The sequence below is a fragment of the Castor canadensis genome, chromosome 6, assembly GCF_047511655.1.
Source record: "Castor canadensis chromosome 6, mCasCan1.hap1v2, whole genome shotgun sequence".
NCBI lineage: Eukaryota > Metazoa > Chordata > Mammalia > Rodentia > Castoridae > Castor > Castor canadensis.
Genome location: NC_133391.1, coordinates 54100750 through 54172838, shown reverse-complemented (window position 1 = coordinate 54172838; position 72089 = coordinate 54100750).

Sequence of the window (72089 nt, the reverse complement as noted above, 5' to 3'; positions counted from 1 at the left end):
TGGATCAGCAACATCAACTTTCTGCTGAATCTCCCCATTCAAGTGAAAGTGAGAAGCACTGCAGCTCTTGTAAGAGAAGCATTAATGTTACAAGCAAGAGGCTCTTGCAGCTTGTTAAGCATGGTGAACTGAGTTAGCTTTTGAAAGGAACGCTGAGCAACTGTCAGCGTTTTCATGGTTGAGGATCGTCAACTTTGTGCAAAATCACCACATAGAAGTAAGTGGGAGAAAAACTGCAGGTTTGTAAGAGAATCTGTAATGTTAGAAAAAAGAGGGTCTAGCAACATGGTTAGTATTGTGAATTCATTTTGCTCTTTAAAGGAATTCTGCCTACTTCTCACTGTTTTCCTGCATGAGCAACATCACCTTTGTGCTGAATCACCCCATTCAAGTGAAAGGGAGAAGCACTGCAGCTCTTGTAAGAGAAGCATTAATGTTACAAGCAAGAGGGTCTTGCACCTTGTTAAGCATGGTGAACTGTGTTAGTTTTTGAAAGGAACGCTGCCTAACCTTCAGCGTTTTCATGGGTGATCAACATAAACTTTGTGCAAACTCACGGCATTCAAGTGACTGGGACAAAAACTGCAGTTTCTTAAGAGAATCCTTTGATGTTAGAAACAAGAGGGTCTAGCAACTTGGTCAATATTGTGAATTCAGTTTGCTGTTTAAAGGAGTACTGAATACTTCTCAGTGTTTTCCTAGATGAGCAACATCACCTTTGTGTTCAATCACCCTATTCAAGTGAATTTCAGAAGCACTGCAGCTCTTGTGAGACAAGCATTAATATTAAAAGCAAGAGGGTCTTGCACCTTGTTAAGCATGGGGAACTGGGTTAAGTTTTCAGAGGAACGCTGCCTAACCTTCAGCCTTTTCATGGGTGAGGAACATAAACTTTTGCAAAATCACCCCATACAAGTGAATGGGAGAAAAACTGCAGTTTTTTTAAAAAAATCCTTTTATGTTAGAAACAAGAGGGTCAAGCAACTTGGTTAATATTGTGAATTTAGTTTTCTCTTGACAGGAATATGCGTAACACTCACCATTTTCCTGGATGAGCAACATCACCTTTGTGTTCAATCACCCCATTCAAGTGAATGGGAGAATCACTGCAGCTCTGTAAGAGAAGCATTACTGTTACAAGCAAGAGGGCCTTTCACTTTGTTATGCATGGTGAACCCAGTTAGCATTTGAAAAGAACGCTTCCTGACTGTCAGCGTTTTCAAAGGTGAAGAACATCAACATTGTGCAGAACAGCCTCTTTCAAGTGAAGGCAGAAAAACTGTAGCTTTTCTAAGAAAACAACTAATATTAGAAGCAAGATGATTTAGCCGCATGTTTAGGTTTGAGAATTGAGTGTGCTGTTTAAGGCAATACGCTCTAACTCTCAGTGTTTCCATGGTTGTGGAATTGCACAATTGTATGCACAATGAGAGCATACAAGTGAATGGGAGAAAAACTGCAGTTTTTTAAGAGAATTCTTTTATGTTAGAAACAAGAGATTCTAGCAACTTGCTTAATATTGTGAATTCAGTTTGCTGTTTAAAGGAGTACTGAATACTTCTCAGTGTTTTCCTGGATCAGCAACATCAACTTTCTGCTGAATCTCCCCATTCAAGTGAAAGGGAGAAGCACTGCAGCTCTTGTAAGAGAAGCATTAATGTTACAAGCAAGAGGCTCTTGCAGCTTGTTAAGCATGGTGAACTGAGTTAGATTTTGAAAGGAACGCTGAGCAACTGTCAGCGTTTTCATGGTTGAGGATCGTCAACTTTGTGCAAAATCACCGCATAGAGGTAAATGGGAGAAACACTGCAGATTTGTAAGAGAATCTGTAATGTTAGAAAAAAGAGGGTCTAGCAACATGGTTAGTGTTGTGAATTCATTTTGCTCTTTAAAGGAATTCTGCCTACTTCTCACTGTTTTCCTGCATGAGCAACATCACCTTTGTGCTGAATCACCCCATTCAAGTGAATGGGAGAAGCACTGGAGCTCTTGTAAGAGAAGGTTAACTTTACAAGCAAGAGGGTCTTGCACCTTGTTAAGCATGGTGAACTGTGTTAGTTTTTGAAAGGAACGCTGCCTAACCTTCAGCGTTTTCATGGGTGACCAACATAAACTTTGTGCAAACTCACGGCATACAAGTGACTTGGACAAAAACTGCAGTTTTTTAAGAGAATCCTTTGATGTTAGAAACAAGAGGGTCTAGCAACTTGGTTAATATTGGGAATTCAGTTTGCTGTTTAAAGGAGTACTGAATACTTCTCAGTGTTTTCCTGGGTGAGCACATCACCTTTGTGTTCAATCCCCCTATTCAAGTGAATTTCAGAAGCACTGCAGCTCTTGTGAGACAAGCATTAATATTAAAAGCAATAGGGTCTTGCACCTTGTTAAGCATGGGGAAGTGGGTTAATTTTTCAGAGGAACGCTGTCTAACCTTCAGGGTTTTCATGGGTGAGGAACATAAACTTTGTGCAAAATCACCTCCTAAAAGTAAATGGGAGAAAAACTGCAGCTTTTGTCAGAGAATCCTTCATGTTAGAAACAAGAGGGTCTAGCAACTTGGGTAATATATTGAATTCAGTTTGTTCTTTAAAGGAGAACTGAATACCTCTCAGTGCTTTCCTGGAGGAGCAATATCACCTTTCTGCAGAATCACCCCTCTCAATGAAAGAAGTGAAAGGGAGAAGAAATGCAGCTCTTGTAAGAGAAGCATTAATGTTCCAAGCAAGAGGGCCTTGCACCTTGTTAAGCATGTTGAACTAAGTTAGCTTTTGAAAGGAACGCTGCCTAACTGTCAGCATTTTCATGGGTGAGGAATATCAACTTTGTGCAAGATCACCGCATACAAGTAAATGGCAGAAAAACTGCAGGTTTGTAAGAGAATCCTTCATGTTAGAAACAAGAGGGTCCAGCAACATGGTTAGTATGGTGAATTCAGTCTGCTCTTTAAAGGAGTACTGCCTACCTCTCAGTGTTTTCCTGGATCAGCAACATCAACTTTCTGCTGAATCTACCCATTCAAGTGAATGGGAGAAGCACTGGAGCTCTTGTAAGAGAAGGTTAACTTTACAAGCAAGAGGGTCTTGCACCTTGTAAAGCATGGTGAACTGTGTTAGTTTTGGAAAGGAATGCTGCCTAATCTTCAGCGTTTTCATGGATGATCAACATAAACTTTGTGCAAACTAACCGCATACAAGTGACTTGGACAAAAACTGCAGTTTTTTAAGAGAATCCTTTGATGTTAGAATCAAGAGGGTGCAGCAACATGGTTAGTATGGTGAATTCAGTTTGCTCTTTAAAGGAGTACTGCCTACCTCTCAGTGTTTTCCTGGATCAGCAACATCACCTTTCTGCTGAATCTCCCCATTCAAGTGAATGGGAGAAGCACTGGAGCTCTTGTAAGAGAAGGTTAACTTTACAAGCAAGAGGGTCTTGCACCTTGTTAAGCATGGGGAACTGGGTAAGTTTTTGAAAGGAACGCTGCCTAACCTTCAGCGTTTTTATGGATGAGCAACATAAACTTTGTGCAAACTAACCGCATACAAGTGACTTGGACAAAAACTGCAGTTTTTTAAGAGAATCCTTTGATGTTAGAATCAAGAGGGTCTAGCAACTTGGTTAATATTGTGAATTCAGTTTGCTGTTTAAAGTAGTACTGAATACTTCTCAGTGTTTTCCTGGATGAGCAACATCACCTTTGTGTTCAATCACCCTATTCAAGTGAATTTCAGAAGCACTGCAGCTCTTCTGAGACAAACATTAATATTAAAAGCAAGAGTGTCTTGCACCTTGTTAAGCATGGGGAACTGGGTTAATTTTTCAGAGGATCGCTGCCTAACCTTCAGCCTTTTCATGGGTGAGGAACATAAACTTTGTGCAAAATCACCACATACAAGTGAATGGGAGAAAAACTGCAGTTTTTTAAGAAAATCCTTTTATGTTGGAAACAAGAGGGTCTAGCAACTTGGTTCATATTGTGAATTTAGTTTGCTCTTGACAGGAATATGCGTAACTCTCACCATTTTCCTGGATGAGCAACATCACCTTTGTGTTCGATCTCCCCATTCAAGTGAACGGGAGAATCACTGCAGCTCTGTAAGAGAACCATTAGTGTTACAAGCAAGAGGGCCTTTCACCTTGTTAGGCATGGTGAACCGAGTTAGCATTTGAAAAGAACGCTTCCTGACTGTCAGCGTTTTCAAAGGTGAAGAACATCAACATTGTGCAGAACAGCCTCTTTCAAGTGAAGGGAGAAAAACTGTAGCTTTTCTAAGAAAACAATTAATGTTAGAAGCAAGATGATTTAGCCGCATGTTTAGGTTTGAGAATTGAGTGTGCTGTTTAAGGCAATACGCTCTCCCTCTCAGTGTTTCCATGGTTGAGGACATCATCTTTGTGCACAATGAGAGCATACAAGTGAATGGGAGAAAAACTGCAGTTTTTTAAGAGAATTCTTTTATGTTAGAAACAAGTGATTCTAGCAACTTGCTTAATATTGTGAATTCAGTTTGCTGTTTAAAGGAATACTGAATACTTCTCAGTGTTTTCCTGGATCAGCAACATCAACTTTCTGCTGAAGAGATTCAAGTGAAAGGGAGAAGCACTGCAGCTCTTGTAAGAGAAGCATTAATGTTACAAGCAAGAGGGTCTTGCACCTTGTTAAGCATGGTGAACTGAGTTAGATTTTGAAAGGAACGCTGAGCAACTGTCAGCGTTTTCATGGTTGAGGATCGTCAACTTTGTGCAAAATCACCACATAGAAGTAAGTGGGAGAAAAACTGCAGGTTTGTAAGAGAATCTGTAATGTTAGAAAAAAGAGGGTCTAGCAACATGGTTAGTATTGTGAATTCATTTTGCTCTTTAAAGGAATTCTGCCTACTTCTCACTGTTTTCCTGCATGAGCAACATCACCTTTGTGCTGAATCACCCCATTCAAGTGAAAGGGAGAAGCACTGGAGCTCTTGTAAGAGAAGGATTAACTTTACAAGCAAGAGGGTCTTGCACCTTGTTAAGCATGGTGAACTGTGTTAGTTTTTGAAAGGAACGCTGCCTAACCTTCAGCGTTTTCATGGGTGATCAACATAAACTTTGTGCAAACTCACGGCATTCAAGTGACTGGGACAAAAACTGCAGTTTCTTAAGAGAATCCTTTGATGTTAGAAACAAGAGGGTCTAGCAACTTGGTCAATATTGTGAATTCAGTTTGCTGTTTAAAGGAGTACTGAATACTTCTCAGTGTTTTCCTAGATGAGCAACATCACCTTTGTGTTCAATCACCCTATTCAAATGAATTTCAGAAGCACTGCAGCTCTTGTGAGACAAGCATTAATATTAAAAGCAAGAGGGTCTTGCACCTTGTTAAGCATGGGGAACTGGGTTAAGTTTTCAGAGGAACGCTGCCTAACCTTCAGCCTTTTCATGGGTGAGGAACATAAACTTTTGCAAAATCACCCCATACAAGTGAATGGGAGAAAAACTGCAGTTTTTTTAAAAAAATCCTTTTATGTTAGAAACAAGAGGGTCAAGCAACTTGGTTAATATTGTGAATTTAGTTTGCTCTTGACAGGAATATGCTTAACTCTCACCATTTTCCTGGATGAGCAACATCACCTTTGTGTTCAATCACCCCATTCAAGTGAATGGGAGAATCACTGCAGCTCTGTAAGAGAAGCATTACTGTTACAAGCAAGAGGGCCTTTCACCTTGTTATGCATGGTGAACCCAGTTAGCATTTGAAAAGAACGCTTCCTGACTGTCAGCGTTTTCAAAGGTGAAGAACATCAATATTGTGCAGAACAGCCTCTTTCAAGTGAAGGCAGAAAAACTGTAGCTTTTCTAAGAAAACAACTAATATTAGAAGCAAGATGATTTAGCCGCATGTTTAGGTTTGAGAATTCAGTGTGCTGTTTAAGGCAATACGCTCTAACTCTCAGTGTTTCCATGGTTGTGGAATTGCACAATTGTATGCACAATGAGAGCATACAAGTGAATGGGAGAAAAACTGCAGTTTTTTAAGAGAATTCTTTTATGTTAGAAACAAGAGATTCTAGCAACTTGCTTAATATTGTGAATTCAGTTTGCTGTTTAAAGGAGTACTGAATACTTCTCAGTGTTTTCCTGGATCAGCAACATCAACTTTCTGCTGAATCTCCCCATTCAAGTGAAAGGGAGAAGCACTGCAGCTCTTGTAAGAGAAGCATTAATGTTACAAGCAAGAGGCTCTTGCAGCTTGTTAAGCATGGTGAACTGAGTTAGCTTTTGAAAGGAACGCTGAGCAACTGTCAGCGTTTTCATGGTTGAGGATCGTCAACTTTGTGCAAAATCAACGCATAGAGGTAAATGGGAGAAACACTGCAGATTTGTAAGAGAATCTGTAATGTTAGAAAAAAGAGGGTCTAGCAACATGGTTAGTGTTGTGAATTCATTTTGCTCTTTAAAGGAATTCTGCCTACTTCTCACTGTTTTCCTGCATGAGCAACATCACCTTTGTGCTGAATCACCCCATTCAAGTGAATGGGAGAAGCACTGGAGCTCTTGTAAGAGAAGGTTAACTTTACAAGCAAGAGGGTCTTGCACCTTGTTAAGCATGGTGAACTGTGTTAGTTTTTGAAAGGAACGCTGCCTAACCTTCAGCATTTTCATGGGTGACCAACATAAACTTTGAGCAAACTAACGGCATACACGTGACTTGGACAAAAACTGCAGTTTTTTAAGAGAATCCTTTGATGTTAGAAACAAGAGGGTCTAGCAACTTGGTTAATATTAGGAATTCAGTTTGCTGTTTAAAGGAGTACTGAATACTTCTCAGTGTTTTCCTGGATGGGCACATCACCTTTGTGTTCAATCCCCCTATTCAAGTGAATTTCAGAAGCACTGCAGCTCTTGTGAGACAAGCATTAATATTAAAAGCAATAGGGTCTTGCACCTTGTTAAGCATGGGGAACTGGGTTAATTTTTCAGAGGAACGCTGTCTAACCTTCAGGGTTTTCATGGGTGAGGAACATAAACTTTGTGCAAAATCACCTCCTAAAAGTAAATGGGAGAAAAACTGCAGCTTTTGTCAGAGAATCCTTCATGTTAGAAACAAGAGGGTCTAGCAACTTGGGTAATACATTGAATTCAGTTTGCTCTTTAAAGGAGAACTGAATACCTCTCAGTGCTTTCCTGGAGGAGCAATATCACCTTTCTGCAGAATCACCCCTCTCAATGAAAGAAGTGAAAGGGAGAAGAAATGCAGCTCTTGTAAGAGAAGCATTAATGTTCCAAGCAAGAGGGCCTTGCACCTTGTTAAGCATGTTGAACTAAGTTAGCTTTTGAAAGGAACGCTGCCTAACTGTCAGCATTTTCATGGGTGAGGAATATCAACTTTGTGCAAGATCACCGCATACAAGTAAATGGCAGAAAAACTGCAGGTTTGTAAGAGAATCCTTCATGTTAGAAACAAGAGGGTCCAGCAACATGGTTAGTATGGTGAATTCAGTCTGCTCTTTAAAGGAGTACTGCCTACCTCTCAGTGTTTTCCTGGATCAGCACATCAACTTTCTGCTGAATCTCCCCATTCAAGTGAATGGGAGAAGCACTGGAGCTCTTGTAAGAGAAGGTTAACTTTACAAGCAAGAGGGTCTTGCACCTTGTAAAGCATGGTGAACTGTGTTAGTTTTGGAAAGGAATGCTGCCTAATCTTCAGCGTTTTCATGGATGATCAACATAAACTTTGTGCAAACTAACCGCATACAAGTGACTTGGACAAAAACTGCAGTTTTTTAAGAGAATCCTTTGATGTTAGAATCAAGAGGGTGCAGCAACATGGTTAGTATGGTGAATTCAGTTTGCTCTTTAAAGGAGTACTGCCTACCTCTCAGTGTTTTCCTGGATCAGCAACATCACCTTTCTGCTGAATCTCCCCATTCAAGTGAATGGGAGAAGCACTGGAGCTCTTGTAAGAGAAGGTTAACTTTACAAGCAAGAGGGTCTTGCACCTTGTTAAGCATGGGGAACTGGGTAAGTTTTTGAAAGGAACGCTGCCTAACCTTCAGCGTTTTTATGGATGAGCAACATAAACTTTGTGCAAACTAACCGCATACAAGTGACTTGGACAAAAACTGCAGTTTTTTAAGAGAATCCTTTGATGTTAGAATCAAGAGGGTCTAGCAACTTGGTTAATATTGTGAATTCAGTTTGCTGTTTAAAGTAGTACTGAATACTTCTCAGTGTTTTCCTGGATGAGCAACATCACCTTTGTGTTCAATCACCCTATTCAAGTGAATTTCAGAAGCACTGCAGCTCTTGTGAGACAAGCATTAATATTAAAAGCAAGAGGGTCTTGCACCTTGTTAAGCATGGGGAACTGGGTTAAGTTTTCAGAGGAACGCTGCCTAACCTTCAGCCTTTTCATGGGTGAGGAACATAAACTTTTGCAAAATCACCCCATACAAGTGAATGGGAGAAAAACTGCAGTTTTTTTAAAAAAATCCTTTTATGTTAGAAACAAGAGAGTCAAGCAACTTGGTTAATATTGTGAATTTAGTTTGCTCTTGACAGGAATATGCGTAACTCTCACCATTTTCCTGGATGAGCAACATCACCTTTGTGTTCAATCACCCCATTCAAGTGAATGGGAGAATCACTGCAGCTCTGTAAGAGAAGCATTACTGTTACAAGCAAGAGGGCCTTTCACTTTGTTATGCATGGTGAACCCAGTTAGCATTTGAAAAGAACGCTTCCTGACTGTCAGCGTTTTCAAAGGTGAAGAACATCAACATTGTGCAGAACAGCCTCTTTCAAGTGAAGGCAGAAAAACTGTAGCTTTTCTAAGAAAACAACTAATATTAGAAGCAAGATGATTTAGCCGCATGTTTAGGTTTGAGAATTGAGTGTGCTGTTTAAGGCAATACGCTCTAACTCTCAGTGTTTCCATGGTTGTGGAATTGCACAATTGTATGCACAATGAGAGCATACAAGTGAATGGGAGAAAAACTGCAGTTTTTTAAGAGAATTCTTTTATGTTAGAAACAAGAGATTCTAGCAACTTGCTTAATATTGTGAATTCAGTTTGCTGTTTAAAGGAGTACTGAATACTTCTCAGTGTTTTCCTGGATCAGCAACATCAACTTTCTGCTGAATCTCCCCATTCAAGTGAAAGGGAGAAGCACTGCAGCTCTTGTAAGAGAAGCATTAATGTTACAAGCAAGAGGCTCTTGCAGCTTGTTAAGCATGGTGAACTGAGTTAGCTTTTGAAAGGAACGCTGAGCAACTGTCAGCGTTTTCATGGTTGAGGATCGTCAACTTTGTGCAAAATCACCGCATAGAGGTAAATGGGAGAAACACTGCAGATTTGTAAGAGAATCTGTAATGTTAGAAAAAAGAGGGTCTAGCAACATGGTTAGTGTTGTGAATTCATTTTGCTCTTTAAAGGAATTCTGCCTACTTCTCACTGTTTTCCTGCATGAGCAACATCACCTTTGTGCTGAATCACCCCATTCAAGTGAATGGGAGAAGCACTGGAGCTCTTGTAAGAGAAGGTTAACTTTACAAGCAAGAGGGTCTTGCACCTTGTTAAGCATGGTGAACTGTGTTAGTTTTTGAAAGGAACGCTGCCTAACCTTCAGCGTTTTCATGGGTGACCAACATAAACTTTGTGCAAACTCACGGCATACAAGTGACTTGGACAAAAACTGCAGTTTTTTAAGAGAATCCTTTGATGTTAGAAACAAGAGGGTCTAGCAACTTGGTTAATATTGGGAATTCAGTTTGCTGTTTAAAGGAGTACTGAATACTTCTCAGTGTTTTCCTGGATGAGCACATCACCTTTGTGTTCAATCCCCCTATTCAAGTGAATTTCAGAAGCACTGCAGCTCTTGTGAGACAAGCATTAATATTAAAAGCAAGAGGGTCTTGCACCTTGTTAAGCATGGGGAACTGGGTTAATTTTTCAGAGGAACGCTGTCTAACCTTCAGGGTTTTCATGGGTGAGGAACATAAACTTTGTGCAAAATCACCTCCTAAAAGTAAATGGGAGAAAAACTGCAGCTTTTGTCAGAGAATCCTTCATGTTAGAAACAAGAGGGTCTAGCAACTTGGGTAATATATTGAATTCAGTTTGCTCTTTAAAGGAGAACTGAATACCTCTCAGTGCTTTCCTGGAGGAGCAATATCACCTTTCTGCAGAATCACCCCTCTCAATGAAAGAAGTGAAAGGGAGAAGAAATGCAGCTCTTGTAAGAGAAGCATTAATGTTCCAAGCAAGAGGGCCTTGCACCTTGTTAAGCATGTTGAACTAAGTAAGCTGTTGAAAGGAACGCTGCCTAACTGTCAGCATTTTCATGGGTGAGGAATATCAACTTTGTGCAAGGTCACCGCATACAAGGAAATGGCAGAAAAACTGCAGATTTTTAAGAGAATCCTTCATGTTAGAAACAAGAGGGTCCAGCAACATGGTTAGTATGGTGAATTCAGTTTGCTATTCAAAGGAGTACTGTCTACCTCTCAGTGTTTTCCTGGATCAGCAACATCAACTTTCTGCTGAATCTCCCCATTCAAGTGAATGGGAGAAGCACTGGAGCTCTTGTAAGAGAAGGTTAACTTTACAAGCAAGCGGCTCTTGCACCTTGTTAAGCATGGTGAACTGTGTTAGTTTTTGAAAGGAACGCTCCCTAACCTTCAGCGTTTTTATGGATGAGCAACATAAACTTTGTGCAAACTAACCGCATACAAGTGACTTGGACAAAAACTGCAGTTTTTTAAGAGAATCCTTTGATGTTAGAATCAAGAGGGTGCAGCAACATGGTTAGTATGGTGAATTCAGTTTGCTATTTAAAGGAGTACTGCCTACCTCTCAGTGTTTTCCTGGATCAGCAACATCACCTTTCTGCTGAATCTCCCCTTCAAGTGAATGGGAGAAGCACTGGAGCTCTTGTAAGAGAAGGTTAACTTTACAAGCAAGAGGGTCTTGCACCTTGTTAAGCATGGTGAACTGTGTTAGTTTTTGAAAGGAACGCTGCCTAACCTTCAGCGTTTTCATGGGTGACCAACATAAACTTTGTGCAAACTCACAGCATACAAGTGACTTGGACAAAAACTGCAGTTTTTTAAGAGAATCCTTTGATGTTAGAAACAAGAGGGTCTAGCAACTTGGTTAATATTGGGAATTCAGTTTGCTGTTTAAAGGAGTACTGAATACTTCTCAGTGTTTTCCTGGATGAGCACATCACCTTTGTGTTCAATCACCCTATTCAAGTGAATTTCAGAAGCACTGCAGCTCTTGTGAGACAAGCATTAATATTAAAAGCAAGAGGGTCTTGCACCTTGTTAAGCATGGGGAACTGGGTTAATTTTTCAGAGGAACGCTGTCTAACCTTCAGGGTTTTCATGGGTGAGGAACATAAACTTTGTGCAAAATCACCTCCTAAAAGTAAATGGGAGAAAAACTGCAGCTTTTGTCAGAGAATCCTTCATGTTAGAAACAAGAGGGTCTAGCAACTTGGGTAATACATTGAATTCAGTTTGCTCTTTAAAGGAGAACTGAATACCTCTCAGTGCTTTCCTGGAGGAGCAATATCACCTTTCTGCAGAATCACCCCTCTCAATGAAAGAAGTGAAAGGGAGAAGAAATGCAGCTCTTGTAAGAGAAGCATTAATGTTCCAAGCAAGAGGGCCTTGCACCTTGTTAAGCATGTTGAACTAAGTTAGCTTTTGAAAGGAACGCTGCCTAACTGTCAGCATTTTCATGGGTGAGGAATATCAACTTTGTGCAAGATCACCGCATACAAGTAAATGGCAGAAAAACTGCAGGTTTGTAAGAGAATCCTTCATGTTAGAAACAAGAGGGTCCAGCAACATGGTTAGTATGGTGAATTCAGTCTGCTCTTTAAAGGAGTACTGCCTACCTCTCAGTGTTTTCCTGGATCAGCACATCAACTTTCTGCTGAATCTCCCCATTCAAGTGAATGGGAGAAGCACTGGAGCTCTTGTAAGAGAAGGTTAACTTTACAAGCAAGAGGGTCTTGCACCTTGTAAAGCATGGTGAACTGTGTTAGTTTTGGAAAGGAATGCTGCCTAATCTTCAGCGTTTTCATGGATGATCAACATAAACTTTGTGCAAACTAACCGCATACAAGTGACTTGGACAAAAACTGCAGTTTTTTAAGAGAATCCTTTGATGTTAGAATCAAGAGGGTGCAGCAACATGGTTAGTATGGTGAATTCAGTTTGCTCTTTAAAGGAGTACTGCCTACCTCTCAGTGTTTTCCTGGATCAGCAACATCACCTTTCTGCTGAATCTCCCCATTCAAGTGAATGGGAGAAGCACTGGAGCTCTTGTAAGAGAAGGTTAACTTTACAAGCAAGAGGGTCTTGCACCTTGTTAAGCATGGGGAACTGGGTAAGTTTTTGAAAGGAACGCTGCCTAACCTTCAGCGTTTTTATGGATGAGCAACATAAACTTTGTGCAAACTAACCGCATACAAGTGACTTGGACAAAAACTGCAGTTTTTTAAGAGAATCCTTTGATGTTAGAATCAAGAGGGTCTAGCAACTTGGTTAATATTGTGAATTCAGTTTGCTGTTTAAAGTAGTACTGAATACTTCTCAGTGTTTTCCTGGATGAGCAACATCACCTTTGTGTTCAATCACCCTATTCAAGTGAATTTCAGAAGCACTGCAGCTCTTGTGAGACAAGCATTAATATTAAAAGCAAGAGGGTCTTGCACCTTGTTAAGCATGGGGAACTGGGTTAAGTTTTCAGAGGAACGCTGCCTAACCTTCAGCCTTTTCATGGGTGAGGAACATAAACTTTTGCAAAATCACCCCATACAAGTGAATGGGAGAAAAACTGCAGTTTTTTTAAAAAAATCCTTTTATGTTAGAAACAAGAGGGTCAAGCAACTTGGTTAATATTGTGAATTTAGTTTGCTCTTGACAGGAATATGCGTAACTCTCACCATTTTCCTGGATGAGCAACATCACCTTTGTGTTCAATCACCCCATTCAAGTGAATGGGAGAATCACTGCAGCTCTGTAAGAGAAGCATTACTGTTACAAGCAAGAGGGCCTTTCACCTTGTTATGCATGGTGAACCCAGTTAGCATTTGAAAAGAACGCTTCCTGACTGTCAGCGTTTTCAAAGGTGAAGAACATCAATATTGTGCAGAACAGCCTCTTTCAAGTGAAGGCAGAAAAACTGTAGCTTTTCTAAGAAAACAACTAATATTAGAAGCAAGATGATTTAGCCGCATGTTTAGGTTTGAGAATTCAGTGTGCTGTTTAAGGCAATACGCTCTAACTCTCAGTGTTTCCATGGTTGTGGAATTGCACAATTGTATGCACAATGAGAGCATACAAGTGAATGGGAGAAAAACTGCAGTTTTTTAAGAGAATTCTTTTATGTTAGAAACAAGAGATTCTAGCAACTTGCTTAATATTGTGAATTCAGTTTGCTGTTTAAAGGAGTACTGAATACTTCTCAGTGTTTTCCTGGATCAGCAACATCAACTTTCTGCTGAATCTCCCCATTCAAGTGAAAGGGAGAAGCACTGCAGCTCTTGTAAGAGAAGCATTAATGTTACAAGCAAGAGGCTCTTGCAGCTTGTTAAGCATGGTGAACTGAGTTAGCTTTTGAAAGGAACGCTGAGCAACTGTCAGCGTTTTCATGGTTGAGGATCGTCAACTTTGTGCAAAATCAACGCATAGAGGTAAATGGGAGAAACACTGCAGATTTGTAAGAGAATCTGTAATGTTAGAAAAAAGAGGGTCTAGCAACATGGTTAGTGTTGTGAATTCATTTTGCTCTTTAAAGGAATTCTGCCTACTTCTCACTGTTTTCCTGCATGAGCAACATCACCTTTGTGCTGAATCACCCCATTCAAGTGAATGGGAGAAGCACTGGAGCTCTTGTAAGAGAAGGTTAACTTTACAAGCAAGAGGGTCTTGCACCTTGTTAAGCATGGTGAACTGTGTTAGTTTTTGAAAGGAACGCTGCCTAACCTTCAGCATTTTCATGGGTGACCAACATAAACTTTGAGCAAACTAACGGCATACACGTGACTTGGACAAAAACTGCAGTTTTTTAAGAGAATCCTTTGATGTTAGAAACAAGAGGGTCTAGCAACTTGGTTAATATTAGGAATTCAGTTTGCTGTTTAAAGGAGTACTGAATACTTCTCAGTGTTTTCCTGGATGGGCACATCACCTTTGTGTTCAATCCCCCTATTCAAGTGAATTTCAGAAGCACTGCAGCTCTTGTGAGACAAGCATTAATATTAAAAGCAATAGGGTCTTGCACCTTGTTAAGCATGGGGAACTGGGTTAATTTTTCAGAGGAACGCTGTCTAACCTTCAGGGTTTTCATGGGTGAGGAACATAAACTTTGTGCAAAATCACCTCCTAAAAGTAAATGGGAGAAAAACTGCAGCTTTTGTCAGAGAATCCTTCATGTTAGAAACAAGAGGGTCTAGCAACTTGGGTAATACATTGAATTCAGTTTGCTCTTTAAAGGAGAACTGAATACCTCTCAGTGCTTTCCTGGAGGAGCAATATCACCTTTCTGCAGAATCACCCCTCTCAATGAAAGAAGTGAAAGGGAGAAGAAATGCAGCTCTTGTAAGAGAAGCATTAATGTTCCAAGCAAGAGGGCCTTGCACCTTGTTAAGCATGTTGAACTAAGTTAGCTTTTGAAAGGAACGCTGCCTAACTGTCAGCATTTTCATGGGTGAGGAATATCAACTTTGTGCAAGATCACCGCATACAAGTAAATGGCAGAAAAACTGCAGGTTTGTAAGAGAATCCTTCATGTTAGAAACAAGAGGGTCCAGCAACATGGTTAGTATGGTGAATTCAGTCTGCTCTTTAAAGGAGTACTGCCTACCTCTCAGTGTTTTCCTGGATCAGCACATCAACTTTCTGCTGAATCTCCCCATTCAAGTGAATGGGAGAAGCACTGGAGCTCTTGTAAGAGAAGGTTAACTTTACAAGCAAGAGGGTCTTGCACCTTGTAAAGCATGGTGAACTGTGTTAGTTTTGGAAAGGAATGCTGCCTAATCTTCAGCGTTTTCATGGATGATCAACATAAACTTTGTGCAAACTAACCGCATACAAGTGACTTGGACAAAAACTGCAGTTTTTTAAGAGAATCCTTTGATGTTAGAATCAAGAGGGTGCAGCAACATGGTTAGTATGGTGAATTCAGTTTGCTCTTTAAAGGAGTACTGCCTACCTCTCAGTGTTTTCCTGGATCAGCAACATCACCTTTCTGCTGAATCTCCCCATTCAAGTGAATGGGAGAAGCACTGGAGCTCTTGTAAGAGAAGGTTAACTTTACAAGCAAGAGGGTCTTGCACCTTGTTAAGCATGGGGAACTGGGTAAGTTTTTGAAAGGAACGCTGCCTAACCTTCAGCGTTTTTATGGATGAGCAACATAAACTTTGTGCAAACTAACCGCATACAAGTGACTTGGACAAAAACTGCAGTTTTTTAAGAGAATCCTTTGATGTTAGAATCAAGAGGGTCTAGCAACTTGGTTAATATTGTGAATTCAGTTTGCTGTTTAAAGTAGTACTGAATACTTCTCAGTGTTTTCCTGGATGAGCAACATCACCTTTGTGTTCAATCACCCTATTCAAGTGAATTTCAGAAGCACTGCAGCTCTTGTGAGACAAGCATTAATATTAAAAGCAAGAGGGTCTTGCACCTTGTTAAGCATGGGGAACTGGGTTAAGTTTTCAGAGGAACGCTGCCTAACCTTCAGCCTTTTCATGGGTGAGGAACATAAACTTTTGCAAAATCACCCCATACAAGTGAATGGGAGAAAAACTGCAGTTTTTTTAAAAAAATCCTTTTATGTTAGAAACAAGAGAGTCAAGCAACTTGGTTAATATTGTGAATTTAGTTTGCTCTTGACAGGAATATGCGTAACTCTCACCATTTTCCTGGATGAGCAACATCACCTTTGTGTTCAATCACCCCATTCAAGTGAATGGGAGAATCACTGCAGCTCTGTAAGAGAAGCATTACTGTTACAAGCAAGAGGGCCTTTCACTTTGTTATGCATGGTGAACCCAGTTAGCATTTGAAAAGAACGCTTCCTGACTGTCAGCGTTTTCAAAGGTGAAGAACATCAACATTGTGCAGAACAGCCTCTTTCAAGTGAAGGCAGAAAAACTGTAGCTTTTCTAAGAAAACAACTAATATTAGAAGCAAGATGATTTAGCCGCATGTTTAGGTTTGAGAATTGAGTGTGCTGTTTAAGGCAATACGCTCTAACTCTCAGTGTTTCCATGGTTGTGGAATTGCACAATTGTATGCACAATGAGAGCATACAAGTGAATGGGAGAAAAACTGCAGTTTTTTAAGAGAATTCTTTTATGTTAGAAACAAGAGATTCTAGCAACTTGCTTAATATTGTGAATTCAGTTTGCTGTTTAAAGGAGTACTGAATACTTCTCAGTGTTTTCCTGGATCAGCAACATCAACTTTCTGCTGAATCTCCCCATTCAAGTGAAAGGGAGAAGCACTGCAGCTCTTGTAAGAGAAGCATTAATGTTACAAGCAAGAGGCTCTTGCAGCTTGTTAAGCATGGTGAACTGAGTTAGCTTTTGAAAGGAACGCTGAGCAACTGTCAGCGTTTTCATGGTTGAGGATCGTCAACTTTGTGCAAAATCACCGCATAGAGGTAAATGGGAGAAACACTGCAGATTTGTAAGAGAATCTGTAATGTTAGAAAAAAGAGGGTCTAGCAACATGGTTAGTGTTGTGAATTCATTTTGCTCTTTAAAGGAATTCTGCCTACTTCTCACTGTTTTCCTGCATGAGCAACATCACCTTTGTGCTGAATCACCCCATTCAAGTGAATGGGAGAAGCACTGGAGCTCTTGTAAGAGAAGGTTAACTTTACAAGCAAGAGGGTCTTGCACCTTGTTAAGCATGGTGAACTGTGTTAGTTTTTGAAAGGAACGCTGCCTAACCTTCAGCGTTTTCATGGGTGACCAACATAAACTTTGTGCAAACTCACGGCATACAAGTGACTTGGACAAAAACTGCAGTTTTTTAAGAGAATCCTTTGATGTTAGAAACAAGAGGGTCTAGCAACTTGGTTAATATTGGGAATTCAGTTTGCTGTTTAAAGGAGTACTGAATACTTCTCAGTGTTTTCCTGGATGAGCACATCACCTTTGTGTTCAATCCCCCTATTCAAGTGAATTTCAGAAGCACTGCAGCTCTTGTGAGACAAGCATTAATATTAAAAGCAAGAGGGTCTTGCACCTTGTTAAGCATGGGGAACTGGGTTAATTTTTCAGAGGAACGCTGTCTAACCTTCAGGGTTTTCATGGGTGAGGAACATAAACTTTGTGCAAAATCACCTCCTAAAAGTAAATGGGAGAAAAACTGCAGCTTTTGTCAGAGAATCCTTCATGTTAGAAACAAGAGGGTCTAGCAACTTGGGTAATATATTGAATTCAGTTTGCTCTTTAAAGGAGAACTGAATACCTCTCAGTGCTTTCCTGGAGGAGCAATATCACCTTTCTGCAGAATCACCCCTCTCAATGAAAGAAGTGAAAGGGAGAAGAAATGCAGCTCTTGTAAGAGAAGCATTAATGTTCCAAGCAAGAGGGCCTTGCACCTTGTTAAGCATGTTGAACTAAGTAAGCTGTTGAAAGGAACGCTGCCTAACTGTCAGCATTTTCATGGGTGAGGAATATCAACTTTGTGCAAGGTCACCGCATACAAGGAAATGGCAGAAAAACTGCAGATTTTTAAGAGAATCCTTCATGTTAGAAACAAGAGGGTCCAGCAACATGGTTAGTATGGTGAATTCAGTTTGCTATTCAAAGGAGTACTGTCTACCTCTCAGTGTTTTCCTGGATCAGCAACATCAACTTTCTGCTGAATCTCCCCATTCAAGTGAATGGGAGAAGCACTGGAGCTCTTGTAAGAGAAGGTTAACTTTACAAGCAAGCGGGTCTTGCACCTTGTTAAGCATGGTGAACTGTGTTAGTTTTTGAAAGGAACGCTCCCTAACCTTCAGCGTTTTTATGGATGAGCAACATAAACTTTGTGCAAACTAACCGCATACAAGTGACTTGGACAAAAACTGCAGTTTTTTAAGAGAATCCTTTGATGTTAGAATCAAGAGGGTGCAGCAACATGGTTAGTATGGTGAATTCAGTTTGCTATTTAAAGGAGTACTGCCTACCTCTCAGTGTTTTCCTGGATCAGCAACATCACCTTTCTGCTGAATCTCCCCTTCAAGTGAATGGGAGAAGCACTGGAGCTCTTGTAAGAGAAGGTTAACTTTACAAGCAAGAGGGTCTTGCACCTTGTTAAGCATGGTGAACTGTGTTAGTTTTTGAAAGGAACGCTGCCTAACCTTCAGCGTTTTCATGGGTGACCAACATAAACTTTGTGCAAACTCACAGCATACAAGTGACTTGGACAAAAACTGCAGTTTTTTAAGAGAATCCTTTGATGTTAGAAACAAGAGGGTCTAGCAACTTGGTTAATATTGGGAATTCAGTTTGCTGTTTAAAGGAGTACTGAATACTTCTCAGTGTTTTCCTGGATGAGCACATCACCTTTGTGTTCAATCCCCCTATTCAAGTGAATTTCAGAAGCACTGCAGCTCTTGTGAGACAAGCATTAATATTAAAAGCAAGAGGGTCTTGCACCTTGTTAAGCATGGGGAACTGGGTTAATTTTTCAGAGGAACGCTGTCTAACCTTCAGGGTTTTCATGGGTGAGGAACATAAACTTTGTGCAAAATCACCTCCTAAAAGTAAATGGGAGAAAAACTGCAGCTTTTGTCAGAGAATCCTTCATGTTAGAAACAAGAGGGTCTAGCAACTTGGGTAATACATTGAATTCAGTTTGCTCTTTAAAGGAGAACTGAATACCTCTCAGTGCTTTCCTGGAGGAGCAATATCACCTTTCTGCAGAATCACCCCTCTCAATGAAAGAAGTGAAAGGGAGAAGAAATGCAGCTCTTGTAAGAGAAGCATTAATGTTCCAAGCAAGAGGGCCTTGCACCTTGTTAAGCATGTTGAACTAAGTTAGCTTTTGAAAGGAACGCTGCCTAACTGTCAGCATTTTCATGGGTGAGGAATATCAACTTTGTGCAAGATCACCGCATACAAGTAAATGGCAGAAAAACTGCAGGTTTGTAAGAGAATCCTTCATGTTAGAAACAAGAGGGTCCAGCAACATGGTTAGTATGGTGAATTCAGTCTGCTCTTTAAAGGAGTACTGCCTACCTCTCAGTGTTTTCCTGGATCAGCACATCAACTTTCTGCTGAATCTCCCCATTCAAGTGAATGGGAGAAGCACTGGAGCTCTTGTAAGAGAAGGTTAACTTTACAAGCAAGAGGGTCTTGCACCTTGTAAAGCATGGTGAACTGTGTTAGTTTTGGAAAGGAATGCTGCCTAATCTTCAGCGTTTTCATGGATGATCAACATAAACTTTGTGCAAACTAACCGCATACAAGTGACTTGGACAAAAACTGCAGTTTTTTAAGAGAATCCTTTGATGTTAGAATCAAGAGGGTGCAGCAACATGGTTAGTATGGTGAATTCAGTTTGCTCTTTAAAGGAGTACTGCCTACCTCTCAGTGTTTTCCTGGATCAGCAACATCACCTTTCTGCTGAATCTCCCCATTCAAGTGAATGGGAGAAGCACTGGAGCTCTTGTAAGAGAAGGTTAACTTTACAAGCAAGAGGGTCTTGCACCTTGTTAAGCATGGGGAACTGGGTAAGTTTTTGAAAGGAACGCTGCCTAACCTTCAGCGTTTTTATGGATGAGCAACATAAACTTTGTGCAAACTAACCGCATACAAGTGACTTGGACAAAAACTGCAGTTTTTTAAGAGAATCCTTTGATGTTAGAATCAAGAGGGTCTAGCAACTTGGTTAATATTGTGAATTCAGTTTGCTGTTTAAAGTAGTACTGAATACTTCTCAGTGTTTTCCTGGATGAGCAACATCACCTTTGTGTTCAATCACCCTATTCAAGTGAATTTCAGAAGCACTGCAGCTCTTGTGAGACAAGCATTAATATTAAAAGCAAGAGGGTCTTGCACCTTGTTAAGCATGGGGAACTGGGTTAAGTTTTCAGAGGAACGCTGCCTAACCTTCAGCCTTTTCATGGGTGAGGAACATAAACTTTTGCAAAATCACCCCATACAAGTGAATGGGAGAAAAACTGCAGTTTTTTTAAAAAAATCCTTTTATGTTAGAAACAAGAGGGTCAAGCAACTTGGTTAATATTGTGAATTTAGTTTGCTCTTGACAGGAATATGCGTAACTCTCACCATTTTCCTGGATGAGCAACATCACCTTTGTGTTCAATCACCCCATTCAAGTGAATGGGAGAATCACTGCAGCTCTGTAAGAGAAGCATTACTGTTACAAGCAAGAGGGCCTTTCACTTTGTTATGCATGGTGAACCCAGTTAGCATTTGAAAAGAACGCTTCCTGACTGTCAGCGTTTTCAAAGGTGAAGAACATCAACATTGTGCAGAACAGCCTCTTTCAAGTGAAGGCAGAAAAACTGTAGCTTTTCTAAGAAAACAACTAATATTAGAAGCAAGATGATTTAGCCGCATGTTTAGGTTTGAGAATTGAGTGTGCTGTTTAAGGCAATACGCTCTAACTCTCAGTGTTTCCATGGTTGTGGAATTGCACAATTGTATGCACAATGAGAGCATACAAGTGAATGGGAGAAAAACTGCAGTTTTTTAAGAGAATTCTTTTATGTTAGAAACAAGAGATTCTAGCAACTTGCTTAATATTGTGAATTCAGTTTGCTGTTTAAAGGAGTACTGAATACTTCTCAGTGTTTTCCTGGATCAGCAACATCAACTTTCTGCTGAATCTCCCCATTCAAGTGAAAGGGAGAAGCACTGCAGCTCTTGTAAGAGAAGCATTAATGTTACAAGCAAGAGGCTCTTGCAGCTTGTTAAGCATGGTGAACTGAGTTAGATTTTGAAAGGAACGCTGAGCAACTGTCAGCGTTTTCATGGTTGAGGATCGTCAACTTTGTGCAAAATCACCGCATAGAGGTAAATGGGAGAAACACTGCAGATTTGTAAGAGAATCTGTAATGTTAGAAAAAAGAGGGTCTAGCAACATGGTTAGTGTTGTGAATTCATTTTGCTCTTTAAAGGAATTCTGCCTACTTCTCACTGTTTTCCTGCATGAGCAACATCACCTTTGTGCTGAATCACCCCATTCAAGTGAATGGGAGAAGCACTGGAGCTCTTGTAAGAGAAGGTTAACTTTACAAGCAAGAGGGTCTTGCACCTTGTTAAGCATGGTGAACTGTGTTAGTTTTTGAAAGGAACGCTGCCTAACCTTCAGCGTTTTCATGGGTGACCAACATAAACTTTGTGCAAACTCACGGCATACAAGTGACTTGGACAAAAACTGCAGTTTTTTAAGAGAATCCTTTGATGTTAGAAACAAGAGGGTCTAGCAACTTGGTTAATATTGGGAATTCAGTTTGCTGTTTAAAGGAGTACTGAATACTTCTCAGTGTTTTCCTGGATGAGCACATCACCTTTGTGTTCAATCCCCCTATTCAAGTGAATTTCAGAAGCACTGCAGCTCTTGTGAGACAAGCATTAATATTAAAAGCAAGAGGGTCTTGCACCTTGTTAAGCATGGGGAACTGGGTTAATTTTTCAGAGGAACGCTGTCTAACCTTCAGGGTTTTCATGGGTGAGGAACATAAACTTTGTGCAAAATCACCTCCTAAAAGTAAATGGGAGAAAAACTGCAGCTTTTGTCAGAGAATCCTTCATGTTAGAAACAAGAGGGTCTAGCAACTTGGGTAATATATTGAATTCAGTTTGCTCTTTAAAGGAGAACTGAATACCTCTCAGTGCTTTCCTGGAGGAGCAATATCACCTTTCTGCAGAATCACCCCTCTCAATGAAAGAAGTGAAAGGGAGAAGAAATGCAGCTCTTGTAAGAGAAGCATTAATGTTCCAAGCAAGAGGGCCTTGCACCTTGTTAAGCATGTTGAACTAAGTAAGCTGTTGAAAGGAACGCTGCCTAACTGTCAGCATTTTCATGGGTGAGGAATATCAACTTTGTGCAAGGTCACCGCATACAAGGAAATGGCAGAAAAACTGCAGATTTTTAAGAGAATCCTTCATGTTAGAAACAAGAGGGTCCAGCAACATGGTTAGTATGGTGAATTCAGTTTGCTATTCAAAGGAGTACTGTCTACCTCTCAGTGTTTTCCTGGATCAGCAACATCAACTTTCTGCTGAATCTCCCCATTCAAGTGAATGGGAGAAGCACTGGAGCTCTTGTAAGAGAAGGTTAACTTTACAAGCAAGCGGGTCTTGCACCTTGTTAAGCATGGTGAACTGTGTTAGTTTTTGAAAGGAACGCTCCCTAACCTTCAGCGTTTTTATGGATGAGCAACATAAACTTTGTGCAAACTAACCGCATACAAGTTACTTGGACAAAAACTGCAGTTTTTTAAGAGAATCCTTTGATGTTAGAATCAAGAGGGTGCAGCAACATGGTTAGTATGGTGAATTCAGTTTGCTATTTAAAGGAGTACTGCCTACCTCTCAGTGTTTTCCTGGATCAGCAACATCACCTTTCTGCTGAATCTCCCCTTCAAGTGAATGGGAGAAGCACTGGAGCTCTTGTAAGAGAAGGTTAACTTTACAAGCAAGAGGGTCTTGCACCTTGTTAAGCATGGGGAACTGGGTTAGTTTTTGAAAGGAACGCTGCCTAACCTTCAGCCTTTTCATGGGTGAGGAACATAAACTTTGTGCAAAATCACCACATACAAGTGAATGGGAGAAAAACTGCAGTTTTTTAAGAAAATCCTTTTATGTTGGAAACAAGAGGGTCTAGCAACTTGGTTAATATTGTGAATTTAGTTTGCTCTTGACAGGAATATGCGTAACTCTCACCATTTTCCTGGATGAGCAACATCACCTTTGTGTTCAATGACCACATTCAAGTGAATGGGAGAATCACTGCACCTCTGTAAGAGAAGCATTAGTGTTACAAGCAAGAGGGCCTTTCACCTTGTTAAGCATGGTGAACTGAGTTAGCATTTGAAAAGAACACTTCCTGACTGTCAGCGTTTTCAAAGGTGAAGAACATCAACATTGTGCAGAACAGCCTCTTTCAAGTGAAGGGAGAAAAACTGTAGCATTTCTAAGAAAACAATTAATGTTAGAAGCAAGATGATTTAGCCGCATGTTTAGGTTTGAGAATTGAGTGTGCTGTTTAAGGCAATACGCTCTAACTCTCAGTGTTTCCATGGTTGTGGAATTGCACAATTGTATGCACAATGAGAGCATACAAGTGAATGGGAGAAAAACTGCAGTTTTTTAAGAGAATTCTTTTATGTTCGAAACAAGAGATTCTAGCAACTTGCTTAATATTGTGAATTCAGTTTGCTGTTTAAAGGAGTACTGAATATTTCTCAGTGTTTTCCTGGATCAGCAACATCAACTTTCTACTGAATCTCCCCATTCAAGTGAAAGGGAGAAGCACTGCAGCTCTTGTAAGAGAAGCATTAATGTTACAAGCAAGAGGCTCTTGCAGCTTGTTAAGCATGGTGAACTGAGTTAGCTTTTGAAAGGAACGCTGAGCAACTGTCAGCGTTTTCATGGGTGATCAACATAAACTTTGTTCAAACTCACGGCATACAAGTGACTTGGACAAAAACTGCAGTTTTGTAAGAGAATCCTTTGATGTTAGAATCAAGAGGGTCTAGCAACTTGGTTAATATTGTGAATTCAGTTTGCTGTTTAAAGTAGTACTGAATACTTCTCAGTGTTTTCCTGGATGAGCAACATCACCTTTGTGTTCAATCACCCTATTCAAGTGAATTTCAGAAGCACTGCAGCTCTTCTGAGACAAGCATTAATATTAAAAGCAAGAGTGCCTTGCACCTTGTTAAGCATGGGGAACTGGGTTAATTTTTCAGAGGATCGCTGCCTAACCTTCAGCCTTTTCATGGGTGAGGAACATAAACTTTGTGCAAAATCACCACATACAAGTGAATGGGAGAAAAACTGCAGTTTTTTAAGAAAATCCTTTTATGTTGGAAACAAGAGGGTCTAGCAACTTGGTTAATATTGTGAATTTAGTTTGCTCTTGACAGGAATATGCGTAACTCTCACCGTTTTCCTGGATGAGCAACATCACCTTTGTGTTCGATCTCCCCAATCAAGTGAACGGGAGAATCACTGCAGCTCTGTAAGAGAACCATTAGTGTTACAAGCAAGAAGGCCTTTCACCTTGTTAGGCATGGTGAACCGAGTTAGCATTTGAAAAGAACGCTTCCTGACTGTCAGGGTTTTCAAAGGTGAAGAACATCAACATTGTGCAGAACAGCCTCGTTCAAGTGAGGGGAGAAAAACTGTAGCTTTTCTAAGAAAACAATTAATGTTAGAAGCAAGATGATTTAGCCGCATGTGTAGGTTTGAGAATTGAGTGTGCTGTTTAAGGCAATATGCTCTCCCTCTCAGTTTCCATGGTTGAGGACATCATCTTTGTGCACAATGAGAGCATACAAGTGAATGGGAGAAAAACTGCAGTTTTTTAAGAGAATTCTTTTATGTTAGAAACAAGTGATTCTAGCAACTTGCTTAATATTGTGAATTCAGTTTGCTGTTTAAAGGAGTACTGAATACTTCTCAGTGTTTTCCTGGATCAGCCACATCAACTTTCTGCTGAATCTCCCCATTCAAGTGAAAGGGAGAAGCACTGCAGCTCTTGTAAGAGAAGCATTAATGTTACAAGCAAGAGGCTCTTGCAGCTTGTTAAGCTTGGTGAACTGAGTTAGCTTTTGAAAGGAACGCTGAGCAACTGTCAGCGTTTTCATGGTTGAGGATCGTCAACTTTGTGCAAAATCACCACATAGAAGTAAGTGGGAGAAAAACTGCAGGTTTGTAAGAGAATCTGTAATGTTAGAAAAAAGAAGGTCTAGCAACATGGTTAGTATTGTGAATTCATTTTGCTCTTTAAAGGAATTCTGCCTACTTCTCACTGTTTTCCTGCATGAGCAACATCACCTTTGTGCTGAATCACCCCATTCAATGAAAGGGAGAAGCACTGGAGCTCTTGCAAGAGAAGGATTAACTTTACAAGCAAGAGGGTCTTGCATCTTGTTAAGCATGGTGAACTGTGTTAGTTTTTGAAAGGAACGCTGCCTAACCTTCAGCGTTTTCATGGGTGATCAACATAATCTTTGTGCAAACTCACGGCATACAAGTGACTTGGACAAAAACTGCAGGTTTTAAGAGAATCCTTTGATGTTAGAAACAAGAGGGTCTAGCAACTTGGTTAATATTGTGAATTCAGTTTGCAGTTTAAAGGAGTACTGAATACTTCTCAGTGTTTTCCTGGATGAGCAACATCACCTTTGTGTTCAATCACCCTATTCAAGTGAATTTCAGAAGCACTGCAGCTCTTCTGATACAAGCATTAATATTAAAAGCAAGAGGGTCTTGCACCTTGTTAAGCATGGGGAACTGGGTTAATTTTTCAGAGGAACGCTGCCTAACCTTCAGCGTTTTCATGGGTGAGAAACATAAACTTTGTGCAAAATCACCACATACAAGTGAATGGGAGAAAAACTGCAGTTTTTAAAGAAAATCCTTTTATGTTGGAAACAAGAGGGTCTAGCAACTTGTTTAATATTGTGAATTTAGTTTGCTCTTGATAGGAATATGCGTAACTCTCACCGTTTTCCTGGATGAGCAACATCACCTTTGTGTTCAATCACCCCATTCAAGTGAACGGGAGAATCACTGCAGCTCTGTAAGAGAAGCATTAGTGTTACAAGCAAGAGGGCCTTTCACCTTATTAAGCATGGTGAACCTAGTTAGCATTTAAAAAGAACGCTTCCTGACTGTCAGGGTTTTCAAAGGTGAAGAACATCAACATTGTGCAGAACAGCCTCTTTCAAGTGAAGGGAGAAAAACTGTAGCATTTCTAAGAAAACAATTAATGTTAGAAGCAAGATGATTTAGCCCCATGTTTAGGTTTGAGAATTGAGTGTGCTGTTTAAGGCAATACGCTCTCCCTCTCAGTTTCCATGGTTGAGGACATCATCTTTGTGCACAATGAGAGCATACAAGTGAATGGGAGAAAAACTGCAGTTTTTTAAGACAATTCTTTTATGTTCGAAACAAGAGATTCTAGCAACTTGCTTAATATTGTGAATTCAGTTTGCTGTTTAAAGGAGTACTGAATATTTCTCAGTGTTTTCCTGGATCAGCAACATCAACTTTCTGCTGAATCTCCCCATTCAAGTGAAAGGGAGAAGCACTGCAGCTCTTGTAAGAGAAGGATTAATATTACAAGCAAGAGGCTCTAGCAGCTTGTTAAGCATGGTGAACTGAGTCAGCTTTTGAAAGGAACGCTGCCTAACTGTCAGCATTTTCATGGGTGAGGAATATCAACTTTGTGCAAGATCACCGCATACAAGTAAATGGCAGAAAAACTGCAGGTTTGTAAGAGAATCCTTCATGTTAGAAAGAAGAGGGTCCAGCAACATGGTTAGTATGGTGAATTCAGTCTGCTCTTTAAAGGAGTACTGCCTACCTCTCAGTGTTTTCCTGGATCAGCACATCAACTTTCTGCTGAATCTCCCCATTCAAGTGAATGGGAGAAGCACTGGAGCTCTTGTAAGAGAAGGTTAACTTTACAAGCAAGAGGGTCTTGCACCTTGTTAAGCATGGTGAACTGTGTTAGTTTTGGAAAGGAATGCTGCCTAATCTTCAGTGTTTTCATGGATGATCAACATAAACTTTGTGGAAACTCACCGCATACAAGTGATTAGGACAAAAACTGCAGTTTTTTAAGAGAATCCTTTGATGTTAGAAACAAGAGGGTCTAGCAACTTGGTTAATATTGTGAATTCAGTTTTCTGTTTAAAGGAGTACTGAATACTTCTCAGTGTTTTCCTGGATGAGCAACATCACCTTTATGTTCAATCACCCTATTCAAGTGAATTTCAGAAGCACTGCAGCTCTTGTGAGACACGCATTAATATTAAAAGCAAGAGGGTCTTGCACTTTGTTAAGCATGGGGAACTGGGTTAATTTTTCAGAGGAACGCTGCCTAACCTTCAGCCTTTTCAAGGGTGAGGAAAATAAACTTTGTGCAAGATCACAACATACAAGTAAATGGCAGAAAAACTGCAGGTTTGTAAGAGAATCCTTCATGTTAGAAACAAGAGGGTCCAGCAACATGGTTAGTATGGTGAATTCAGTTTGCTCTTTAAAGGAGTACTGCCTACCTCTCAGTGTTTTCCTGGATCAGCAACATCACCTTTCTGCTGAATTTCCCCATTGAAGTGAATGGGAGACGCACTGGAGCTCTTGTAAGAGAAGGTTAACTTTACAAGCAAGAGGGTCTTGCACCTTGTTAAGCATGGTGAACTCTGTTAGTTTTTGAAAGGATCGCTGCCTAACCTTCAGCGTTTTCATGGATGAGCAACATAAACTTTCTGCAAACTCACCGCATACAAGTGACTTGGACAAAAACTGCAGTTATTTAAGAGAATCCTTTGATGTTAGAAACAAGAGGGTCTAGCAACTTGGTCAATATTGTGAATTCCGTTTGCTGTTTAAAGGAGTACTGAATACTTCTCAGTGTTTTCCTGGATGAGCAACATCACCTTTGTGTTCAATCACCCTATTCAAGTGAATTTCAGAAGCACTGCAGCTCTTGTGAGACAAGCATTAATCTTAAAAGCAAGAGGGTCTTGCACCTTGTTAAGCATGGGGAACTGGGATAATTTTTCAGAGGAGCGCTGCCTAACCTTCAGGGTTTTCATGGGTGAGGAACATAAATTTTGTGCAAAATCACCTCTTAAAAGTAAATTGGAGAAAAACTGCAGCTTTTGTAAGAGAATCCTTCATGTTAGAAACAAGAGGGTCCAGCAACATGGTTAGTATGGTGAATTCAGTTTGCTATTTAAAGGAGAACTGAATACCTCTCTGTGCTTTCCTGGAGGAGCAATATCACCTTTGTACAGAATCACCCCTCTCAATGAAAGAAGTGAAAGGGAGAAGTAATGCAGCTCTTGTAAGAGAAGCATTAATGTTCCAAGCAAGAGGGCCTTGCATCTTGTTAAGCATGTTGAACTAAGTTAGCTGTTGAAAGGAACGCTGCCTAACTGTCAGCATTTTCATGGGTGAGGAATATCAACTTTGTGCAAGGTCACCGCATACAAGGAAATGGCAGAAAAACTGCAGATTTTTAAGAGAATCCTTCATGTTAGAAACAAGAGGGTCCAGCAACATGGTTAGTATGGTGAATTCAGTTTGCTATTCAAAGGAGTACTGTCTACCTCTCAGTGTTTTCCTGGATCAGCAACATCAACTTTCTGCTGAATCTCCCCATTCAAGTGAATGGGAGAAGCACTGGAGCTCTTGTAAGAGAAGGTTAATTTTACAAGCAAGAGGGGCTTGCACCTTGTTAAGCATGGTGAACTGTGTTAGTTTTTGAAAGGAACGCTGCCTAACCTTCAGCGTTTTCATGGGTGATCAACATAAACTTTGTGCAAACTCACGGCATTCAAGTGACTGGGACAAAAACTGCAGTTTCTTAAGAGAATCCTTTGATGTTAGAAACAAGAGGGTCTAGCAACTTGGTCAATATTGTGAATTCAGTTTGCTGTTTAAAGGAGTACTGAATACTTCTCAGTGTTTTCCTAGATGAGCAACATCACCTTTGTGTTCAATCACCCTATTCAAGTGAATTTCAGAAGCACTGCAGCTCTTGTGAGACAAGCATTAATATTAAAAGCAAGAGGGTCTTGCCCCTTGTTAAGCATGGGGAACTGGGTTAATTTTTCAGAGGAACGCTGCCTAACCTTCAGGGTTTTCATGGGTGAGGAACATAAACTTTGTGCAAAATCACCACATACAAGTGAATGGGAGAAAAACTGCAGTTTTTAAAGAAAATCCTTTCATGTTGGAAACAAGAGGGTCTAGCAACTTGTTTAATATTGTGAATTTAGTTTGCTCTTGACAGGAATATGCGTAACTCTCACCGTTTTCCTGGATGAGCAACATCACCTTTGTGTTCAATCACCCCATTCAAGTGAACGGGAGAATCACTGCAGCTCTGTAAGAGAAGCATTAGTGTTACAAGCAAGAGGGCCTTTCACCTTGTTAAGTATGGTGAACCGAGTTAGCATTTAAAAAGAACGCTTCCTGACTGTCAGCGTTTTCAAAGGTGAAGAACATCAACATTGTGCAGAACAGTCTGTTTCAAGTGAAGGGAGAAAAACTGTAGCATTTCTAAGAAAACATTTAATGTTAGAAGCAAGATGATTTAGCCGCATGTTTAGGTTTGAGAATTGAGTGTGCTGTTTAAGGCAATATGCTCTCCCTCTCAGTGTTTCCATGGTTGAGGACATCATCTTTGTGCACAATGAGAGCATACAAGTGAATGGGAGAAAAACTGCAGTTTTTTAAGAGAATTCTTTTATGTTAGAAACAAGAGATTCTAGCAACTTGCTTAATATTGTGAATTCAGTTTGCTGTTTAAAGGAGGACTGAATACTTCTCAGTGTTTTCCTGGATCAGCAACATCAACTTTGTGTTCAATCAACCTATTCAAGTGAATTTCAGAAGCACTGCAGCTCTTGTGAGACAAGCATTAATATTAAAAGCAAGAGGGTCTTGCACCTTGTTAAGCATGGGGAACTGGGTTAATTTTTCAGAAGAACGCTGCCTAACCTTCAGCGTTTTCATGGGTGAGGAAAATAAACTGTACAAGATCACCCCATACAAGTAAATGCAGAAAAACTGCAGATGTGTAAGAGAATCCTTCATGTTAGAAACAAGAGCGTCCAGCAACATGGTTAGTATGGTGAATTCAGTTTGCTCTTTAAAGGAGTACTGCCTACCTCTCAGTGTTTTCCTGGATCAGCAACATCACCTTTCTGCTGAATCTCCCCATTCAAGTGAATGGGAGAAGCACTGGAGCTCTTGTAAAAGAAGGTTAACTTTACAAGCAAGAGGGTCTTTCATCTTGTTAAGCATGAGGAAATGGGTTAATTTTTCAGAGGAACGCTGCCTAACCTTCAGGGTTTTCATGGGTGAGGAATATAAACTTTGTGCAAAATCACCTCCTAAAAGTAAATGGTAGAAAAACTGCAGCTTTTGTAAGAGAATCCTTCATGTTAGAAACAAGAGGGTCTAGCAACTTGGTTAATATATTGAATTCAGTTTGTTGTCTAAAGGAGAACTGAATACCTCTCAGTGCTTTCCTGGAGGAGCAATATCACCTTTGTGCAGAATCACCCCTCTCAATGAAAGAAGTGAAAGGGAGAAGAAATGCAGCTCTTGTAAGAGAAGCATTAATGTTCCAAGCAAGAAGGCCTTGCACCCTGTTAAGCATGTTGAACTAAGTTAGCTTTTGAAAGGAACGCTGCCTAACTGTCAGCATTTTCATGGGTGAGGAATATCAACTTTGTGCAAGATCACCGCATGCAAGGAAGTGGCAGAAAAACTGCAGATTTGTAAGCGAATCCTTCATGTTAGAAACAAGAGGGTCCAGCAACATGGTTAGTAGGGTGAATTCAGTTTGCTCTTTAAAGGAGTACTGCCTACCTCTCAGTGTTTTCCTGGATGAGCAACATCACCTTTGTGTTCAATCACCCCATTCAAGTGAACGGGAGAATCACTGCAGCTCTGTAAGAGAAGCATTAGGGTTACAAGCAAGAGGGCCTTTCACCTTGTTATGCATGGTGAACTGAGTTAGCATTTGAAAAGAACACTTCCTGACTGTCAGCGTTTTCAAAGGTGAAGAACATCAACATTGTGCAGAACAGCCTCTTTCAAGTGAAGGGAGAAAAACTGTAGCTTTTCTAAGAAAACAATTAATGTTATTAGCAAGATGATTTAGCCACATGTTTAGGTTTGAGAATTGAGTGTGCTGTTTAAGGCAATACGCTCTCCCTCTCAGTGTTTCCATGGTTAAGGACATCATCTTTGTGCACAATGAGAGCATACAAGTGAATGGGAGAAAAACTGCAGTTTTATAAGAGAATTCTTTCATGTTAGAAACAAGAGATTCTAGCAACTTGCTTAATATTGTGAATTCAGTTTGCTGTTTAAAGGAGTACTGAGTACTTCTCAGTGTTTTCCTGGATGAGCAACATCACCTTTGTTTTCAATCACCATATTCAAGTGAATATCAGAAGCACTGCAGCTCTTGTGAGACACGCATTAATATTAAAAGCAAGAGGGTCTTGCACTTTGTTAAGCATGGGGAACTGGGTTAATTTTTCAGAGGAACGCTGCCTAACCTTCAGCCTTTTCAAGGGTGAGGAAAATAAACTTTGTGCAAGATCACAACATACAAGTAAATGGCAGAAAAACTGCAGGTTTGTAAGAGAATCCTTCATGTTAGAAACAAGAGGGTCCAGCAACATGGTTAGTATGGTGAATTCAGTTTGCTCTTTAAAGGAGTACTGCCTACCTCTCAGTGTTTTCCTGGATCAGCAACATCACCTTTCTGCTGAATTTCCCCATTGAAGTGAATGGGAGACGCACTGGAGCTCTTGTAAGAGAAGGTTAACTTTACAAGCAAGAGGGTCTTGCACCTTGTTAAGCATGGTGAACTCTGTTAGTTTTTGAAAGGAACGCTGCCTAACCTTCAGCGTTTTCATGGATGAGCAACATAAACTTTCTGCAAACTCACCGCATACAAGTGACTTGGACAAAAACTGCAGTTATTTAAGAGAATCCTTTGATGTTAGAAACAAGAGGGTCTAGCAACTTGGTCAATATTGTGAATTCCGTTTGCTGTTTAAAGGAGTACTGAATACTTCTCAGTGTTTTCCTGGATGAGCAACATCACCTTTGTGTTCAATCACCCTATTCAAGTGAATTTCAGAAGCACTGCAGCTCTTGTGAGACAAGCATTAATCTTAAAAGCAAGAGGGTCTTGCACCTTGTTAAGCATGGGGAACTGGGATAATTTTTCAGAGGAGCGCTGCCTAACCTTCAGGGTTTTCATGGGTGAGGAACATAAATTTTGTGCAAAATCACCTCTTAAAAGTAAATTGGAGAAAAACTGCAGCTTTTGTAAGAGAATCCTTCATGTTAGAAACAAGAGGGTCCAGCAACATGGTTAGTATGGTGAATTCAGTTTGCTATTTAAAGGAGAACTGAATACCTCTCTGTGCTTTCCTGGAGGAGCAATATCACCTTTGTACAGAATCACCCCTCTCAATGAAAGAAGTGAAAGGGAGAAGTAATGCAGCTCTTGTAAGAGAAGCATTAATGTTCCAAGCAAGAGGGCCTTGCATCTTGTTAAGCATGTTGAACTAAGTTAGCTGTTGAAAGGAACGCTGCCTAACTGTCAGCATTTTCATGGGTGAGGAATATCAACTTTGTGCAAGGTCACCGCATACAAGGAAATGGCAGAAAAACTGCAGATTTTTAAGAGAATCCTTCATGTTAGAAACAAGAGGGTCCAGCAACATGGTTAGTATGGTGAATTCAGTTTGCTATTCAAAGGAGTACTGTCTACCTCTCAGTGTTTTCCTGGATCAGCAACATCAACTTTCTGCTGAATCTCCCCATTCAAGTGAATGGGAGAAGCACTGGAGCTCTTGTAAGAGAAGGTTAATTTTACAAGGAAGAGGGTCTTGCACCTTGTTAAGCATGGTGAACTGTGTTAGTTTTTGAAAGGAACGCTCGCAAACCTTCAGCCTTTTTATGGATGAGCAACACAAACTTTGTGCAAACTAACCGCATACAAGTGACTTGGACAAAAACTGCAGTTTTTTAAGAGAATCCTTTGATGTTAGAATCAAGAGGGTGCAGCAACATGGTTAGTATGGTGAATTCAGTTTGCTATTTAAAGGAGTACTGCCTACCTCTCAGTGTTTTCCTGGATCAGCAACATCACCTTTCTGCTGAATCTCCCCATTCAAGTGAATGGGAGAAGCACTGGAGCTCTTGTAAGAGAAGGATTAACTTTAGAAGCAAGAGGGTCTTGCACCTTGTTAAGCATGGTGAACTGTGTTAGTTTTTGAAAGGAACGCTGCCTAACCTTCAGCGTTTTCATGGGTGATCAACATAAACTTTGTGCAAACTCACGGCATTCAAGTGACTGGGACAAAAACTGCAGTTTCTTAAGAGAATCCTTTGATGTTAGAAACAAGAGGGTCTAGCAACTTGGTCAATATTGTGAATTCAGTTTGCTGTTTAAAGGAGTACTGAATACTTCTCAGTGTTTTCCTAGATGCGCAACATCACCTTTGTGTTCAATCACCCTATTCAAGTGAATTTCAGAAGCACTGCAGCTCTTGTGAGACAAGCATTAATATTAAAAGCAAGAGGGTCTTGCCCCTTGTTAAGCATGGGGAACTGGGTTAATTTTTCAGAGGAACGCTGCCTAACCTTCAGGGTTTTCATGGGTGAGGAACATAAACTTTGTGCAAAATCACCACATACAAGTGAATGGGAGAAAAACTGCAGTTTTTAAAGAAAATCCTTTCATGTTGGAAACAAGAGGGTCTAGCAACTTGTTTAATATTGTGAATTTAGTTTGCTCTTGACAGGAATATGCGTAACTCTCACCGTTTTCCTGGATGAGCAACATCACCTTTGTGTTCAATCACCCCATTCAAGTGAACGGGAGAATCACTGCAGCTCTGTAAGAGAAGCATTAGTGTTACAAGCAAGAGGGCCTTTCACCTTGTTAAGTATGGTGAACCGAGTTAGCATTTAAAAAGAACGCTTCCTGACTGTCAGCGTTTTCAAAGGTGAAGAACATCAACATTGTGCAGAACAGTCTGTTTCAAGTGAAGGGAGAAAAACTGTAGCATTTCTAAGAAAACATTTAATGTTAGAAGCAAGATGATTTAGCCGCATGTTTAGGTTTGAGAATTGAGTGTGCTGTTTAAGGCAATATGCTCTCCCTCTCAGTGTTTCCATGGTTGAGGACATCATCTTTGTGCACAATGAGAGCATACAAGTGAATGGGAGAAAAACTGCAGTTTTTTAAGAGAATTCTTTTATGTTAGAAACAAGAGATTCTAGCAACTTGCTTAATATTGTGAATTCAGTTTGCTGTTTAAAGTAGTACTGAATACTTCTCAGTGTTTTCCTGGATCAGCAACATCAACTTTGTGTTCAATCAACCTATTCAAGTGAATTTCAGAAGCACTGCAGCTCTTGTGAGACAAGCATTAATATTAAAAGCAAGAGGGTCTTGCACCTTGTTAAGCATGGGGAACTGGGTTAATTTTTCAGAAGAACGCTGCCTAACCTTCAGCGTTTTCATGGGTGAGGAAAATAAACTGTACAAGATCACCCCATACAAGTAAATGGCAGAAAAACTGCAGATGTGTAAGAGAATCCTTCATGTTAGAAACAAGAGCGTCCAGCAACATGGTTAGTATGGTGAATTCAGTTTGCTCTTTAAAGGAGTACTGCCTACCTCTCAGTGTTTTCCTGGATCAGCAACATCACCTTTCTGCTGAATCTCCCCATTCAAGTGAATGGGAGAAGCACTGGAGCTCTTGTAAAAGAAGGTTAACTTTACAAGCAAGAGGGTCTTTCATCTTGTTAAGCATGAGGAAATGGGTTAATTTTTCAGAGGAACGCTGCCTAACCTTCAGGGTTTTCATGGGTGAGGAATATAAACTTTGTGCAAAATCACCTCCTAAAAGTAAATGGTAGAAAAACTGCAGCTTTTGTAAGAGAATCCTTCATGTTAGAAACAAGAGGGTCTAGCAACTTGGTTAATATATTGAATTCAGTTTGTTGTCTAAAGGAGAACTGAATACCTCTCAGTGCTTTCCTGGAGGAGCAATATCACCTTTGTGCAGAATCACCCCTCTCAATGAAAGAAGTGAAAGGGAGAAGAAATGCAGCTCTTGTAAGAGAAGCATTAATGTTCCAAGCAAGAAGGCCTTGCACCCTGTTAAGCATGTTGAACTAAGTTAGCTTTTGAAAGGAACGCTGCCTAACTGTCAGCATTTTCATGGGTGAGGAATATCAACTTTGTGCAAGATCACCGCATGCAAGGAAGTGGCAGAAAAACTGCAGATTTGTAAGCGAATCCTTCATGTTAGAAACAAGAGGGTCCAGCAACATGGTTAGTAGGGTGAATTCAGTTTGCTCTTTAAAGGAGTACTGCCTACCTCTCAGTGTTTTCCTGGATGAGCAACATCACCTTTGTGTTCAATCACCCCATTCAAGTGAACGGGAGAATCACTGCAGCTCTGTAAGAGAAGCATTAGGGTTACAAGCAAGAGGGCCTTTCACCTTGTTATGCATGGTGAACTGAGTTAGCATTTGAAAAGAACACTTCCTGACTGTCAGCGTTTTCAAAGGTGAAGAACATCAACATTGTGCAGAACAGCCTCTTTCAAGTGAAGGGAGAAAAACTGTAGCTTTTCTAAGAAAACAATTAATGTTATTAGCAAGATGATTTAGCCACATGTTTAGGTTTGAGAATTGAGTGTGCTGTTTAAGGCAATACGCTCTCCCTCTCAGTGTTTCCATGGTTAAGGACATCATCTTTGTGCACAATGAGAGCATACAAGTGAATGGGAGAAAAACTGCAGTTTTATAAGAGAATTCTTTCATGTTAGAAACAAGAGATTCTAGCAACTTGCTTAATATTGTGAATTCAGTTTGCTGTTTAAAGGAGTACTGAGTACTTCTCAGTGTTTTCCTGGATGAGCAACATCACCTTTGTTTTCAATCACCATATTCAAGTGAATATCAGAAGCACTGCAGCTCTTGTGAGACACGCATTAATATTAAAAGCAAGAGGGTCTTGCACTTTGTTAAGCATGGGGAACTGGGTTAATTTTTCAGAGGAACGCTGCCTAACCTTCAGCCTTTTCAAGGGTGAGGAAAATAAACTTTGTGCAAGATCACAACATACAAGTAAATGGCAGAAAAACTGCAGGTTTGTAAGAGAATCCTTCATGTTAGAAACAAGAGGGTCCAGCAACATGGTTAGTATGGTGAATTCAGTTTGCTCTTTAAAGGAGTACTGCCTACCTCTCAGTGTTTTCCTGGATCAGCAACATCACCTTTCTGCTGAATTTCCCCATTGAAGTGAATGGGAGACGCACTGGAGCTCTTGTAAGAGAAGGTTAACTTTACAAGCAAGAGGGTCTTGCACCTTGTTAAGCATGGTGAACTCTGTTAGTTTTTGAAAGGAACGCTGCCTAACCTTCAGCGTTTTCATGGATGAGCAACATAAACTTTCTGCAAACTCACCGCATACAAGTGACTTGGACAAAAACTGCAGTTATTTAAGAGAATCCTTTGATGTTAGAAACAAGAGGGTCTAGCAACTTGGTCAATATTGTGAATTCCGTTTGCTGTTTAAAGGAGTACTGAATACTTCTCAGTGTTTTCCTGGATGAGCAACATCACCTTTGTGTTCAATCACCCTATTCAAGTGAATTTCAGAAGCACTGCAGCTCTTGTGAGACAAGCATTAATCTTAAAAGCAAGAGGGTCTTGCACCTTGTTAAGCATGGGGAACTGGGATAATTTTTCAGAGGAGCGCTGCCTAACCTTCAGGGTTTTCATGGGTGAGGAACATAAATTTTGTGCAAAATCACCTCTTAAAAGTAAATTGGAGAAAAACTGCAGCTTTTGTAAGAGAATCCTTCATGTTAGAAACAAGAGGGTCCAGCAACATGGTTAGTATGGTGAATTCAGTTTGCTATTTAAAGGAGAACTGAATACCTCTCTGTGCTTTCCTGGAGGAGCAATATCACCTTTGTACAGAATCACCCCTCTCAATGAAAGAAGTGAAAGGGAGAAGTAATGCAGCTCTTGTAAGAGAAGCATTAATGTTCCAAGCAAGAGGGCCTTGCATCTTGTTAAGCATGTTGAACTAAGTTAGCTGTTGAAAGGAACGCTGCCTAACTGTCAGCATTTTCATGGGTGAGGAATATCAACTTTGTGCAAGGTCACCGCATACAAGGAAATGGCAGAAAAACTGCAGATTTTTAAGAGAATCCTTCATGTTAGAAACAAGAGGGTCCAGCAACATGGTTAGTATGGTGAATTCAGTTTGCTATTCAAAGGAGTACTGTCTACCTCTCAGTGTTTTCCTGGATCAGCAACATCAACTTTCTGCTGAATCTCCCCATTCAAGTGAATGGGAGAAGCACTGGAGCTCTTGTAAGAGAAGGTTAATTTTACAAGGAAGAGGGTCTTGCACCTTGTTAAGCATGGTGAACTGTGTTAGTTTTTGAAAGGAACGCTCGCAAACCTTCAGCCTTTTTATGGATGAGCAACACAAACTTTGTGCAAACTAACCGCATACAAGTGACTTGGACAAAAACTGCAGTTTTTTAAGAGAATCCTTTGATGTTAGAATCAAGAGGGTGCAGCAACATGGTTAGTATGGTGAATTCAGTTTGCTATTTAAAGGAGTACTGCCTACCTCTCAGTGTTTTCCTGGATCAGCAACATCACCTTTCTGCTGAATCTCCCCATTCAAGTGAATGGGAGAAGCACTGGAGCTCTTGTAAGAGAAGGATTAACTTTAGAAGCAAGAGGGTCTTGCACCTTGTTAAGCATGGTGAACTGTGTTAGTTTTTGAAAGGAACGCTGCCTAACCTTCAGCGTTTTCATGGGTGATCAACATAAACTTTGTGCAAACTCACGGCATTCAAGTGACTGGGACAAAAACTGCAGTTTCTTAAGAGAATCCTTTGATGTTAGAAACAAGAGGGTCTAGCAACTTGGTCAATATTGTGAATTCAGTTTGCTGTTTAAAGGAGTACTGAATACTTCTCAGTGTTTTCCTAGATGCGCAACATCACCTTTGTGTTCAATCACCCTATTCAAGTGAATTTCAGAAGCACTGCAGCTCTTGTGAGACAAGCATTAATATTAAAAGCAAGAGGGTCTTGCCCCTTGTTAAGCATGGGGAACTGGGTTAATTTTTCAGAGGAACGCTGCCTAACCTTCAGGGTTTTCATGGGTGAGGAACATAAACTTTGTGCAAAATCACCACATACAAGTGAATGGGAGAAAAACTGCAGTTTTTAAAGAAAATCCTTTTATGTTGGAAACAAGAGGGTCTAGCAACTTGTTTAATATTGTGAATTTAGTTTGCTCTTGACAGGAATATGCGTAACTCTCACCGTTTTCCTGGATGAGCAACATCACCTTTGTGTTCAATCACCCCATTCAAGTGAACGGGAGAATCACTGCAGCTCTGTAAGAGAAGCATTAGTTTTACAAGCAAAAGGGCCTTTCACCTTGTTAAGTATGGTGAACCGAGTTAGCATTTAAAAAGAACGCTTCCTGACTGTCAGCATTTTCAAAGGTGAAGAACATCAACATTGTGCAGAACAGCCTGTTTCAAGTGAAGGGAGAAAAACTGTAGCATTTCTAAGAAAACATTTAATGTTAGAAGCAAGATGATTTAGCCGCATGTTTAGGTTTGAGAATTGAGTGTGCTGTTTAAGGCAATACGCTCTCCCTCTCAGTTTCCATGGTTGAGGACATCATCTTTGTGCACAATGAGAGCATACAAGTGAATGGGAGAAAAACTGCAGTTTTTTAAGAGAATTCTTTTATGTTAGAAACAAGAGATTCTAGCAACTTGCTTAATATTGTGAATTCAGTTTGCTGTTTAAAGGAGTACTGAATACTTCTCAGTGTTTTCCTGGATCAGCAACATCAACTTTGTGTTCAATCAACCTATTCAAGTGAATTTCAGAAGCACTGCAGCTCTTGTGAGACAAGCATTAATATTAAAAGCAAGAGGGTCTTGCACCTTGTTAAGCATGGGGAACTGGGTTAATTTTTCAGAAGAACGCTGCCTAACCTTCAGCGTTTTCATGGGTGAGGAAAATAAACTGTGCAAGATCACCCCATACAAGTAAATGGCAGAAAAACTGCAGATGTGTAAGAGAATCCTTCATGTTAGAAACAAGAGGGTCCAGCAACATGGTTACTATGGTGAATTCAGTTTGCACTTTAAAGGAGTACTGCCTACCTCTCAGTGTTTTCCTGGATCAGCAACATCACCTTTCTGCTGAATCTCCCCATTCAAGTGAATGGGAGAAGCACTGGAGCTCTTGTAAAAGAAGGTTAACTTTACAAGCAAGAGGGTCTTTCATCTTGTTAAGCATGAGGAACTGGGTTAATTTTTCAGAGGAACGCTGCCTAACCTTCAGGGTTTTCATGGGTGAGGAACATAAACTTTGTGCAAAATCACCTCCTAAAAGTAAATGGGAGAAAAACTGCAGCTTTTGTAAGAGAATCCTTCATGTTAGAAACAAGAGGGTCTAGCAACTTGGTTAATATATTGAATTCAGTTTGTTGTCTAAAGGAGAACTGAATACCTCTCAGTGCTTTCCTGGAGGAGCAATATCACCTTTGTGCAGAATCACCCCTCTCAATGAAAGAAGTGAAAGGGAGAAGAAATGCAGCTCTTGTAAGAGAAGCATTAATGTTCCAAGCAAGAAGGCCTTGCACCCTGTTAAGCATGTTGAACTAAGTTAGCTTTTGAAAGGAACGCTGCCTAACTGTCAGCATTTTCATGGGTGAGGAATATCAATTTTGTGCAAGATCACCGCATACAAGAAAGTGGCAGAAAAACTGCAGATTTGTAAGCGAATCCTTCATGTTAGAAACAAGAGGGTCCAGCAACATGGTTAGTAGGGTGAATTCAGTTTGCTCTTTAAAGGAGTACTGCCTACCTCTCAGTGTTTTCCTGGATGAGCAACATCACCTTTGTGTTCAATCACCCCATTCAAGTGAACGGGAGAATCACTGCAGCTCTGTAAGAGAAGCATTAGGGTTACAAGCAAGAGGGCCTTTCACCTTGTTATGCATGGTGAACTGAGTTAGCATTTGAAAAGAACACTTCCTGACTGTCAGCGTTTTCAAAGGTGAAGAACATCAACATTGTGCAGAACAGCCTCTTTCAAGTGAAGGGAGAAAAACTGTAGCTTTTCTAAGAAAACAATTAATGTTATTAGCAAGATGATTTAGCCACATGTTTAGGTTTGAGAATTGAGTGTGCTGTTTAAGGCAGTACGCTCTCCCTCTCAGTGTTTCCATGGTTAAGGACATCATCTTTGTGCACAATGAGAGCATACAAGTGAATGGGAGAAAAACTGCAGTTTTATAAGAGAATTCTTTCATGTTAGAAACAAGAGATTCTAGCAACTTGCTTAATATTGTGAATTCAGTTTGCTGTTTAAAGGAGTACTGAGTACTTCTCAGTGTTTTCCTGGATGAGCAACATCACCTTTGTGTTCAATCACCATTTCAAGTGAATATCAGAAGCACTGCAGCTCTTGTGAGACACGCATTAATATTAAAAGCAAGAGGGTCTTGCACCTTGTTAAGCATGGGGAACTGGGTTAATTTTTCAGAGGAACGCTGCCTAACCTTCAGCGTTTTCAAGGGTGAGGAAAATAAACTTTGTGCAAGATCACAACATACAAGTAAATGGCAGAAAAACTGCAGGTTTGTAAGAGAATCCTTCATGTTAGAAACAAGAGGGTCCAGCAACATGGTTAGTATGGTGAATTCAGTTTGCTCTTTAAAGGAGTACTGCCTACCTCTCAGTGTTTTCCTGGATCAGCAACATCACCTTTCTGCTGAATTTCCCCATTGAAGTGAATGGGAGAAGCACTGGAGCTCTTGTAAGAGAAGGTTAACTTTACAAGCAAGAGGGTCTTGCACCTTGTTAAGCATGGTGAACTCTGTTAGTTTTTGAAAGGAACGCTGCCTAACCTTCAGCGTTTTCATGGATGAGCAACATAAACTTTCTGCAAACTCACCGCATACAAGTGACTTGGACAAAAACTGCAGTTATTTAAGAGAATCCTTTGATGTTAGAAACAAGAGGGTCTAGCAACTTGGTCAATATTGTGAATTCAGTTTGCTGAATTCACTCAGTGAATATTGTGAATTCAGTTTGCTGAATACTTCTCAGTGTTGTCCTGGATGAGCAACATCACCTTTGTGTTCAATCACCCTATTCAAGTGAATTTCAGAAGCACTGCAGCTCTTGTGAGACGAGCATTAATATTAAAAGCAAGAGTGTCTTGCACCTTGTTAAGCATGGGGAACTGGGTTAATTTTTCAGAGGATCGCTGCCTAACCTTCAGCCTTTTCATGGGTGAGGAACATAAACTTTGTGCAAAATCACCACATACAAGTGAATGGGAGAAAAACTGCTGTTTTTTAAGAAAATCCTTTTATGTTGGAAACAAGAGGGTCTAGCAACTTGGTTAATATTGTCAATTTAGTTTGCTCTTGACAGGAATATGCGTAACTCTCACCGTTTTCCTGGATGAGCAACTTCACCTTTGTGTTCAATCACCCCATTCAAGTGAACGGGAGAATCACTGCAGCTCTGTAAGAGAACCATTAGTGTTACAAGCAAGAGGGCCTTTCACCTTGTTAGGCATGGTGAACCGAGTTAGCATTTGAAAAGAACGCTTCCTGACTGTCAGCGTTTTCAAAGGTGAAGAACATCAACATTGTGCAGAACAGCCTCTTTCAAGTGAAGGGAGAAAAACTGTAGCTTTTCTAAGAAAACAATTAATGTTAGAAGCAAGATGATTTAGCCGCATGTTTAGGTTTGAGAATTGAGTGTGCTGTTTAAGGCAATACGCTCTCCCTCTCAGTGTTTCCATGGTTGAGGACATCATCTTTGTGCACAATGAGAGCATACAAGTGAATGAGAGAAAAACTGCATTTTTTTAAGAGAATTCTTTTATGTTAGAAACAAGAGATTCTAGCAACTTGCTTAATATTGTGAGTTCAGTTTGCTGTTTAAAGGAGTACTGAATACTTCTCAGTGTTTTCCTGGATGAGCAACATCACCTTTGTGTTCAATCACCCTATTCAAGTGAATTTCAGAAGCACTGCAGCTCTTGTGAGACAAGCATTAATATTAAAAGCAAGAGGGTCTTGCACCTTGTTAAGCATTGGGAACTGGGTTAATTTTTCAGAGGAATGCTGTCTAACCTTCAGCGTTTTCATGGGTGAGGAATATAAACTTTGTGCAAAATCACCTCCTAAAAGTAAATGGGAGAAAAACTACAGCTTTTGTAAGAGAATCCTTCATGTCAGAAACAAGAGGGTCCAGCAACATGGTTAGTATGGTGAATTCAGTTTGCTATTTAAAGGAGAACTGAATACCTCTCAGTGCTTTCCTGGAGGAGCAATATCACCTTTGTGCAGAATCACCCCTCTCAATGAAAGAAGTGAAAGGGAGAAGAAATGCAGCTCTTGTAAGAGAAGCATTAATGTTCCAAGCAAGAGGGCCTTGCACCTTGTTAAGCATGTTGAACTAAGTTAGCTGTTGAAAGGAACGCTGCCTAACTGTCAGCATTTTCATGGGTGAGGAATATCAACTTTGTGCAAGATCACCGCATACAAGGAAATGGCAGAAAAACTGCAGATTTGTAAGAGAATCCTTCATGTTAGAAACAAGAGGGTCCAGCAACATGGTTAGTATGGTGAATTCAGTTTGCTATTTAAAGGAGTACTGCCTACCTCTCAGTGTTTTCCTGGATCAGCAACATCACCTTTCTGCTGAATCTCCCCATTCAAGTGAATGGGAGAAGCACTGGAGCTCTTGTAAGAGAAGGTTAACTTTACAAGCAAGAGGGTCTTGCACCTTGTTAAGCATGGTGAACTGTGTTAGTTTTTGAAAGGAACGCTGCCTAACCTTCAGCGTTTTCATGGATGAGCAACATAAACTTTCTGCAAACTCACCGCATACAAGTGACTTGTACAAAAACTGCAGTTTTTTAAGAGAATCCTTTGATGTTAGAAACAAGAGGGTCGAACAACTTGGTTAATATTGTGAATTCAGTCTGCTGTTTAAAGGAGTACTGAATACTTCTCAGTGTTTTCCTGGATGAGCAACAAAACCTTTGTGTTAAATCATCCTATTCAAGTGAATTTCAGAAGCACTGCAGCTCTTGTGAGACGATCATGAATATTAAAAGCAAGAGGGTCTTGCACCTTGTTAAGCATGGGGAACTGGGTTAATTTTTCAGAGGATCGCTGTCTAACCTTCAGCCTTTTCATGGGTGAGGAACATAAACTTTGTGCAAAATCACCACATACAAGTGAATGGGAGAAAAACTGCAGTTTTTTAAGAAAATCATTTTATGTTGGAAACAAGAGGGTCTAGCACCTTGGTTAATATTGTGAATTTAGTTTGCTCTTGACAGGAATATGCGTAACTCTCACCATTTTCCTGGATGAGCAACATCACCTTTGTGTTCAATCACCCCATTCAAGTGAATGGGAGAATCACTGCAGCTCTGTAAGAGAAGCATTAGTGTTACAAGGAAGATGGCCTTTCACCTTGTTACGCATGGTGAACCGAGTTAGCATTTGAAAAGCACGCTTCCTGACTGTCAGCGTTTTCAAAGGTGAAGAACATCAACATTGTGCAGAACAGCCTCTTTCAAGTGAAGGGAGAAAAACTGTAGCTTTTCTAAGAAAACAATTAATGTTAGAAGCAAGATGATTTAGCCGCATGTTTAGGTTTGAGAATTGAGTGTGCTGTTTAAGGCAATACGCTCTCCCTCTCAGTGTTTCCATGGTTAAGGACATCACCCTTGTGAACAATGAGAGCATACAAGTGAATGGGAGAAAAACTGCAGTTTTTTAAGAAAATTCTTTTATGTTAGAAACAAGAGATTCTAGCAACTTGCTTAATATTGTGAATTCAGTTTGCTGTTTAAAGGAGTACTGCCTACCTCTCTGTGTTTTCCTGGATCAGCACATCAAATTTCTGCTGAATCTCCCCTTTCAAGTGAATGGGAGAAGCACTGGAGCTCTTGTAAGAGAAGGTTAACTTTACAGGCAAGAGGGTCTTGCACCTTGTTAAGCATGGTGAACTGTGTTAGTTTTTGAAAGGAACGCTGCCTAACCTTCAGCGTTTTCATGGATGAGCAACATAAACTTTCTGCAAACTCACGGCATACAAGTGACTTGGACAAAAACTGCAGTTTTTTAAGAGAATCCTTTGATGTTAGAAACAAAAGGGTCTAGCAACTTGGTTAATATTGTTAATTCAGTTGGCTGTTTAAAGGAGTACTGAATACTTCTCAGTGTTTTCCTGGATGAGCCTTTGAGGACATCATCTTTGTGCGCAATGAGAGCATACAAGTGAATGGGAGAAAAACTGCAGTTTTAGAAGAGAATTCTTTCATGTTAGAAACAAGAGATTCTAGCAACTTGCTTAATATTGTGAATTCAGTTTGCTGTTTAAAGGAGTACTGAATACTTCTCAGTGTTTTCCTGGATGAGCAACATCACCTTTGTGTTCAATCACCCTATTCAAGTGAATTTCAGAAGCACTGCAGCTCTTGTGAGACAAGCATTAATATTAAAAGCAAGAGGGTCTTGCACCTTGTTAAGCATTGGGAACTGGGTTAATTTTTCAGAGGAACGCTGCCTAACCTTCAGCGTTTTCATGGGTGAGGAAAATAAACTTTGTGCAAAATCACCTCCTAAAAGTAAATGGGAGAAAAACTGCAGCTTTGTAAGAGAATCCTTCATGATAGAAACAAGAGGGTCTAGCAACTTGGTTAATATATTGAATTCAGTTTGCTCTTTAAATGAGAACTGAATACCTCTCAGTGCTTTCCTGGAGGAGCAATATCACCTTTGTGCAGAATCACCCCTCTCCATGAAAGAAGTGAAAGGGAGAAGAAATGCAGCTCTTGTAAGAGAAGCATTAATGTTCCAAGCAAGAGGGCCTTGCACCTTGTTAAGCATGTTGAACTAAGTTAGCTGTTGAAAGGAACGCTGCCTTACTGTCAGCATTTTCATGGGTGAGGAATATCAACTTTGTTCAAGATCATCCCATACAAGTAAATGGCAGAAAAACTGCAGGTTTGTAAGAGAATCCTTCATGTTAGAAACAAGAGGGTCCGGCAACATGGTTAGTATGGTGAATTCAGTTTGCTCTTTAAAGGAGTACTGCCTACCTCTCAGTGTTTTCCTGGATCAGCACATCAACTTTCTGCTGAATCTCCCCATTCAAGTGAATGGGAGAAGCACTGGAGGTCTTGTAAGAGAAGGTTAACTTTACAAGCAAGAGGGTCTTGCATCTTGTTAAGCATGGTGAACTGTGTTAGTTTTTGAAAGGAATGTTGCCTAACCTTCAGCCTTTTCATGGGTGAGGAACATAAACTTTGTACAAAATCACCACATACAAGTGAATGGGAGAAAAACTGCTGTTTTTTAAGAAAATCCTTTTATGTTGGAAACAAGAGGGTCTAGCAACTTGGTTAATATTGTGAATTTAGTTTGCTCTTGACAGGAATATGCGTAACTCTCACAGTTTTCCTGGATGAGCAACAACACCTTTGTGTTCAATCACCGCATTCAAGTGAACGGGAGGATCACTGCAGCTCTGTAAGAGAACCATTAGTGTTACAAGCAAGAGGGCCTTTCACCTTGTTAGGCATGGTGAACCGAGTTAGCATTTGAAAAGAACGCTTCCTGACTGTCAGCGTTTTCAAAGGTGAAGAACATCAACATTGTGCAGAACAGCCTCTTTCAAGTGAAGGGAGAAAAACTGTAGCTTTTCTAAGAAAACAATTAATGTTAGAAGCAAGATGATTTAGCCGTATGTTTAGGTTTGAGAATTGAGTGTGGTGTTTAAGGCAATACGCTCTCCCTCTCAGTGTTTCCATGGTTGAGGACATCATCTTTGTGCACAATGAGAGCATACAAGTGAATGGGAGAAAAACTGCAGTTTTTTAAGAGAATTCTTTTATGTTAGAAACAAGAGATTCTAGCAACTTGCTTAATATTGTGAATTCAGTTTGCTGTTTAAAGGAGTACTGAATACTTCTCAGTGTTTTCCTGGATCAGCAACATCAACTTTCTGCTGAATCTCCCCATTCAAGTGAAAGGGAGAAGCACTGCAGCTCTTGTAAGAGAAGCATTAATGTTACAAGCAAGAGGCTCTTGCAGCTTGTTGAGCATAGTGAACTGAGTTAGCTTTTGAAAGGAACGCTGCCTAACCTTCAGCGTTTTCATGGGTGATCAACATAAACTTTGTGCAAACTCACAGCATACAAGTGACTTGGACAAAAATTGCAGGTTTTAAGAGAATCCTTTGATGTTAGAAACAAGAGGGTCTAGCAACTTGGTTAATATTGTGAATTCAGTTTGCTGTTTAAAGGAGTACTGAATACTTCTCAGTGTTTTCCTGGATGAGCAACATCACCTTTGTGTTCAATCACCCTATTCAAGTGAATTTCAGAAGCACTGCAGCTCTTGTGAGACAAGCATTAATATTAAAAGCAAGAGGGTCTTGCACCTTGTTAAGCATGGGGAACTGGGATAATATTCAGAGGAACGCTGCCTAACCTTCAGGGTTTTCATGGGTGAGGAACATAAGCTTTGTGCAAAATCACTTCCTAAAAGTAAATTGGAGAAAAATGCAGCTTTTGTAAGAGAATCCTTCATGTTAGAAACAAGAGGGTCCAGCAACATGGTTAGTACGGTGAATTCAGTTTGCTATTTAAAGGAGAACTGAATAGCTCTCAGTGCTTTCCTGGAGGAGCAATATAACCTTTGTGCAGAATCACCCCTCTCAATGAAAGAAGTGAAAGGGAGAAGAAATGCAGCTCTTGTAAGAGAAGCATTAATGTTCCAAGCAAGAGGGCCTTGCACCTTGTTAAGCATGTTGAACTAAGTTAGCTGTTGAAAGGAACGCTGCCTAACTGTCAGCATTTTCATGGGTGAGGAATATCAACTTTGTGCAAGATCACCGCATACAAGGAAATGGAAGAAAAACTGCAGATTTGTAAGAGAATCCTTCATGTTAGAAACAAGAGGGTCCAGCAACACGGTTAGTATGGTGAATTCAGTTTGCTATTCAAAGCAGTACTGCCTACCTCTCAGTGTTTTCCTGGATCAGCAACATCAACTTTCTGCTGAATCTCCCCATTCAAGTGAATGGGAGAAGCACTGGAGCTCTTGTAAGAGAAGGTTAACTTTACAAGCAAAAGGGTCTTGCACCTTGTTAAGCATGGTGAACTGTGTTAGTTTTTGAAAGGAACGCTGCCTAACCTTCAGCGTTTTTATGGATGAGCAACATAAACTTTGTGCAAACTAACCGCATAAAGTGACTTGGACAAAAACTGCAGTTTTTTAAGAGAATCCTTTGATGTTAGAATCAAGAGGGTCTAGCAACTTGGTTAATATTGTGAATTCAGTTTGCTGAATTCACTCAGTGAATATTGTGAATTCAGTTTGCTGAATACTTCTCAGTGTTGTCCTGGATGAGCAACATCACCTTTGTGTTCAATCACCCTATTCAAGTGAATTTCAGAAGCACTGCAGCTCTTGTGAGACGAGCATTAATATTAAAAGCAAGAGTGTCTTGCACCTTGTTAAGCATGGGGAACTGGGTTAATTTTTCAGAGGATCGCTGCCTAACCTTCAGCCTTTTCATGGGTGAGGAACATAAACTTTGTGCAAAATCACCACATACAAGTGAATGGGAGAAAAACTGCTGTTTTTTAAGAAAATCCTTTTATGTTGGAAACAAGAGGGTCTAGCAACTTGGTTAATATTGTGAATTTAGTTTGCTCTTGACAGGAATATGCGTAACTCTCACCGTTTTCCTGGATGAGCAACTTCACCTTTGTGTTCAATCACCCCATTCAAGTGAACGGGAGAATCACTGCAGCTCTGTAAGAGAACCATTAGTGTTACAAGCAAGAGGGCCTTTCACCTTGTTAGGCATGGTGAACCGAGTTAGCATTTGAAAAGAAAGCTTCCTGACTGTCAGCGTTTTCAAAGGTGAAGAACATCAACATTGTGCAGAACAGCCTCTTTCAAGTGAAGGGAGAAAAACTGTAGCTTTTCTAAGAAAACAATTAATGTTAGAAGCAAGATGATTTAGCTGCATGTTTAGGTTTGAGAATTGAGTGTGCTGTTTAAGGCAATACGCTCTCCCTCTCAGTGTTTCCATGGTTGAGGACATCATCTTTGTGCACAATGAGAGCATACAAGTGAATGAGAGAAAAACTGCATTTTTTTAAGAGAATTCTTTTATGTTAGAAACAAGAGATTCTAGCAACTTGCTTAATATTGTGAATTCAGTTTGCTGTTTAAAGGAGTACTGAATACTTCTCAGTGTTTTCCTGGATGAGCAACATCACCTTTGTGTTCAATCACCCTATTCAAGTGAATTTCAGAAGCACTGCAGCTCTTGTGAGACAAGCATTAATATTAAAAGCAAGAGGGTCTTGCACCTTGTTAAGCATTGGGAACTGGGTTAATTTTTCAGAGGAACGCTGCCTAACCTTCAGCGTTTTCATGGGTGAGGAAAATAAACTTTGTGCAAAATCACCTCCTAAAAGTAAATGGGAGAAAAACTGCAGCTTTTGTAAGAGAATCCTTCATGATAGAAACAAGAGGGTCTAGCAACTTGGTTAATATATTGAATTCAGTTTGCTCTTTAAATGAGAACTGAATACCTCTCAGTGCTTTCCTGGAGGAGCAATATCACCTTTGTGCAGAATCAACCCTCTCAATGAAAGAAGTGAAAGGGAGAAGAAATGCAGCTCTTGTAAGAGAAGCATTAATGTTCCAAGCAAGAGGGCCTTGCACCTTGTTAAGCATGTTGAACTAAGTTAGCTGTTGAAAGGAACGCTGCCTAAATGTCAGCATTTTCATGGGTGAGGAATATCAACTTTGTTCAAGATCATCCCATACAAGTAAATGGCAGAAAAACTGCAGGTTTGTAAGAGAATCCTTCATGTTAGAAACAAGAGGGTCCGGCAACATGGTTAGTATGGTGAATTCAGTTTGCTCTTTAAAGGAGTACTGCCTACCTCTCAGTGTTTTCCTGGATCAGCACATAAACTTTCTGCTGAATCTCCCCATTCAAGTGAATGGGAGAAGCACTGGAGCTCTTGTAATAGAAGGTTAACTTTACAAGCAAGAGGGTCTTGCATCTTGTTAAGCATGGTGAACTGTGTTAGTTTTTGAAAGGAATGTTGCCTAACCTTCAGCCTTTTCATGGGTGAGGAACATAAACTTTGTACAAAATCACCACATACAAGTGAATGGGAGAAAAACTGCTGTTTTTTAAGAAAATCCTTTTATGTTGGAAACAAGAGGGTCTAGCAACTTGGTTAATATTGTGAATTTAGTTTGCTCTTGACAGGAATATGCGTAACTCTCACCGTTTTCCTGGATGAGCAACATCACCTTTGTGTTCAATCACCGCATTCAAGTGAACGGGAGAATCACTGCAGCTCTGTAAGAGAACCATTAGTGTTACAAGCAAGAGGGCCTTTCACCTTGTTAGGCATGGTGAACCGAGTTAGCATTTGAAAAGAACGCTTCCACTGTCAGCGTTTTCAAAGGTGAAGAACATCAACATTGTGCAGAACAGCCTCTTTCAAGTGAAGGGAGAAAAACTGTAGCTTTTCTAAGAAAACAATTAATGTTAGAAGCAAGATGATTTAGCCGCATGTTTAGGTGTGAGAATTGAGTGTGCTGTTTAAGGCAATACGCTCTCCCTCTCAGTGTTTCCATGGTTGAGGACATCATCTTTGTGCACAATGAGAGCATACAAGTGAATGGGAGAAAAACTGCAGTTTTTTAAGAGAATTCTTTTATGTTAGAAACAAGAGATTCTAGCAACTTGCTTAATATTGTGAATTCAGTTTGCTGTTTAAAGGAGTACTGAATACTTCTCAGTGTTTTCCTGGATGAGCAACATCACCTTTGTGTTCAATCACCCTATTCAAGTGAATTTCAGAAGCACTGCAGCTCTTGTGAGACAAGCATTAATATTAAAAGCAAGAGGGTCTTGCACCTTGTTAAGCATTGGGAACTGGGTTAATTTTTCAGAGGAACGCTGCCTAACCTTCAGCGTTTTCATGGGTGAGGAAAATAAACTTTGTGCAAAATCACCTCCTAAAAGTAAATGGGAGAAAAACTGCAGCTTTTGTAAGAGAATCCTTCATGATAGAAACAAGAGGGTCTAGCAACTTGGTTAATATATTGAATTCAGTTTGCTCTTTAAATGAGAACTGAATACCTCTCAGTGCTTTCCTGGAGGAGCAATATCACCTTTCTGCAGAATCACCCCTCTCAATGAAAGAAGTGAAAGGGAGAAGAAATGCAGCTCTTGTAAGAGAAGCATTAATGTTCCAAGCAAGAGGGCCTTGCACCTTGTTAAGCATGTTGAACTAACTTAGCTGTTGAAAGGAACGCTGCCTAACTGTCAGCATTTTCATGGGTGAGGAATATCAACTTTGTTCAAGATCATCCCATACAAGTAAATGGCAGAAAAACTGCAGGTTTGTAAGAGAATCCTTCATGATAGAAACAAGAGGGTCCGGCAACATGGTTAGTATGGTGAATTCAGTTTGCTCTTTAAAGGAGTACTGCCTACCTCTCAGTGTTTTCCTGGATCAGCACATCAACTTTCTGCTGAATCTTCCCATTCAAGTGAATGGGAGAAGCACTGGAGCTCTTGTAAGAGAAGGTTAACTTTACAAGCAAGAGGGTCTTGCATCTTGTTAAGCATGGTGAACTGTGTTAGTTTTTGAAAGGAACGCTGCCTAACCTTCAGCGTTTTCATGGATGAGCAACATAAACTTTCTGCAAACTCACCGCATACAAGTGACTTGGACAAAAACTGCAGTTTTTTAAGAGAATCCTTTGATGTTAGAAAGAAGAGGGTCGAACAACTTGGTTAATATTGTGAATTCAGTTTGCTGTTTAAAGGAGTACTGAATACTTCTCAGTGTTTTCCTGGATGAGCAACATCACCTTTGTGTTCAATCACCCTATTCAAGTGAATTTCAGAAGCACTGCAGCTCTTGTGAGACGATCATTAATATTAAAAGCAAGAGGGTCTTGCACCTTGTTAAGCATGGGGAACTGGGTTAATTTTTCAGAGGATCGCTGTCTAACCTTCAGCCTTTTCATGGGTGAGGAACATAAACTTTGTGCAAAATCACCACATACAAGTGAATGGGAGAAAAACTGCAGTTTTTTAAGAAAATCATTTTATGTTGGAAACAAGAGGGTCTAGCACCTTGGTTAATATTGTGAATTAATTTGCTCTTGACAGGAATATGCGTAACTCTCACTATTTTCCTGGATGAGCAACATCACCTTTGTGTTCAATCACCCCTTTCAAGTGAACGGGAGAATCACTGCAGCTCTGTAAGAGAAGCATTAGTGTTACAAGCAAGAGGGCCTTTCACCTTGTTATGCATGGTGAACCGAGTTAGCATTTGAAAAGCACGCTTCCTGACTGTCAGCTTTTTCAAAGGTGAAGAACATCAACATTGTGCAGAACAGCCTCTTTCAAGTGAAGGGAGAAAAACTGTAGCTTTTCTAAGAAAACAATTAATGTTAGAAGCAAGATGATTTAGCCGCATGTTTAGGTTTGAGAATTGAGTGTGCTGTTTAAGGCAATACGCTCTCCCTCTCAGTGTTTCCATGGTTAAGGACATCACCCTTGTGAACAATGAGAGCATACAAGTGAATGGGAGAAAAACTGCAGTTTTTTAAGAAAATTCTTTTATGTTAGAAACAAGAGATTCTACCAACTTGCTTAATATTGTGAATTCAGTTTGCTGTTTAAAGGAGTACTGCCTACCTCTCAGTGTTTTCCTGGATCAGCACATCAAATTTCTGCTGAATCTCCCCTTTCAAGTGAATGGGAGAAGCACTGGAGCTCTTGTAAGAGAAGGTTAACTTTACAAGCAAGAGGGTCTTGCACCTTGTTAAGCATGGTGAACTGTGTTAGTTTTTGAAAGGAACGCTGCCTAACCTTCAGCGTTTTCATGGATGAGCAACATAAACTTTCTGCAAACTCACGGCATACAAGTGACTTGGACAATAACTGTAGTTTTTTAAGAGAATCCTTTGATGTTAGAAACAAGAGGGTCTAGCAACTTGGTTAATATTGTGAATTCAGTTTGCTGTTTAAAGGAGTACTGAATACTTCTCAGTGTTTTCCTGGATGAGCCTTTGAGGACATCATCTTTGTGCACAATGAGAGCATACAAGTGAATGGGAGAAAAACTGCAATTTTTTAAGAGAATTCTTTTATGTTAGAAACAAGAGATTCTAGCAACTTGTTTAATATTGTGAATTCAGTTTGCTGTTTAAAGGAGTACTGAATGCTTCTCAGTGATTTCCTGGATCAACAACATCAACTTTCTGCTGAATCTCCCCATTCAAGTGAAAGGGAGAAGCACTGCAGCTCTTGTAAGAGAAGCATTAATGTTACAAGCAAGAGGCTCTTGCAGCTTGTTAAGCATGGTGAACTGAGTTAGCTTTTGAAAGGAACACTGAGCAACTGTCAGCGTTTTCATGGTTTAGGATCGTCAACCTGTGCAAAATCACCGCATAGAAGTAAATGGGAGAAAAACTGCAGATTTGTAAGAGAATCTGTAATGTTAGAAAATAGAGGGTCTAGCAACATGGTTAGTGTTGTGAATTCATTTTGCTCTTTAAAGGAATTCTGACTCCTTCTCACTGTTTTCCTGCATGAGCAACATCACCTTTGTGCTAAATCACCCCATTCAAGTGAATGGGAGAAGCACTGGAGCTCTTGTAAGAGAAGGTTAACTTTACAAGAAAGAGGGTCTTGCACCTTGTTAAGCATGGTGAACTGTGTTAGTTTTTGAAAGGAACGCTGCCTAACTTTCAGCGTTTTCATGGATGATCAACATAAACTTTGTGCAAACTCACCGCCTACAAGTGACTTGGACAAAAACTGCAGTTTTTTAAGAGAATCCTTTGATGTTAGAAACAAAAGGGTCTAGCAACTTGGTTAATATTGTGAATTCAGTTTGCTGTTTAAAGGAGTTCTGAATACTTCTCAGTGTTTTCCTGGATGAGCAACATCACCTTTGTGTTCAATCACCCTATTCAAGTGAATTTCAGAAGCACTGCAGCTCTTGTGAGACAAGCATTAATATTAAAAGCAAGAGGGTCTTGCACCTTGTTAAGCATGGGGAACTGGGTTAATTTTTCAGAGGATCGCTGCCTAACCTTCAGCCTTTTCATGGTTGAGGAACATAAACTTTGTGCTAAATCACCTCATACAAGTGAATGGGAGAAAAACTGCAGTTTTTTAAGAAAATCCTTTTATGTTAGAAACAACAGGGTCTAGCAACTTGGTTAATATTGTGAATTTAGTTTGCTCTTGACAGGAATATGCGTAACTCTCACCGTTTTCCTGGATGAGCAACATCACCTTTGTGTTCAATCACCCCATTCAAGTGAAGGGGAGAATCACTGCAGCTCTGTAAGAGCAGCATTAGTGTTACAAGCAAGAGGGCCTTTCTCCTTGTTATGCATGGTGAACCGAGTTAGCATTTGAAAAGCACGCTTCCTGAATGTCAGCGTTTTCAAAGGTGAAGAACATCAACATTGTGCAGAACAGCGTCTTTCAAGTGAAGGGAGAAAAACTGTAGCTTTTCTAAGAAAACAATTAATGTTAGAAGCAAGATGATTTAGCCGCATGTTTAGGTTTGAGAATTGAGTCTGCTGTCTAAGGCAATATGCTCTCCCTCTCAGTGTTTCCATGGTTGAGGAGAACATCTTTGTGCACAATGAGAGCATACAAGTGAATGGGAGAAAAACTGCAGTTTTTTAAGAGAATTGTTTTATGTTAGAAACAAGAGATTCTAGCAACTTGCTTAATATTGTGAATTCAGTTTGCTGTTTATAGGAGTACTGAATACTTCTCAGTGTTTTCCTGGATCAGCAACATCAACTTTCTGCTGAATCTCCCCATTCAAGTGAAAGGGAGAAGCACTGCAGCTCTTGTAAGAGAAGCATTAATGTTACAAGCAAGAGGCTCTTGCAGCTTGTTAAGCATGGTGAACTGAGTTTGCTTTTGAAAGGAACGCTGAGCAACTGTCAACGTTTTCATGGCTGAGGATCGTCAACTTTGTGCAAAATCACCGCCTAGAAGTAAATGGGAGAAAAACTGCAGGTTTGTAAGAGAATCTGTAATGTTAGAAAAAAGAGGGTCTAGCAACATGGTTAGTATTGTGAATTCATTTTGCTCTTTAAAGGAATTCTGCCTACTTCTCACTGTTTTCCTGCATGAGCAACATCACCTTTGTGCTGAATCACCCCATTCAAGTGAAAGGTAGAAGCACAGGAGCTCTTGTAAGAGAAGGTTAACTTTACAAGCAAGAGGGTCTTGCAGCTTGTTAAGCATGGTGAACTGTGTTAGATTTTGAAAGGAACGCTGCCTAACCTTCAGCGTTTTCATGGGTGATCAACATAAACTTTATGCAAACTCACGGCATACAAGTGACTTGGACAAAAACTGCAGTTTTTTAAGAGAATCCTTTGATGTTAGAAACAAGAGGGTGTAGCAACTTGGTTAATATTGTGAATTCAGTTTGCTGTTTAAAGGAGTACTGAATACTTCTCAGTGTTTTCCTGGATGAGCAGCATCACCTTTGTGTTCAATCACCCTATTCAAGTGAATTTCAGAAGCACTGCAGCTCTGTAAGAGAAGCATTAGTGTTACAAGCAAGAGGGCCTTTCACCTTGTTATGCATGGTGAACCGAGTTAGCATTTGAAAAGAAAGCTTCCTGTATGTTACCGTTTTCAAAGGTGAAGAACATCAACATTGTGCAGAACAGCGTCTTTCAAGTGAAGGCAGAAAAACTGTAGCTTTTCTAAGAAAACAATTAATGTTAGAAGCAAGATGATTTAGCCGCATGTTTAGGTTTGAGAATTGAGTGTGCTGTCTAAGGCAATACGCTCTCCCTCTCAGGGTTTCCATGGTTGAGGACATCATCTTTGTGCACAATGAGAGCATACAAGTGAATGGGAGAAAAACTGCAGTTTTTTAAGAGAATTCTTTTATGTTAGAAACAAAAGATTCTAGCAACTTGCTTAATATTGTGAATTCAGTTTGCTGTTTAAAGGAGTACTGAATACTTCTCAGTGTTTTCCTGGATCAGCAACATCAACTTTCTGCTGAATCTCCCCATTCAAGTGAAAAGGAGAAGCACTGCAGCTCTTGTAAGAGAAGCATTAATGTTACAAGCAAGAGGCTCTTGCAGCTTGTTAAGCACATTGAACTGAGTTAGCTTTTGAAAGGAACGCTGAGCAACTGTCAGCGTTTTCATGGCTGAGGATCGTCAACTTTGTGCAAAATCACCGCATAGAAGTAAATGGGAGAAAAACTGCAGGTTTGTAAGAGAATCCTTCATGTTAGAAACAAGAGGGTCCAGCAACATGGCTAGTATGGTGAATTCAGTTTGCTCTTTAAAGGAGTACTGCCTACCTCTCAGTGTTTTCCTGGATCAGCAACATCACCTTTGTGCTGAATCTCCCCATTCAAGTGAAAGGGAGAAGCACAGGAGCTCTTGTAAGAGAAGGTTAACTTTACAAGCAAGAGGGTCTTGCAGCTTGTTAAGCATGGTGAACTGTGTTAGTTTTTGAAAGGAACGCTGCCTAACCTTCAGCGTTTTCATGGGTGATCAACATAAACTTTGTGCAAACTCACGGCATACAAGTGACTTGGACAAAAACTGCAGTTTTTTAAGAGAATCCTTTGATGTTAGAAACAAGAGGGTGTAGCATCTTGGTTAATATTGTGAATTCAGTTTGCTGTTTAAAGGAGTACTGAATACTTCTCAGTGTTTTCCTGGATGAGCAGCATCACCTTTGTGTTCAATCACCCTATTCAAGTGAATTTCAGAAGCACTGCAGCTCTTGTGAGACAAGCATTAATATTAAAAGCAAGAGGGTCTTGCACCTTGTTAAGCATGGGGAACTGGGTCAATTTTTCAGAGGAATGCTGCCTAACCTTCAGCGTTTTCATGGGTGAGGAACATAAACTTTGTGCAAAATCACCTCCTAAAAGTAAATGGGAGAAAAACTGCAGCTTTTGTAAGAGAATCCTTCATGTTAGAAAGAAGAGGGTCTAGCAACTTGGTTAATATATTGAATTCAGTTTGCTCTTTAAAGGAGAACTGAATACCTCTCAGTGCTTTCCTGGAGGAACAATATCACCTTTGTGCAGAATCACCCCTCTCAATGAAAGAAGTGAAAGGGAGAAGAAATGCAGCTCTTGTATGAGAAGCATTAATGTTCCAAGCAAGAGGACCTTGCACCTTGTTAAGCCTGTTGAACTAAGTTAGCTTTTGAAAGGAACGCTGCCTAACTGTCAGCGTTTTCATGGGTGAGGAATATCAACTTTGTGCAAGATCACCGCATACAAGGAAATGGCAGAAAAAATGCAGATTTGTAAGAGAATCCTTCATGTTAGAAACAAGAGGGTCCAGCAACATGGTTAGTATGGTGAATTCAGTTTGCTCTTTAAAGGAGTACTGCCTACCTCTCCGTGTTTTCCTGGATCAGCAACATCACCTTTCTGCTGAATCTCCCCATTCAGGTGAATGGGAGAAGCACTGGAGCTCTTGTAAGAGAAGGTTAACTTTACAAGCAAGAGGGTCTTGCACCTTGTTAAGCATGGTGAACTGTGTTAGTTTTTGAAAGGAACGCTGCCTAACCTTCAGCGTTTTCATGGATGATCAACATAAACTTTGTGCAAACTCACCGCATACAAGTGACTTGGACAAAAACTGCAGTTTTTTAAGAGAATCCTTTGATGTTAGAAACAAGAGATTCTAGCAACTTGCTTAATATTGTGAATTCAGTTTGCTGTTTAAAGGAGCACTGAATACTTCTCAGTGTTTTCCTGGATCAGCAACATCACCTTTCTGCTGAATCTCCCCATTGAAGTGAATGGGAGAAGCACTGCAGCTCTTATAAGAGAAGCATTAACGTTCCAAGCAAGAGGGAATTTCACCTTGTTAAGCATGGTGAACTGAGTTACCTTTTGAAAGGAACGCTGCCCAACTGTCAGTGTTTTCATGGGTGAGGATCGTCAACTTTGTGCAAAATCACCGCCTAGAAGGAAATGGGAGACAACCTGCAATTTTTTAAAAAATCCTTTTATGTTAGAATCAAGAGGTTCTAGCAACTTGTTTAATATTGTGAATTCAGTTTGCTTTTTAAAGGAGTTCTACCTACTTTTCAGTGTGTTTCTAAATGAGCAACATCACCTTTGTGTTCAATCACCCTATTCAAGTGAATGGGAGAAGCACTGGAGCTCTTGTAAGAGAAGCATTAAAATTAAAAGCAACAGGGTCCTGCACCTTGTTAAGCATGGAGAACTGCTTTAATTTTTAAGAGGAACGCTGCCTAACCTTCAGCATTTTCATGGGTGAGGAACATAAACTTTGTGCAAAATCACCGCATACAATTGAATGGGAGAAAAACTGAAGCTTTTTAAGAGAATTCTTTTATGTTAGAAACAAGAGATTCTAGCAACTTGCTTAATATTGTGAATTCAGTTTGCTGTTTAAAGGAGTACTGAATACTTCTCAGTGTTTTGCTGGATCAGCAACATCAACTTTCTGCTGAAAATCCCCATTCAAGTGAAAGGGAGAAGCACTGCAGCTCTTGTAAGAGAAGCATTAATGTTACAAGCAAGAGGCTCTTGCAGCTTGTTAAGCATGGTGAACTGAGTGAGTTTTGAAAGGAACGCTGAGCAACTGTCAGCGTTTTTATGGTTGAGGATCTTCAACTTTGTGCAAAATCACCGCATAGAAGTAAATGGGAGAAAAACTGCAGGTTTGTAAGAGAATCTGTAACGTTAGAAAAAAGAGGGTCTAGCAACATGGTTAGTATTGTGAATTCATTTTGCTCTTTAAAGGAATTCTGCCTACTTCTCACTGTTTTCCTGCATGAGCAACATCACCTTTGTGTTCAATCACCCTATTCAAGTGAATTTCAGAAGCACTGCAGCTCTTTTGAGACGAGCATTAATATTAAAAGCAAGAGGGTCTTGCACCTTGTTAAGCATGGAGAACTGGGTTAATTTTTCAGAGGATCGCTGCCTAACCTTCAGCCTTTTCATGGGTGAGGAACATAAACTTTGTGCAAATCACCACATACAAGTGAATGGGAGAAAAACTGCAGTTTTTTAAGAAAATCCTTTTATGTTGGAAACAAGAGGGTCTAGCAACTTGGTTAATATTGTGAATTTAGTTTGCTCTTGACAGGAATATGCGTAACTCTCACCGTTTTCCTGGATGAGCAACATCACCTTTGTGTTTAATCACCCCATTCAAGTGAACTGGAGAATCACTGCAGCTCTGTAAGAGAAGCATTAGTGTTACAAGCAAGAGGGCCTTTCACCTTGTTATGCATGGTTAACTGAGTTAGCATTTGAAAAGCACGCTTCCTGACAGTCAGCATTTTCAAAGGTGAAGAACATCAACATTGTGCAGAACAGCCTCTTTCAAGTGAAGGGAGAAAAACTGTAGCTTTTCTAAGAAAACTATTAATGTTAGAAGCAAGATGATTTAGCCACATGTTTAGGTTTGAGAATTGAGTGTGTTGTCTAAGGCAATAAGCTCTCCCTCTCAGTGTTTCCATGGTTGAGGACAACATCTTTGTGCACAATGAGAGCATACAAGTGAATGGGAGAAAAACTGCAGTTTTTTAAGAGAATTCTTTTATGTTAGAAACAAGAGATTCTACCAACTTGCTTAATATTGTGAATTCAGTTTGCTGTTTAAAGGAGTACTGCCTACCTCTCAGTGTTTTCCTGGATCAGCACATCAAATTTCTGCTGAATCTCCCCTTTCAAGTGAATGGGAGAAGCACTGGAGCTCTTGTAAGAGAAGGTTAACTTTACAAGCAAGAGGGTCTTGCACCTTGTTAAGCATGGTGAACTGTGTTAGTTTTTGAAAGGAACGCTGCCTAACCTTCAGCGTTTTCATGGATGAGCAACATAAACTTTCTGCAAACTCACGGCATACAAGTGACTTGGACAATAACTGTAGTTTTTTAAGAGAATCCTTTGATGTTAGAAACAAGAGGGTCTAGCAACTTGGTTAATATTGTGAATTCAGTTTGCTGTTTAAAGGAGTACTGAATACTTCTCAGTGTTTTCCTGGATGAGCCTTTGAGGACATCATCTTTGTGCACAATGAGAGCATACAAGTGAATGGGAGAAAAACTGCAATTTTTTAAGAGAATTCTTTTATGTTAGAAACAAGAGATTCTAGCAACTTGTTTAATATTGTGAATTCAGTTTGCTGTTTAAAGGAGTACTGAATGCTTCTCAGTGATTTCCTGGATCAACAACATCAACTTTCTGCTGAATCTCCCCATTCAAGTGAAAGGGAGAAGCACTGCAGCTCTTGTAAGAGAAGCATTAATGTTACAAGCAAGAGGCTCTTGCAGCTTGTTAAGCATGGTGAACTGAGTTAGCTTTTGAAAGGAACACTGAGCAACTGTCAGCGTTTTCATGGTTTAGGATCGTCAACCTGTGCAAAATCACCGCATAGAAGTAAATGGGAGAAAAACTGCAGATTTGTAAGAGAATCTGTAATGTTAGAAAATAGAGGGTCTAGCAACATGGTTAGTGTTGTGAATTCATTTTGCTCTTTAAAGGAATTCTGACTCCTTCTCACTGTTTTCCTGCATGAGCAACATCACCTTTGTGCTAAATCACCCCATTCAAGTGAATGGGAGAAGCACTGGAGCTCTTGTAAGAGAAGGTTAACTTTACAAGAAAGAGGGTCTTGCACCTTGTTAAGCATGGTGAACTGTGTTAGTTTTTGAAAGGAACGCTGCCTAACTTTCAGCGTTTTCATGGATGATCAACATAAACTTTGTGCAAACTCACCGCCTACAAGTGACTTGGACAAAAACTGCAGTTTTTTAAGAGAATCCTTTGATGTTAGAAACAAAAGGGTCTAGCAACTTGGTTAATATTGTGAATTCAGTTTGCTGTTTAAAGGAGTTCTGAATACTTCTCAGTGTTTTCCTGGATGAGCAACATCACCTTTGTGTTCAATCACCCTATTCAAGTGAATTTCAGAAGCACTGCAGCTCTTGTGAGACAAGCATTAATATTAAAAGCAAGAGGGTCTTGCACCTTGTTAAGCATGGGGAACTGGGTTAATTTTTCAGAGGATCGCTGCCTAACCTTCAGCCTTTTCATGGTTGAGGAACATAAACTTTGTGCTAAATCACCTCATACAAGTGAATGGGAGAAAAACTGCAGTTTTTTAAGAAAATCCTTTTATGTTAGAAACAACAGGGTCTAGCAACTTGGTTAATATTGTGAATTTAGTTTGCTCTTGACAGGAATATGCGTAACTCTCACCGTTTTCCTGGATGAGCAACATCACCTTTGTGTTCAATCACCCCATTCAAGTGAAGGGGAGAATCACTGCAGCTCTGTAAGAGCAGCATTAGTGTTACAAGCAAGAGGGCCTTTCTCCTTGTTATGCATGGTGAACCGAGTTAGCATTTGAAAAGCACGCTTCCTGAATGTCAGCGTTTTCAAAGGTGAAGAACATCAACATTGTGCAGAACAGCGTCTTTCAAGTGAAGGGAGAAAAACTGTAGCTTTTCTAAGAAAACAATTAATGTTAGAAGCAAGATGATTTAGCCGCATGTTTAGGTTTGAGAATTGAGTCTGCTGTCTAAGGCAATATGCTCTCCCTCTCAGTGTTTCCATGGTTGAGGAGAACATCTTTGTGCACAATGAGAGCATACAAGTGAATGGGAGAAAAACTGCAGTTTTTTAAGAGAATTGTTTTATGTTAGAAACAAGAGATTCTAGCAACTTGCTTAATATTGTGAATTCAGTTTGCTGTTTATAGGAGTACTGAATACTTCTCAGTGTTTTCCTGGATCAGCAACATCAACTTTCTGCTGAATCTCCCCATTCAAGTGAAAGGGAGAAGCACTGCAGCTCTTGTAAGAGAAGCATTAATGTTACAAGCAAGAGGCTCTTGCAGCTTGTTAAGCATGGTGAACTGAGTTTGCTTTTGAAAGGAACGCTGAGCAACTGTCAACGTTTTCATGGCTGAGGATCGTCAACTTTGTGCAAAATCACCGCCTAGAAGTAAATGGGAGAAAAACTGCAGGTTTGTAAGAGAATCTGTAATGTTAGAAAAAAGAGGGTCTAGCAACATGGTTAGTATTGTGAATTCATTTTGCTCTTTAAAGGAATTCTGCCTACTTCTCACTGTTTTCCTGCATGAGCAACATCACCTTTGTGCTGAATCACCCCATTCAAGTGAAAGGTAGAAGCACAGGAGCTCTTGTAAGAGAAGGTTAACTTTACAAGCAAGAGGGTCTTGCAGCTTGTTAAGCATGGTGAACTGTGTTAGATTTTGAAAGGAACGCTGCCTAACCTTCAGCGTTTTCATGGGTGATCAACATAAACTTTATGCAAACTCACGGCATACAAGTGACTTGGACAAAAACTGCAGTTTTTTAAGAGAATCCTTTGATGTTAGAAACAAGAGGGTGTAGCAACTTGGTTAATATTGTGAATTCAGTTTGCTGTTTAAAGGAGTACTGAATACTTCTCAGTGTTTTCCTGGATGAGCAGCATCACCTTTGTGTTCAATCACCCTATTCAAGTGAATTTCAGAAGCACTGCAGCTCTGTAAGAGAAGCATTAGTGTTACAAGCAAGAGGGCCTTTCACCTTGTTATGCATGGTGAACCGAGTTAGCATTTGAAAAGAAAGCTTCCTGTATGTTACCGTTTTCAAAGGTGAAGAACATCAACATTGTGCAGAACAGCGTCTTTCAAGTGAAGGCAGAAAAACTGTAGCTTTTCTAAGAAAACAATTAATGTTAGAAGCAAGATGATTTAGCCGCATGTTTAGGTTTGAGAATTGAGTGTGCTGTCTAAGGCAATACGCTCTCCCTCTCAGGGTTTCCATGGTTGAGGACATCATCTTTGTGCACAATGAGAGCATACAAGTGAATGGGAGAAAAACTGCAGTTTTTTAAGAGAATTCTTTTATGTTAGAAACAAAAGATTCTAGCAACTTGCTTAATATTGTGAATTCAGTTTGCTGTTTAAAGGAGTACTGAATACTTCTCAGTGTTTTCCTGGATCAGCAACATCAACTTTCTGCTGAATCTCCCCATTCAAGTGAAAAGGAGAAGCACTGCAGCTCTTGTAAGAGAAGCATTAATGTTACAAGCAAGAGGCTCTTGCAGCTTGTTAAGCACATTGAACTGAGTTAGCTTTTGAAAGGAACGCTGAGCAACTGTCAGCGTTTTCATGGCTGAGGATCGTCAACTTTGTGCAAAATCACCGCATAGAAGTAAATGGGAGAAAAACTGCAGGTTTGTAAGAGAATCCTTCATGTTAGAAACAAGAGGGTCCAGCAACATGGCTAGTATGGTGAATTCAGTTTGCTCTTTAAAGGAGTACTGCCTACCTCTCAGTGTTTTCCTGGATCAGCAACATCACCTTTGTGCTGAATCTCCCCATTCAAGTGAAAGGGAGAAGCACAGGAGCTCTTGTAAGAGAAGGTTAACTTTACAAGCAAGAGGGTCTTGCAGCTTGTTAAGCATGGTGAACTGTGTTAGTTTTTGAAAGGAACGCTGCCTAACCTTCAGCGTTTTCATGGGTGATCAACATAAACTTTGTGCAAACTCACGGCATACAAGTGACTTGGACAAAAACTGCAGTTTTTTAAGAGAATCCTTTGATGTTAGAAACAAGAGGGTGTAGCATCTTGGTTAATATTGTGAATTCAGTTTGCTGTTTAAAGGAGTACTGAATACTTCTCAGTGTTTTCCTGGATGAGCAGCATCACCTTTGTGTTCAATCACCCTATTCAAGTGAATTTCAGAAGCACTGCAGCTCTTGTGAGACAAGCATTAATATTAAAAGCAAGAGGGTCTTGCACCTTGTTAAGCATGGGGAACTGGGTCAATTTTTCAGAGGAATGCTGCCTAACCTTCAGCGTTTTCATGGGTGAGGAACATAAACTTTGTGCAAAATCACCTCCTAAAAGTAAATGGGAGAAAAACTGCAGCTTTTGTAAGAGAATCCTTCATGTTAGAAAGAAGAGGGTCTAGCAACTTGGTTAATATATTGAATTCAGTTTGCTCTTTAAAGGAGAACTGAATACCTCTCAGTGCTTTCCTGGAGGAACAATATCACCTTTGTGCAGAATCACCCCTCTCAATGAAAGAAGTGAAAGGGAGAAGAAATGCAGCTCTTGTATGAGAAGCATTAATGTTCCAAGCAAGAGGACCTTGCACCTTGTTAAGCCTGTTGAACTAAGTTAGCTTTTGAAAGGAACGCTGCCTAACTGTCAGCGTTTTCATGGGTGAGGAATATCAACTTTGTGCAAGATCACCGCATACAAGGAAATGGCAGAAAAAATGCAGATTTGTAAGAGAATCCTTCATGTTAGAAACAAGAGGGTCCAGCAACATGGTTAGTATGGTGAATTCAGTTTGCTCTTTAAAGGAGTACTGCCTACCTCTCCGTGTTTTCCTGGATCAGCAACATCACCTTTCTGCTGAATCTCCCCATTCAGGTGAATGGGAGAAGCACTGGAGCTCTTGTAAGAGAAGGTTAACTTTACAAGCAAGAGGGTCTTGCACCTTGTTAAGCATGGTGAACTGTGTTAGTTTTTGAAAGGAACGCTGCCTAACCTTCAGCGTTTTCATGGATGATCAACATAAACTTTGTGCAAACTCACCGCATACAAGTGACTTGGACAAAAACTGCAGTTTTTTAAGAGAATCCTTTGATGTTAGAAACAAGAGATTCTAGCAACTTGCTTAATATTGTGAATTCAGTTTGCTGTTTAAAGGAGCACTGAATACTTCTCAGTGTTTTCCTGGATCAGCAACATCACCTTTCTGCTGAATCTCCCCATTGAAGTGAATGGGAGAAGCACTGCAGCTCTTATAAGAGAAGCATTAACGTTCCAAGCAAGAGGGAATTTCACCTTGTTAAGCATGGTGAACTGAGTTACCTTTTGAAAGGAACGCTGCCCAACTGTCAGTGTTTTCATGGGTGAGGATCGTCAACTTTGTGCAAAATCACCGCCTAGAAGGAAATGGGAGACAACCTGCAATTTTTTAAAAAATCCTTTTATGTTAGAATCAAGAGGTTCTAGCAACTTGTTTAATATTGTGAATTCAGTTTGCTTTTTAAAGGAGTTCTACCTACTTTTCAGTGTGTTTCTAAATGAGCAACATCACCTTTGTGTTCAATCACCCTATTCAAGTGAATGGGAGAAGCACTGGAGCTCTTGTAAGAGAAGCATTAAAATTAAAAGCAACAGGGTCCTGCACCTTGTTAAGCATGGAGAACTGCTTTAATTTTTAAGAGGAACGCTGCCTAACCTTCAGCATTTTCATGGGTGAGGAACATAAACTTTGTGCAAAATCACCGCATACAATTGAATGGGAGAAAAACTGAAGCTTTTTAAGAGAATTCTTTTATGTTAGAAACAAGAGATTCTAGCAACTTGCTTAATATTGTGAATTCAGTTTGCTGTTTAAAGGAGTACTGAATACTTCTCAGTGTTTTGCTGGATCAGCAACATCAACTTTCTGCTGAAAATCCCCATTCAAGTGAAAGGGAGAAGCACTGCAGCTCTTGTAAGAGAAGCATTAATGTTACAAGCAAGAGGCTCTTGCAGCTTGTTAAGCATGGTGAACTGAGTGAGTTTTGAAAGGAACGCTGAGCAACTGTCAGCGTTTTTATGGTTGAGGATCTTCAACTTTGTGCAAAATCACCGCATAGAAGTAAATGGGAGAAAAACTGCAGGTTTGTAAGAGAATCTGTAACGTTAGAAAAAAGAGGGTCTAGCAACATGGTTAGTATTGTGAATTCATTTTGCTCTTTAAAGGAATTCTGCCTACTTCTCACTGTTTTCCTGCATGAGCAACATCACCTTTGTGTTCAATCACCCTATTCAAGTGAATTTCAGAAGCACTGCAGCTCTTTTGAGACGAGCATTAATATTAAAAGCAAGAGGGTCTTGCACCTTGTTAAGCATGGAGAACTGGGTTAATTTTTCAGAGGATCGCTGCCTAACCTTCAGCCTTTTCATGGGTGAGGAACATAAACTTTGTGCAAATCACCACATACAAGTGAATGGGAGAAAAACTGCAGTTTTTTAAGAAAATCCTTTTATGTTGGAAACAAGAGGGTCTAGCAACTTGGTTAATATTGTGAATTTAGTTTGCTCTTGACAGGAATATGCGTAACTCTCACCGTTTTCCTGGATGAGCAACATCACCTTTGTGTTTAATCACCCCATTCAAGTGAACTGGAGAATCACTGCAGCTCTGTAAGAGAAGCATTAGTGTTACAAGCAAGAGGGCCTTTCACCTTGTTATGCATGGTTAACTGAGTTAGCATTTGAAAAGCACGCTTCCTGACAGTCAGCATTTTCAAAGGTGAAGAACATCAACATTGTGCAGAACAGCCTCTTTCAAGTGAAGGGAGAAAAACTGTAGCTTTTCTAAGAAAACTATTAATGTTAGAAGCAAGATGATTTAGCCACATGTTTAGGTTTGAGAATTGAGTGTGTTGTCTAAGGCAATAAGCTCTCCCTCTCAGTGTTTCCATGGTTGAGGACAACATCTTTGTGCACAATGAGAGCATACAAGTGAATGGGAGAAAAACTGCAGTTTTTTAAGAGAATTCTTTTATGTTAGAAACAAGAGATTCTACCAACTTGCTTAATATTGTGAATTCAGTTTGCTGTTTAAAGGAGTACTGCCTACCTCTCAGTGTTTTCCTGGATCAGCACATCAAATTTCTGCTGAATCTCCCCTTTCAAGTGAATGGGAGAAGCACTGGAGCTCTTGTAAGAGAAGGTTAACTTTACAAGCAAGAGGGTCTTGCACCTTGTTAAGCATGGTGAACTGTGTTAGTTTTTGAAAGGAACGCTGCCTAACCTTCAGCGTTTTCATGGATGAGCAACATAAACTTTCTGCAAACTCACGGCATACAAGTGACTTGGACAATAACTGTAGTTTTTTAAGAGAATCCTTTGATGTTAGAAACAAGAGGGTCTAGCAACTTGGTTAATATTGTGAATTCAGTTTGCTGTTTAAAGGAGTACTGAATACTTCTCAGTGTTTTCCTGGATGAGCCTTTGAGGACATCATCTTTGTGCACAATGAGAGCATACAAGTGAATGGGAGAAAAACTGCAATTTTTTAAGAGAATTCTTTTATGTTAGAAACAAGAGATTCTAGCAACTTGTTTAATATTGTGAATTCAGTTTGCTGTTTAAAGGAGTACTGAATGCTTCTCAGTGATTTCCTGGATCAACAACATCAACTTTCTGCTGAATCTCCCCATTCAAGTGAAAGGGAGAAGCACTGCAGCTCTTGTAAGAGAAGCATTAATGTTACAAGCAAGAGGCTCTTGCAGCTTGTTAAGCATGGTGAACTGAGTTAGCTTTTGAAAGGAACACTGAGCAACTGTCAGCGTTTTCATGGTTTAGGATCGTCAACCTGTGCAAAATCACCGCATAGAAGTAAATGGGAGAAAAACTGCAGATTTGTAAGAGAATCTGTAATGTTAGAAAATAGAGGGTCTAGCAACATGGTTAGTGTTGTGAATTCATTTTGCTCTTTAAAGGAATTCTGACTCCTTCTCACTGTTTTCCTGCATGAGCAACATCACCTTTGTGCTAAATCACCCCATTCAAGTGAATGGGAGAAGCACTGGAGCTCTTGTAAGAGAAGGTTAACTTTACAAGAAAGAGGGTCTTGCACCTTGTTAAGCATGGTGAACTGTGTTAGTTTTTGAAAGGAACGCTGCCTAACTTTCAGCGTTTTCATGGATGATCAACATAAACTTTGTGCAAACTCACCGCCTACAAGTGACTTGGACAAAAACTGCAGTTTTTTAAGAGAATCCTTTGATGTTAGAAACAAAAGGGTCTAGCAACTTGGTTAATATTGTGAATTCAGTTTGCTGTTTAAAGGAGTTCTGAATACTTCTCAGTGTTTTCCTGGATGAGCAACATCACCTTTGTGTTCAATCACCCTATTCAAGTGAATTTCAGAAGCACTGCAGCTCTTGTGAGACAAGCATTAATATTAAAAGCAAGAGGGTCTTGCACCTTGTTAAGCATGGGGAACTGGGTTAATTTTTCAGAGGATCGCTGCCTAACCTTCAGCCTTTTCATGGTTGAGGAACATAAACTTTGTGCTAAATCACCTCATACAAGTGAATGGGAGAAAAACTGCAGTTTTTTAAGAAAATCCTTTTATGTTAGAAACAACAGGGTCTAGCAACTTGGTTAATATTGTGAATTTAGTTTGCTCTTGACAGGAATATGCGTAACTCTCACCGTTTTCCTGGATGAGCAACATCACCTTTGTGTTCAATCACCCCATTCAAGTGAAGGGGAGAATCACTGCAGCTCTGTAAGAGCAGCATTAGTGTTACAAGCAAGAGGGCCTTTCTCCTTGTTATGCATGGTGAACCGAGTTAGCATTTGAAAAGCACGCTTCCTGAATGTCAGCGTTTTCAAAGGTGAAGAACATCAACATTGTGCAGAACAGCGTCTTTCAAGTGAAGGGAGAAAAACTGTAGCTTTTCTAAGAAAACAATTAATGTTAGAAGCAAGATGATTTAGCCGCATGTTTAGGTTTGAGAATTGAGTCTGCTGTCTAAGGCAATATGCTCTCCCTCTCAGTGTTTCCATGGTTGAGGAGAACATCTTTGTGCACAATGAGAGCATACAAGTGAATGGGAGAAAAACTGCAGTTTTTTAAGAGAATTGTTTTATGTTAGAAACAAGAGATTCTAGCAACTTGCTTAATATTGTGAATTCAGTTTGCTGTTTATAGGAGTACTGAATACTTCTCAGTGTTTTCCTGGATCAGCAACATCAACTTTCTGCTGAATCTCCCCATTCAAGTGAAAGGGAGAAGCACTGCAGCTCTTGTAAGAGAAGCATTAATGTTACAAGCAAGAGGCTCTTGCAGCTTGTTAAGCATGGTGAACTGAGTTTGCTTTTGAAAGGAACGCTGAGCAACTGTCAACGTTTTCATGGCTGAGGATCGTCAACTTTGTGCAAAATCACCGCCTAGAAGTAAATGGGAGAAAAACTGCAGGTTTGTAAGAGAATCTGTAATGTTAGAAAAAAGAGGGTCTAGCAACATGGTTAGTATTGTGAATTCATTTTGCTCTTTAAAGGAATTCTGCCTACTTCTCACTGTTTTCCTGCATGAGCAACATCACCTTTGTGCTGAATCACCCCATTCAAGTGAAAGGTAGAAGCACAGGAGCTCTTGTAAGAGAAGGTTAACTTTACAAGCAAGAGGGTCTTGCAGCTTGTTAAGCATGGTGAACTGTGTTAGATTTTGAAAGGAACGCTGCCTAACCTTCAGCGTTTTCATGGGTGATCAACATAAACTTTATGCAAACTCACGGCATACAAGTGACTTGGACAAAAACTGCAGTTTTTTAAGAGAATCCTTTGATGTTAGAAACAAGAGGGTGTAGCAACTTGGTTAATATTGTGAATTCAGTTTGCTGTTTAAAGGAGTACTGAATACTTCTCAGTGTTTTCCTGGATGAGCAGCATCACCTTTGTGTTCAATCACCCTATTCAAGTGAATTTCAGAAGCACTGCAGCTCTGTAAGAGAAGCATTAGTGTTACAAGCAAGAGGGCCTTTCACCTTGTTATGCATGGTGAACCGAGTTAGCATTTGAAAAGAAAGCTTCCTGTATGTTACCGTTTTCAAAGGTGAAGAACATCAACATTGTGCAGAACAGCGTCTTTCAAGTGAAGGCAGAAAAACTGTAGCTTTTCTAAGAAAACAATTAATGTTAGAAGCAAGATGATTTAGCCGCATGTTTAGGTTTGAGAATTGAGTGTGCTGTCTAAGGCAATACGCTCTCCCTCTCAGGGTTTCCATGGTTGAGGACATCATCTTTGTGCACAATGAGAGCATACAAGTGAATGGGAGAAAAACTGCAGTTTTTTAAGAGAATTCTTTTATGTTAGAAACAAAAGATTCTAGCAACTTGCTTAATATTGTGAATTCAGTTTGCTGTTTAAAGGAGTACTGAATACTTCTCAGTGTTTTCCTGGATCAGCAACATCAACTTTCTGCTGAATCTCCCCATTCAAGTGAAAAGGAGAAGCACTGCAGCTCTTGTAAGAGAAGCATTAATGTTACAAGCAAGAGGCTCTTGCAGCTTGTTAAGCACATTGAACTGAGTTAGCTTTTGAAAGGAACGCTGAGCAACTGTCAGCGTTTTCATGGCTGAGGATCGTCAACTTTGTGCAAAATCACCGCATAGAAGTAAATGGGAGAAAAACTGCAGGTTTGTAAGAGAATCCTTCATGTTAGAAACAAGAGGGTCCAGCAACATGGCTAGTATGGTGAATTCAGTTTGCTCTTTAAAGGAGTACTGCCTACCTCTCAGTGTTTTCCTGGATCAGCAACATCACCTTTGTGCTGAATCTCCCCATTCAAGTGAAAGGGAGAAGCACAGGAGCTCTTGTAAGAGAAGGTTAACTTTACAAGCAAGAGGGTCTTGCAGCTTGTTAAGCATGGTGAACTGTGTTAGTTTTTGAAAGGAACGCTGCCTAACCTTCAGCGTTTTCATGGGTGATCAACATAAACTTTGTGCAAACTCACGGCATACAAGTGACTTGGACAAAAACTGCAGTTTTTTAAGAGAATCCTTTGATGTTAGAAACAAGAGGGTGTAGCATCTTGGTTAATATTGTGAATTCAGTTTGCTGTTTAAAGGAGTACTGAATACTTCTCAGTGTTTTCCTGGATGAGCAGCATCACCTTTGTGTTCAATCACCCTATTCAAGTGAATTTCAGAAGCACTGCAGCTCTTGTGAGACAAGCATTAATATTAAAAGCAAGAGGGTCTTGCACCTTGTTAAGCATGGGGAACTGGGTCAATTTTTCAGAGGAATGCTGCCTAACCTTCAGCGTTTTCATGGGTGAGGAACATAAACTTTGTGCAAAATCACCTCCTAAAAGTAAATGGGAGAAAAACTGCAGCTTTTGTAAGAGAATCCTTCATGTTAGAAAGAAGAGGGTCTAGCAACTTGGTTAATATATTGAATTCAGTTTGCTCTTTAAAGGAGAACTGAATACCTCTCAGTGCTTTCCTGGAGGAACAATATCACCTTTGTGCAGAATCACCCCTCTCAATGAAAGAAGTGAAAGGGAGAAGAAATGCAGCTCTTGTATGAGAAGCATTAATGTTCCAAGCAAGAGGACCTTGCACCTTGTTAAGCCTGTTGAACTAAGTTAGCTTTTGAAAGGAACGCTGCCTAACTGTCAGCGTTTTCATGGGTGAGGAATATCAACTTTGTGCAAGATCACCGCATACAAGGAAATGGCAGAAAAAATGCAGATTTGTAAGAGAATCCTTCATGTTAGAAACAAGAGGGTCCAGCAACATGGTTAGTATGGTGAATTCAGTTTGCTCTTTAAAGGAGTACTGCCTACCTCTCCGTGTTTTCCTGGATCAGCAACATCACCTTTCTGCTGAATCTCCCCATTCAGGTGAATGGGAGAAGCACTGGAGCTCTTGTAAGAGAAGGTTAACTTTACAAGCAAGAGGGTCTTGCACCTTGTTAAGCATGGTGAACTGTGTTAGTTTTTGAAAGGAACGCTGCCTAACCTTCAGCGTTTTCATGGATGATCAACATAAACTTTGTGCAAACTCACCGCATACAAGTGACTTGGACAAAAACTGCAGTTTTTTAAGAGAATCCTTTGATGTTAGAAACAAGAGATTCTAGCAACTTGCTTAATATTGTGAATTCAGTTTGCTGTTTAAAGGAGCACTGAATACTTCTCAGTGTTTTCCTGGATCAGCAACATCACCTTTCTGCTGAATCTCCCCATTGAAGTGAATGGGAGAAGCACTGCAGCTCTTATAAGAGAAGCATTAACGTTCCAAGCAAGAGGGAATTTCACCTTGTTAAGCATGGTGAACTGAGTTACCTTTTGAAAGGAACGCTGCCCAACTGTCAGTGTTTTCATGGGTGAGGATCGTCAACTTTGTGCAAAATCACCGCCTAGAAGGAAATGGGAGACAACCTGCAATTTTTTAAAAAATCCTTTTATGTTAGAATCAAGAGGTTCTAGCAACTTGTTTAATATTGTGAATTCAGTTTGCTTTTTAAAGGAGTTCTACCTACTTTTCAGTGTGTTTCTAAATGAGCAACATCACCTTTGTGTTCAATCACCCTATTCAAGTGAATGGGAGAAGCACTGGAGCTCTTGTAAGAGAAGCATTAAAATTAAAAGCAACAGGGTCCTGCACCTTGTTAAGCATGGAGAACTGCTTTAATTTTTAAGAGGAACGCTGCCTAACCTTCAGCATTTTCATGGGTGAGGAACATAAACTTTGTGCAAAATCACCGCATACAATTGAATGGGAGAAAAACTGAAGCTTTTTAAGAGAATTCTTTTATGTTAGAAACAAGAGATTCTAGCAACTTGCTTAATATTGTGAATTCAGTTTGCTGTTTAAAGGAGTACTGAATACTTCTCAGTGTTTTGCTGGATCAGCAACATCAACTTTCTGCTGAAAATCCCCATTCAAGTGAAAGGGAGAAGCACTGCAGCTCTTGTAAGAGAAGCATTAATGTTACAAGCAAGAGGCTCTTGCAGCTTGTTAAGCATGGTGAACTGAGTGAGTTTTGAAAGGAACGCTGAGCAACTGTCAGCGTTTTTATGGTTGAGGATCTTCAACTTTGTGCAAAATCACCGCATAGAAGTAAATGGGAGAAAAACTGCAGGTTTGTAAGAGAATCTGTAACGTTAGAAAAAAGAGGGTCTAGCAACATGGTTAGTATTGTGAATTCATTTTGCTCTTTAAAGGAATTCTGCCTACTTCTCACTGTTTTCCTGCATGAGCAACATCACCTTTGTGTTCAATCACCCTATTCAAGTGAATTTCAGAAGCACTGCAGCTCTTTTGAGACGAGCATTAATATTAAAAGCAAGAGGGTCTTGCACCTTGTTAAGCATGGAGAACTGGGTTAATTTTTCAGAGGATCGCTGCCTAACCTTCAGCCTTTTCATGGGTGAGGAACATAAACTTTGTGCAAATCACCACATACAAGTGAATGGGAGAAAAACTGCAGTTTTTTAAGAAAATCCTTTTATGTTGGAAACAAGAGGGTCTAGCAACTTGGTTAATATTGTGAATTTAGTTTGCTCTTGACAGGAATATGCGTAACTCTCACCGTTTTCCTGGAT